General features: G+C 32.2%; 3 protein-coding genes and 1 long non-coding RNA gene across 26 annotated transcripts; 3 read left to right on the forward strand and 1 right to left on the reverse strand.

Moving 5' to 3' along the window:
• The first annotated feature begins 7,422 nt into the window (after window positions 1-7,422).
• On the forward strand, window positions 7,423-14,514 carry LOC141697200 (putative ribosomal large subunit pseudouridine synthase SVR1, chloroplastic). The gene is made up of 10 exons (XM_074501481.1): window positions 7,423-7,952; window positions 8,208-8,287; window positions 8,442-8,542; window positions 8,625-8,697; window positions 8,800-8,893; window positions 8,983-9,031; window positions 9,333-9,483; window positions 11,631-11,687; window positions 12,699-12,754; window positions 14,037-14,514. Exons 1-10 carry the CDS (start codon window positions 7,490-7,492, stop codon window positions 14,095-14,097), a joined length of 1,185 nt encoding a protein of 394 aa, XP_074357582.1. The 5' UTR covers window positions 7,423-7,489; the 3' UTR covers window positions 14,098-14,514.
• A 4,575-nt stretch (window positions 14,515-19,089) lies between these two features.
• On the forward strand, window positions 19,090-22,369 carry LOC141697324 (uncharacterized). Its single transcript, XM_074501624.1, has 4 exons — window positions 19,090-19,238; window positions 20,331-20,487; window positions 20,824-21,105; window positions 21,536-22,369. The coding sequence occupies exons 2-4, from the start codon at window positions 20,353-20,355 to the stop codon at window positions 22,148-22,150; spliced, it is 1,032 nt and encodes a 343-aa protein (XP_074357725.1). The 5' UTR covers window positions 19,090-19,238; window positions 20,331-20,352; the 3' UTR covers window positions 22,151-22,369.
• Window positions 22,370-23,427: 1,058 nt separating this feature from the next.
• LOC141697555 (uncharacterized) lies at window positions 23,428-27,000 on the reverse strand. 13 transcript variants are annotated; one of them, XM_074501979.1, is made up of 6 exons: window positions 26,300-27,000; window positions 26,066-26,116; window positions 25,859-25,909; window positions 25,617-25,667; window positions 25,385-25,435; window positions 23,428-24,814 (listed from the first exon to the last, which is right to left on the reverse strand). In XM_074501979.1, exons 1-6 carry the CDS (start codon window positions 26,916-26,918, stop codon window positions 24,135-24,137), a joined length of 1,503 nt encoding a protein of 500 aa, XP_074358080.1. In that variant the 5' UTR covers window positions 26,919-27,000; the 3' UTR covers window positions 23,428-24,134. The 13 variants fall into 13 exon arrangements, with proteins under 13 accessions (XP_074358080.1, XP_074358079.1, XP_074358082.1 ...); XM_074501978.1 differs by having other exon boundaries at window positions 25,385-25,438; XM_074501981.1 differs by lacking the exon at window positions 26,066-26,116 and having other exon boundaries at window positions 25,385-25,438.
• A 5,612-nt stretch (window positions 27,001-32,612) lies between these two features.
• LOC141695250 (uncharacterized) lies at window positions 32,613-57,888 on the forward strand. 11 transcript variants are annotated; one of them, XR_012564431.1, is made up of 6 exons: window positions 32,613-32,747; window positions 34,020-34,122; window positions 34,625-34,790; window positions 35,557-35,668; window positions 37,627-37,762; window positions 57,514-57,888. It is a non-coding gene; the product is annotated as an uncharacterized LOC141695250 (long non-coding RNA). The 11 variants fall into 11 exon arrangements; XR_012564436.1 differs by having other exon boundaries at window positions 37,669-37,762; window positions 57,514-57,531; XR_012564428.1 differs by lacking the exon at window positions 57,514-57,888 and adding an exon at window positions 38,288-38,361.
• The last annotated feature ends 14,201 nt before the right edge of the window (window positions 57,889-72,089 follow it).

Consider the following 72,089-nt stretch of genomic DNA (forward strand, 5'->3'; position numbering starts at 1 on the left):
GAATAATATGTTTGCACAATCTATGCCTTATCAAATTCAATCAAATGTGCTAAATGATTCTGTGACTAACCCTACACTTCAACCAACTACATCTGAGATCAAAGTTGACTCAAAGTTACCTAAGTCAAAAGGTGCAGGAAGTGTAAAGTCTAGGAAAAAGACTAACATGGCTGGACCCAAGGAAACTTGGGTACCAAAATCAACTTGATTTGATTTTGTTGTGTGCAGGGAAAAAGAAGGAATCTATGGTACTTGGACAATGGTTGTTCAAGGCACATGACAGGAGATTTCACCCTGCTCACAGAATTCAAGGAGAGAGCTGACCCTAGCATAACCTTTAGAGATGACAGCAAAGGGTTCACTATGGGATATGGCTTGATTTCAAAGGAAAATGTCATCATTGATGAAGTTGCATTAGTTTATGGTCTCAAACACAATCTATTGAGCATCAGTCAACTATGTGACAGAGGGAATACTGTTTCCTTCAATTCTAAAGCTTGTGTTGTCACCAGTAAAAAGGACAACAAAGTGAATGTGTACTTGGCTGACTTCAACTCTACAGATGCAGAATCAATCACTTGTCATTTCAGCAAAGCAAGTCAAGATGAAAGTTGGCTTTGGCACAAGAAGCTGTCCCATTTGAATTTCAAGACAATGAATGATCTAGTCAAAAAGGACTTAGTTAGAGGAATGCCTCTAGTGGAATTCTCAAGGGATGGACTGTGTGATGCTTGTCAGAAAGGAAATCAAAAGAGATCATCATTCAGTAAGAAGCTTGAATCAGCAATTGATGAACCATTACAACTGCTACATATGGAACTTTTTTGACCAGTCAATGTATTATCAATTTCAAGGAAAAGATATTGCCTAGTGATTATAGATGATTTCTCGAAGTTTTCATGGACCTATTTTCTTGAATCAAAGGATGAAGCTAGTGAAATCATTATCAATCATATCAAGCAAGTCAACAACCATCCAGATTTCAAAGTAAGGAATATCATGAGTGACAATGGAACTGAGTTCAGGAATTCTACCATGAGGTTGTTTTGTGAAGAAAATGGGATCCTGCATGAGTTCTCAGCTCCAAGGACTCCACAACAGAATGGTGTGGTGGAAAGGAAGAACATATCACTAATTGAAGCTGCAAGAACAATGTTTGAAGAGTCAAAACTCCCAACATATTTTTGGGCTAAGGCTGTTAACTGTGCATGTTACACTCAGAATATTTCTCTAATCAATCAGGCAAAAGGCATGACTCCCTATCAATTGTTCAAGAGAAAAAAACCAACCTTAAACTTCCTTCATGTCTTTGGTTGCAAATGCTACATTCTAAGGAACCAACCTGATCACAAAGGCAAGTTTGATGCAAAGGCTGATGAAGGAATATTTGTTGGTTATTCTGCTGGAAAATCATATAGGGTCTACAATCTAAGAACCAACATTGTTATGGAATCTGTGCATGTTGTGTTTGATGATAAAAAGATTGATGGACTAACAGATGAGGGACATCAGATGAGGGACATCATGAAGGACTCAAATTTGACAACATTGAGATATATTGTGATGATAGTGAAGATGAGAATGATGGAGAAGACACTTCAAAAAGGATTCAAAATCTGCCTTTGGATAATACACAAAATGTTGTATCAGTAGAAAGTCATAATTCAGCATCCGTTGACAGAAGTAATGCAGCATCCGTTGAAAGACAAAGTGCATCATCTGTTGAAGTACATAATGGAGCATCCGTTGATCATAGTTCATCAACGGATAATCAATTTACATCATCAGTTGATAGAACTCCCAGTTCCTTGCAAAGGACCAATAACTCAGGGGGAGTTTCAACCAATCAACACTCTATCTCACATCATGACAATACTGAGGCAACCTCATCTAGAGCTAATCTACCACCTCAAAGGAAATTGACCAAGAATCATCCTTTTGAACTAATCATTGGTGATGCAACATCTAAGGTGCAAACTAGAAGGGCTACTCAAGATGAATGTCTATACAATAGTTTTCTATCACAGGAGGAACCTAAGAGAGTGGAAGAAGCTCTATTGGATCCAGATTGGATTTTAGCAATGCAAGAAGAGCTAAACCAATTTGAGAGGAACAAAGTATGGAAGCTGGTACCCAATCCAAAGAACAAAAGTTCTATTGACATAAAATGGGTATTCAAAAACAAGATGGATGAAAATGGCATTGTCATAAGGAATAAAGCTAGATTGGTTGCCAAGGGCTACTCTCAATAAGAGGGAATAGACTTTGATGAGACATTTGCTCCTGTTGCAAGACTTGAAGCCATCAGAATTTTTCTAGCCTATGCAGCCCATGCCAATTTCAAAGTCTATCAAATGGATGTCAAGAGTGCATTTCTGAATGGAGAATTGGAGGAAGAAGTTTATGTGAGCCAACCTCCAGGGTTTGAAGATCCAAATTTTCCAGACCATGTGTATTATCTGTTGAAAGCACTTTATGGACTAAAGCAAGCACCTAGAGCCTGGTATGAGACTTTGTCAAAATTTCTCCTAGATAATTACTTCACAAGAGGTACTGTTGACAAAACTCTTTTCTTTAGAAATATTAATGGCTCTACAATACTTGTTCAAATTTATGTAGATGATATTATATTTGGTTCTACAGATGATAAACTTTGTAAAAAGTTTGCTAAGTTAATGCAAAGTAAATATGAAATGAGCATGATGGGAGAGCTAACTTATTTTCTTGGTTTACAAGTTAAACAAGTTAGTAGTGGAATTTTCATTAGTCAAACTAAATATATTAATGATCTTTTAAAGAAGTTTGACTTAATGGAATGTTCATCTGCAAAAACTCTCATGGCCACTGCCACTAAGCTTGAATTAAACAAGGCTGAAAAGTCTGTGGACATTACAAGCTATAGAGGCATGATTGGTTCACTTCTATATTTAACTGCTAGTAGACCTGATATAATGTTTTATACATGTCTTTGTGCTATATTTCAAGCTGGTCCTAGAGAATCTCATTTAGTTGCTATTAAAAGAATTTTCAGATATCTCAAAGGGACTCCAAATCTAGGAATTTGGTACCCTAGAGAGTCTGGTTTTGATCTAATTGGCTACTCAGATGCAGATTATGCAGGTTGCAAAATAGACAGGAAAAGTACAACTGGCACCTGTCAATTTCTAGGGAATAAGCTTGTGCATGGTTCAGTAAGAAGCAAAATTATGTTTCTACATCAACAGCTGAGGCTGAGTACATTGCTGCTGATAGTTGTTGTGCACATATATTATGGATGAGGAATCAACTATTTGACTATGGGCTAAATATTGACAAAATTCCAATATTCTGTGACAACACAAGTGCCATTGCCATTACTGAAAATCCAGTGTAACATTCAAGAACCAAGCACATTGACATCAAGTATCACTTCATAAGGGAACATTTGATGAATGGTACAGTGGAACTTCATTTTGTTCCAAGTAAAAAAAAATTGCAGACATATTTACCAAGCCACTTGATGAATCAACATTCACAAGATTGGTAAGTAAGTTAGGTATGCTAAAGAGGAACCTATTTATTGGGACACCATCAAATTACCTACCTTCCTAACTACTTCTCCACCACCAAAGAAACTGAAAAGAAAATCCAAATCAACACCTCCTCTAACCTCAAGTAAATTCACTCAGAAACATAAACCTAAGCCTAAGCCACAAGTCTCAAAGGATGATTATGTTCACATTTGTGACATAAAAGAACATACAGATATTGAACTCTTCCTGGATGAGCTGGAGGAAGTAAGGGGAATAAATGCCTATAGACAGCTACCGGAAAGGCTAGTGTTCAAGTATAAAGGAAGTGTGGAAAGGACTTGGCCTCTTCAAAGAATTCTAAGTGAGGGCTACTCTACCTTGATTAGAGTCTACTCAGCTATCAAAAGGGATACTGGCTTTACCAGGACTGCCAAAACTGAGATTCTCAACAAGATTGCCAGCATAAGGAAGAATTGGTGGGAGTCAAATTCCTTGCCTAGAACATTACTCATCCCTGAGCATGGAATTACAATTCATAAATCACCTCATTGGTTGATGGAGTTCAGAGACAATAAAGGAGTCAGAAGATTTTTCAGACTTGAAGACCAGCTTAAAATTGCCAGTAATGAAACTCTCAAGGACATGCAATCTAAGTTGGATATCAGTGAAGAAGATGAAGCTGAATTCTACAGAAAACTCCAACTCCAAGTAGAGGAAAATGACAGGAGACTAGGGAAGAAAACAAGGGAACAAAGGAAAAGAAAATGATTTGCTCAGACTAAAGGAGTACCCTTGAAAATACTGTAAATCTTTAATTCTATCTCAGTACATACACTTTTGCAGCACTTTTGAAATTTTACTTGATTTCTACTCATATATTTGTTAAGTGTTTTATTATCATCAAGTTAACCCTGAATTTATGCCTACAATTCTAGTAGACATAAATATGGGGAGATTGTTAGGAATATATGTATTAGTTTGATGATAAGTTAAACAAAACACTTAAGTAGAAATCAAGTGTTTGTAGCCTCAACGGATAAGACCATCTTGACTATCCATTGATGGAGTAGCTTTACTTAGAAATAAGTTTAGTATTGTCGCACATTTCAGTCTCTATATTTAAGTTATAATTCGTAGAAGTTGTGGGAAATTATAAGTCATGTTGACTACTAGTGGATATGCAAATAGGAGGGCTAATTGTAAATATTTCATGCCTTGTAATTTTGTGTAAATGAAGTAGTATCAACTGATAGATTAAAGGCCTTCAACGGATGAGAAACAAAGCTTCAACGGATGTCTCTAAAGCTTCAACGGATAATATCCATCAACGAATGAATGCATCAACGGATAAAGCTTCAACTGTTAAAGCATCAACGGATGTCACTAAAGCATCAACGGATGAAAACTTCAACGGATGCTCAGTTCCATAGCAGTTGATAGTGACAATTCATAAGCTGATAGAGGCACATGGGTTGACAGAGACAATTGGAATGTGGTAGCCTCTTGGAGGAATCAAGAAAAAGCAGCATTTCCATTCTGGTGCAAACAAGGAAGTATTCAAAGATTCACATATTATCTTAGATTGCATTGGATAGAGAAATGAAGAAGAAACATGTGAAGAACTATTTTATAATTGTATTTTATCTTTGTCTTCACTTGTAAACTTGGTGATATATAAACCAAGTTGTAGCTAGTAATTAGATGTGAATTTTCCAGAGCTGTTTAGAAAAACATAGAGAGAAAATCATCTAGTTTGTACTAGGAAGCAGCTGTGATCAATTCTTTGTATCACAGATTTTCTGAAATACACATCTCTGGTGGAACAACAAATCCACCAGAAAAGTTTTTAAAAGCCTTTGTGTTCTTTACATTTGTGTCTTGAATATACATCTGTCTGCACTTGCTCAAAGCAATTCACACATATCTGTTCATCATACACTTAGCTTTTGAAACTGCTCAAAACTTGAAAAAGTTTTGAGATTTACATTCAACCCCCCTTCTGTAAATCTCATTGTTAGTTCCTTGGGAATAACAATGGTTGCACACCCTAAAATAATTACTTGACCATAATACCCTTACATATTCTCCTTTCATTTTAATTTTTGTCAATTCATTTATTATGTTGCTCCAGTCTAATTTTAGTTAACATTTTAATCACTATTATTATAAACTTATTATTAATATAAATACCAAGAGATATTATTTTTAGAAATTAATATTTTGTGTCCAAAACAATATAATTGATAAAGATAATTCAAAAATAAATGTTGATTTAAATAAATTAAATTTACCGATTTATTATATAAATATTATATTCAGAGTAAATGCAAATTGAAATGAATGTCATTGTATTAATAAAATGAAATATTCCGAGAATATTTCAGTGTTCATGACTTGTACATAATTTTTTTTTATTTCAGTTTAATCCTTAAAAAATATTCTAAATACATCATTAATAAGGCGGGGCCATCAAAAAAATTCAAAAAGTTTGATATACATCCAAAAAAATTTGCATTTGTATCCTAGAAAAATCGAATATTATATGTATTCGAAATAAAGTAGATAATATATGTATCTCAATCCGACAATTATGAATATGGACACAGACATATGCATACATCTGTATCTGAATTATTTGTTTGACAACCTTGACTTGTATGATTGTATTGGTATAGTACTTTTTTCGTATCTCTCATTTTTTTTGCATTCCGAAAAAAGTGTCTGGCACGCTTTTAAGGCACATATAAAGTATAGTTGCATAACTTCTTTTTAAAATTTTATTTTTTTGAATAAAAATCTAAACATTCAATTTTTTTTTTAAAATCATAAAATCGTAAAAAGTAAGTTATTCAACTATATTTTTCATGCACCTTAAAATTTGTGTCTAACAGCCTCTCCATTAAGAAACGAGGAGAACGGAGAGAGTGACTTTTTTACGTATAATATAAAATGAAATAAAAGGTATATTTAAGAGAATTAATATAAATATAAATTAGAAAATTAAAAATAAATATAAAAAAATTGTATAATAAAAGGCAGAAAGATAGCCGGAATGATGACATATGAGATTGGATGTGTAACAGCTAGAGATGCACAAAAAGCCCGGGCCCGAAAATCTGGCCCGGCTCGATCCGGTCAAAACCCGGCCCGGTTAAAGCCCGGCCCGGTCCCGGCCGGGGCTTCGGGTCTCGACGGGCCCTATATTTTTAGGCAAAGCCCGGCCCGGCCCGGCCCGGCCCGGTTAAAAGCCCGGGCTTCGGCCCGGCCCAGCCCGATTAAAAGCCCGAAAAAGCCCGGTTATAATATGATTATTCTAATATATTTTCTTATATATTTATAAATTCACATTTACTATAAATATAAATAATACTTTAAACACATATATATTTACATATTTGTGATTAATAATATTATTAATATACTTCGTTGCATAAATAATGAAAGAAAATATAATAGGTACACTATATATATTTGGATATCATTATTATGAATATTTGGATATCATTGTTATCATAACAATGATATCATTGTTATCATTGTTATCATTGTTTTGTTAACAATGATAAAACATATTATTTTATAAACATGTTTATTTTTTGCCGAGTTTAAATGTTTTTTCAACGAAGTAATGTTTTCATAAAATATTTCATGTAAACTAATACATTTTTACGATGATCTAGTTGCTAACACATGTATTCTTCGGAATCTCTAATAATACTCGATCCGATTTAAATTAGAAAAAAGCCCGGCCCGATCCGATCCGGCCCGAAAAATGGCCCGGTTAAGCCCGATTCGAGAGTCCAAACGGGTTCTGACATTTCCGGAAAGCCCGGCCCGGCTGGTTAAAATCAAAACCCGAAAAGTTCGGTCCAATCAAAGCCGGGGTTTTTAATGCCGGTCAAAACCCGGCCCGGTCTCTAGCAACAGCCAATTTGGGGGTGCGCATAATCCTCTAAATCTTTTCCGGGGACGGAGAGATGGCGTTAAGTTTGTCGTACGGCGTGTTAAACACCTCACTCCATCACTTATCCAAACCATTCTTTCTGAAACCTCGCTACCTCCGCACCCTAATCACTTGCTCCTCCTCCTCCTCTTCCAACAAATTCAACATCAGTTTTGCCCCTCCCAAGCCCAAACCCAACAACCCCACTCAACACTCTGACTCTCCCGAGGATTTCGCACAACAACTCTACATTCCCTGGATTGTTCGAGATGAAAACGGCAATCTCACTCTCCAATCCACCCCTCCAGCCCGTCTACTCCACGCTATTTCTGATGCTAAAACTGGCTCCCCTGTCTCCAACACCAAGACCAAAAAAAAGAAACACGAGGGTTTGAGTACGCCCGAACCCAAACATTCCAAAGCAGCTCGCAGGTTTTACAATGAGAATTTTCGGGATCCGCCTCAACGTCTCAGCAAGGTTCTCGCTGCTGCTGGAGGTCAGTTGCTGTAATTGTAACCTCGCTTTTTTATTTTTGACTAATATGGCTTATACCCGTACAATTCAGTATCCGCTAAGAAATTCTCGGGTGAGCCAGAATCGAATCCACAAACTGTTAACCACCTATCCAATCGGCCAACCTCGCTGATTTATTACTCCTTTTTAATTCCTAAATTTATGAATGTTAATTTACATATGTTTTGTTGTACTGTACATGCCTTATCAGTGTAGTAATGTTGGTTAATTTTGTTAGTGGCGTCGAGACGTACTAGTGAACAGCTAGTTTTTCAAGGCAAAGTTACGGTTAATGGTTCTGTCTGCAATGCCCCTCAGGTTAGAAACCTGGTTCAGCTCCGTGTCAGAATTTTTGTTTTACATTTTAGTTGAGATTCTTGAACCAATTACAAATATTGTACAAGGTTCTTTTTCCCCTATTAAAGAATATTAATATGGGTGTGGTGTCACATTAATTGGCAAATTTGGTCAGACTAAAGTTGATCCTGCTAGGGACATAATTTATGTTAACGGAAATCGTCTTCCCAAGAAACTTCCACCAAAGGTCTATCTTGCTCTCAACAAGCCAAAAGGGTTTGTCTTCTCAACTACTTTTTTTCATGTTTACCATCAAATTATGTACTTGTTGAGAATTTGTATATAATTTGCATTTTAGGTACATATGCTCATCGGGCGAGAATGAGACTAAATCAGTTATATCGCTGTTTGATGACTATTTAAAAAGCTGGGTATGTTTAAATATTTATTGTCCAAACTGTCTTGCTAGGAGTTTACGGGTAGTGTAATGCCTTTATTGTTGTCGTTGTTCATTCTTACTGTTGCTCATCCAGGACAAAAGAAATGCTGGACAACCAAAACCACGCCTTTTTACTGTCGGACGCCTTGATGTTGCCACAAGTGGGCTCATAATTGTAACTAATGATGGCAAGTATTGGAAAAATTCAAGATTTTATGACTTGAGATTTCATGAATGATAACTTGGATTAACTGTAGACAGCTGATTACTTTTGCAGGAGAATTTGCTCAACAAATTTCACACCCTTCCTCTAGTTTATCAAAGGAGTAAGTTTCCTTTTATTTTATTTTATGGGCTTTTGTATTTTTTAGTTATTTAGATGATTTTACATGTATTGCAATTCTAAGGAATTCGTTATAAAGCTTTAGACCTCTTGCAATACATGAATATAAAGTTGGAATAGCACTTAACCTATAGCACAAGTGTTGTTTTATTTTTTGCCAATTGTATTTGTGCTATATGTTGTTTCAACATATGATTTTATTTAGATGGATATGTAGATAGACTTCATTGGCATGATGCTAAGTCGTGTTTTGATGATCTACTTTGGACTATTTGTGGTTGTAGATACATTGCAACAATAGATGGTGCAGTCAATAAGCGGCATTTGGTAGCTATCAGTGAGGGGACAGTTGTTGATGGTGTACATTGCACCCCGGATGCTGTGGAACTACTACCACAACAGCCGGACATATCTAGAACTCGAATTCGTATTGTGGTAAATTAAATACATTTGGTTTTTGCATTTAACTGAAGATGTTAAGTTCTATTTGACACCTGTTTTGTGAATTGGAAGAGAGAAAACTGTGATTAGTATGCAGACACACACACACACATATATATATGTATACACATACATCCATATATAAACATATATTTATTTATTTTTTTCTTTTCTTTTCATTACTTACCATGAAGAGCATGAGCTCTTTTTGAAAGAAAAACAGAACATACTTACATATATGTTTATTTATTTTTAAAACTTACCATGAAGTTCATGAGCCATGAGCTCCTGTTATGAGGATAATAGAACTTGGTTTATATGCTTGGAATAGTATCATTATGTCGTGGAATTTTTCTTATGTTATACCATGCCCCTTCCTCGAAAGTCCATCTTGGATTTGCAGACCAAGATGAAGAGTGGACCAGTACGCGCCCCTAGCAACTATTTGGTGTGTTTATTATATGAGTTGTGGGACATGACCCTCTATACGTGTCAATTTTTTCCTGTTAATTTTTTATGTAGTTTTTGTAATATTGATCACATATTTGAACTATGGAAATGGCTTCTATGTTATTTGATGTTATTTCTGACGCATCCATATCATGCATGTATTTTGTAGTTTCTAATTTTGTTATGTGATGCACATCTTAATGAGATTGTTATTAGTGCTGCTTCCTTTTTCTTTTGCATCGCTGTTAATGTTGATTATATGTCCAAAATGATGTCCGGAAGCATTGAAAGGCTACGCCGAAAACGTTGCTCGACTCATTGGATATTGGTTTATGTGCTTGAGTCAGGGTAGATGGCATAGACGTTGCCATTTCAGCCTTTTGATGCTTTTGCACAACATAACAAAATGAGAAACCACAAAATACAGACGTGGTATCAATACATCAAAAAATAACATAAAAGCCATTTTTTATTTCAAATAAATGTAATCAATACAACAGAAACAAATAACAGGAAAAATAATGACGCAAAACTAAACCGAAAATCAGCCGCCCCTGCCACTTACTAGCCGAAGTTTTTTTCAAAATTTCTAAAACTACCCAGAATTAGTATAGGCTTAAACTCAAATTTAATTGAAATTTGACGCTAGTGGCACATTGGACTCGGCTCGGAGTGCAATGTGAACTTTCAAACTTTCCTGAAAGAGCCTACCAAAATTTAATCTAGTGTTGCTTGTCGTGGTAACGTAATGTTGCTCAAGTCCTACCTGTGGTAGTTTTTACCATTTAAATTTGATTGTAGTATTTTCACCAAAGGACCAACTATCCGCCAAATGTTCCTATGCCAGTGACATTAACTGCGGGGAGAAAGTCACCTTAGCACAAGAGTGTCTGTGCGTATAAAATTTTTACACTTTAACCTCGTATAAGGAATTCGTTATGTCCGCTAATATTTTAGACAGATCACTTTTGGCTTGCAGAACAAGTCTTTTGTTATGGGGTTTATATACACTATTGGCTTGTCTAGACGAACGAGACTCTGCCAAGCACACCATGCATAATGGAAGTCGGGACATGGTCTATGCTCGCAGCATTTAGTGAATTTAGTCATATTATTATCTCGAAACAGTTAGCTGGGAAATCATGTTGAGATAATTCGAGAGGTAGGTTATCAGTTATCACATATAAGATTAAAGCTTCCACAAAGTTCAAATATTTAGAAAATTATATATATATATATATATATATATATATATATATATTGAACCCTGTTGTCTGGAAAAGTCATCGTGCTTGTACTTTAGTAACAATAGTCAACTGCCTAAATGAGTAACTGCATCAGATCTTTTGTTACTTTTTGTAGTCAAATAATAATTATGAGAACATGTAAGACGAGTTGTAACATTCCAGTCCCACCCGAAACATGGATTTCTCATATTGCATCACATAGGCAAACTTTATATCTTATAAGTGAGGGTTAAGAATAAGTTTTTAATTAATTACACACGACCGCATCAGGAATCGAACTCTTGACCTCCCGCAAGGGGGACAAGAGCTCAACCACTGCACCAACCCTTTATTGGCACAGTTCGACAAATTATCTTCTTGTATGTGTGCATTTGCTTTTGCATTAAATCTTATAAGTGAGGGTTAAGAATAAGTTTTTAATTATTTGATCCTATATTTCTGCAGGTTCACGAGGGACGAAATCATGAAGTTAGAGAACTTGTGAAAAATGCAGGACTTGGTGTTAGTTTCTGTTCTTAAAGAATTATTATTTTATATCCAAAAAATTGCTGCTTTACATGACTTATATTGAAATTCGAAGTTTAAAGAAGTGTTAAGAATAAGTAAATGGTCGACAGACCCAGCATATAACTCTTCTAGGCGAAAGTGTACTCGCTTTAAGCAGAGCCTAGACACCTCATAATAGAGATAGTAAAGCCTTAAAGAGGTCAATTTTGGTGTGATCTGGCTCAACCTGGATCTTTTGAACATACACTAAAGAGAACTCTGATTATCCTTATTATAATTTGAGCATTTAAGTTGTATATAAGAAAAAGTTAGCAAATGGCATCAATTAGTCATCTAGTGCACGGTGGAGCTTGAACTCTTTAAGTAAAAAATTAGTGCTATTCCCCAATATCATAATATGTATATATTGAGTATTGTTGACAGCAGTCAAGTACTTGTTTAATGTAAGTTGTGTGATAATGTTTGATTCTATTCCATAAACTTGAATAAAACATTAGACCTAGTATACCTGATTAAACAGAAGCAGGAGGCGTTTTTCTTTGTTACTAAATAAGGAGAGCGGTAGTAAAATCAATCAGGAAGGCTAGTTGCCATGTTCTCATGCCAGATTTGTTCACCGCAGCTCAAATCTGTTTGTTCTAACCCATGTATATTTTGACCTGAACTATTAGAGGTAGGTTAGAATAATGAGACCTTTGTACGAACCTGATTGGAGATGGTACTAAATGATATTCAAACTCTTAATTGCTCGTCAGTTTAGGTTACAAAGTCGACTGCAGAAATTTACATTTTCCTAGCATGTTTAGGATGCAGGTCTTTCCTGTTTGTTCTGAAAGCAAGGTATGGAAGTATGGAAAGTAACAGTATAGTGACAGTTTACCATTTTCTGCATTGTAATGTCATACTCTGGATACAACCTACTCTATTAGTGTATTGTTTCTATGGAGTAATAAGTTAAATCGCTCGTCTTTCGCAATTACTAAGTCCACTATCTACTTCCCACAGATCTATGCATTAAAGCGTGTACGAATTGGAGCCTTCAGGCTTCCACCTGATCTTATGTAAGTACTATCTTCATATTTGTGTTGTTTTTTGGATTATCAGTCACCATTTTAAATTGTTTAATGAAATTGAAAGGGACAAGGAAACAAGGACAATGCTCCATTATACACATACACCCTTCGCTCCCGAATCATCTATATTAATTTACTAGTTGTGTGCTTAAATGACAAGTAAAAACCATGTGTATATATCTGCATAGTGCATACAATACATATTTGATTCTACATTCATTTTTTAGTTATGTTTTTATTTAAGAATATGAGTGTAATATTAGCATGTGGACTGGATTGTGTCACCTATCTTGCAACCAGAACATCTATCTTGCAACCAGAAGATGCTCTTGCAGCTAAAAATGTAAAGTAGTGATTTTTGTTGCCCAATTTCATATATTATATCCTGGTTTCCCAAGTCCCTCGAGTTTCATTTACCAATTTCATATATTAAATCCTGGTTTCCCATTTGCAAATGTCAAACCTAAGTTTCAATTATGGGTTTTTATATTTGTGCTTTCCTCTTTCCAGAAGACTTATAGCTGATTTACGTTATTTTAAGATGCTCATTCTCGAACTAGGAAGCACTGTAACTGCATATGTTACAATATTTTAATCACATCTAGGCTGACCAAGCTGAGGTTATGTAAAGCCATAAGCTAGTAGTGACTTTTCTTTTTAACCTTCAACGCTGCTGCTCACATATTATTTTCAGATTAGCAGCCCAAAAGAGAAGCTTTTTATTCTTATTAACATTTGCCACTCGCAACATATACAAAGCTGTTGCTCAAATATTATATTTAGTTGAGCAGTCCGAAAGGGAAGCTTTGTTTTTTAGTAACATTTGATATCGACGACATATTGACTACAGGAATTTAGTTTTGGGACTTGATCTGAAATTACCCCAGTAATTATAATATCAGAAAAATTGCATATCGGCTGATGTTGGTCAATAAAAGTTTGCCTGTGTCTTCTAGTCTGACCTACATAATGCGAATTGATATTGGTCCATAGAAGTATATTTCTTAGCTAACCTAAAATATGGAAATTGATTAAAATGGGTAGCAAATCATGCGTCCTCTGTTTTGTATGTTGTAGACTGCCCTAACTATTTGTATATATTAATAAACTTTTTTCACGCCACTGGCTTGACAGAATGTATATACATTAATATACTTTTTTTACGTCACTTGCTTGACAGAATGAAGATCATAAACGTAAAGCATAAACCTGATTGGTACAATTTTTCTTTTCCAACAAATGAGTCAGTTTTGCTATGTTGTTTTTGCAGTCTTGGGAAGCATATGGAATTGAAGCAAACTCATCTTAAAGCATTGGGTTGGAAGAGTTAGAGAAATAGATAAAAAGCAATTTCTGCACTATGCCGCTCTAATGAAGTGGAAGCATACTGATAAAATATCATTTAGATCTTACTGGTGTCTGCCTACTTTGCCCATATCTATGAAATTTTTGTTCCTTGCCGTAAGCATTGAATGAAGAATTGTAAGTGAGGGGATAAATTCTGCTTCCCATTCTTCCCGACAGCCACAAAGGAAATAGCAACAGTAAAGTACAAGATTGCGACAATGGTCATATCTGCCAAAGTTCAGTTCTCATGTAAGTAAGCGTAGATCTTAGATACGCTGTATTGCTATAAGTGCAGACAGATGGACGGTAACATTTGTTACACGGTTGTACTCCCAGTGGACGAACTTTATGATTTACTTTAGTTCCAACTGCATGTATACTATTCAGTTGATTCCCTGGTATTTCTAGATCGACCTTTTGTTTGGGTATTTATATATTTTTGAGTGTAAGGGGACGGGAGGGAAAACGGAATCCTAGACCAACATTAGGACTTAGGAGCTCGCATGATGGCTGTCTAATTCTATATGCAGTACAATTTTTTCCCACATATATGCATATACTACTGTCAAATACCTTTAAATTGACACATTTTTTGAGATCTCAATTTGGATCCAAAATTATGTGGCCTCGTGTTTCAGTTGGTAGTTCTGTTATTGTTTTTAGTCGTCATAGGTATAACCTAATTAGTTTTGGCCAAGCAGCCGGCGATGTGATTCTTCCTCTAAAATATATAGAAATAGACACCTGTATTTACTGTATTTTGTGCTTTGAGCTACCGGATTTTGTTAAGGTCAAATATATGCAGGATGATAGGGCGGAAGTGTAAATGAGTCTAATTGTTTGTGAGTTATTTGAGTTCAGCCCGTGGAATATCCCAAGTTGACTTAACAAAGATCGGTTCGAACTTGTACTATTCAAATTTTTCTTGTGCTCAAGCTTAAACTACCCGGCTCATGAACATAATCGAACTTTCAATAATATTTATTAATATTTAACATACATAATCGAGTTAAAGGTCGAACTTATAATTTTATAACCTCCATCAACATTTTGTAGATTCATATACAAACTTTGAGTTTCGAGCTTAAAATTCATGGTTAGATTGGACTCGAGCTTTAAATTTATGATTCTATTGGGACCAAAACATGAATCCAGGTTATAGAACTCAAAACCTGGCAGTACACCGGACCGGGCTCAGCTTTAATTACTCCACTATGTACTGAATCTGAAAACCCCAGTGTCCAGTGATGGCTCGTAGGCTGCAGCTTGTGGCTTCTGATGTTGACGAGCTGTTTAAAATTATTGTAAACCCAAGTGATACACAATCAATCACATGTTAAGTCTAGATTTTGGATTTTGCGATCCTACTTTCTAATTATAAAAAATGACAGCCTGTGATGTGTATTCATTCAAGTTATTTATGATCATCTTGGTAAGAAATTGGTATACTACTTTGATCAGCGGTCCTGGTATGCTTTTTTTGATTTTTTTTTTAAACGGGGACGGTAAATTTACATGCTCGTATATATTTAATACTCCCTCTATTTTTATATAACAGTTAATTTAGAAAAGTCAGCATGTTTTTAATTAATGATTGTTCCCGTTTTTTAATAGAATAAACATGAGTTGTTTCTTCCTTAATCCTTTTTTAAAGTTTCACGATTTTATCAATGTACGAGTGACCCCTTTTATTATAGGCAAAAGTGGAATTGTTTTTTATATTAATTACGGTTTAATTGTAAAGATAAGGATACGTGTGCATGATGCATAAATGACTATTATATCTCATATGTTGTTTGCAGACGATTATTATATTTTCACTAAAGCTACCAGTTAAAGTGCTAACAATCTTTTGCAGATGCTAAAATTGTTTGAAGCTGCATCAGGACAGCAAATCAATGTGAATAAGTGTTGGGTCTTTTTTAGCAAGAACACCCCAAGCTCTCTGAAAGCCGAGTTATGTCCGCAGCTAAGATTCACAGAAGCTGGTGATCATAGTTTGTATCTAGATCTTCCTAATACAGTTGGGAGAAATAAGTCTTCCATATTTGATATTTGAAAGAGAAGCTGCAGCATCACTTTCCAAAGGTGGTAAAGAAATTGTTCTAAAGACTGTCGCTCAAACTCTCCCTAACTACACAACGGGAGTATTTTTATTGCCTCTAGATCTGTGTCAACAACTTGAGCGGCTAATGTGTAAATTTTGGTGGAAGACAGACTCAAAGAAAGACAGAGGCATTCATTGAAAAAGCAGGAGCAGCAGGTGGTATGGGGTTTAGAAGTATGAGAGACTTCAACATAGCTTTACTGGGTAATCAAGGTTGGAGGTTGCTAAAATATTCGGAAAAGCTAGTGAGCAAAGTATACAAGGCACGGTATTCTCCTCACGCTTCCTTTGTAAATGCTATATTTGGAGAAGTGTGATAGAGTCTCGGGCAATCATCAGGAAAGGAGTAGGATGTAGGGTTGGAAACGGGGAATCAATCAACATTTTGGAAGACCATACTAGATCCAGAATCTGTTCTACATGTGTTCGTGTTATGCCCTCATACTAGATCCAGTTGGGAAAAATTTCAGAATTTACATGTTCAAGGGAAATGTCATTCATTTGCAGAATGGCTTCAGTTAGTTTTTCAACAGCAGAGCAATGACGAGGTATGTAGCATTGCTACAATTACGTGGATGTTACGGAAAAGAAGAAACGAGCTCCTATGGAACCAACGAAGTCGGGAGTGGTTCGATCAGTATTTTCAGTTCTTAACCAATGGAGAAGTGTTCAAGACCACACATTCGATCGCTTTCTGGGATATATGTCAGAAGACGACGGAGAGGAACACTGGAGCTTACCATTACCCGGGAGGGTTAAGGTAAATACTGACGCAGCCATATTTGAGAAAACTGGGTATTATAGTTATGTTTTTGCAGCTCGAGATCACCAAGGTAGCCTAGTTGAAGCTTGAGCAAGATGTGCGAGAGTGAGTCCAAGTGCAGAACTAGCAGAAGCAATGGGGATTCGGGAATCACTTAGTTGGAAAAAAACCAGAGAATACATTAATGTGGTACTGGAATCTGATAGCTTGCAGGTTGTATAGGCCATCCGTAACTCTTTCATGGGTTATTCCTACTTAGGGAGAGTGATAAAGGAGTGTCGAGTTCTACTAACAAGCCTGGGTATTTAAATTCGTCAAACGGTTCGGGAACAAAGTTACTCACCACCTAGCTTAGCATATATGGAGAATGTAAGATATCCATTCTGATTTATATGATGTAATGTTGAATGATTTGAGTGCTTAATAAAATTCAACACTTTATGGCAAAAAAAAAAAAAATAGAGGGAGTATATTTAAACTTCACTCAAGATGGATGTACTATAATAAGTGAACAAAGCAGTGATGGCCTGATGGGTGCTGAAATGTGTTTCAATTTTATATGAACAGGCTGAGCTCAATGAATTATGTTCATTATTTAAAGGTTTCTTAATTATTTGGGCTACAAGTCTACAACCTATAACTATTAACTAATCAAAATGTCATGAATTCGTGGCATTGAAAACATATTTTGAAAATAAATTTGAATTCTTAGGTATTATTATTAAAATAATTTTAATTTTTTCTTTCAAAAATCATTTCTTGTTTATATAGTTGACTTTTATTGCTCATAAAATTTATTTGAAAAAGATAACACTTATTAGCATATTTGCAGTTAAAAAGTTAATTAAGAAATTCAGGTTTTACGTTAAGGATTAAGGATGGAGATTTATTACTTTAAATTTTAAATGTAAATATGTGACACTAGTCAAAAAACTAATTAATTGAGGATTAAGGGTAGATTTTTGTTTTCTTTTGTCAGAATTAACGGTAGATTTGTAGTACAAGTTTTTATGTTTTTTAGAGAAAGTATTTGATGTTGAAAACAACTTTAAAAGTTAAAAAATATGATTAAAAACCATTTAAAATATAATTAATAAAATGAATAATACATAAACAAAACAAACAAACAAGTAAGTAATATTATATATATATACTAAATATTTTACCAATTTGATTTTTAAATCTAATTAATCTTTATGAGTTATTTTTGAGTTGTATATTTAATAATAAATAAAATACTAAAATTTGTGTTCCTAATAAATCTTAATTGGTTCATTAGCTAAGATCCTAATTTTCAAAAATAAGATTATAAGGAAATTAAAATATGTAAAGGGGCAAAAAAAGAATGCCAAAGGAAGTAAAGTGTTATTCCAAAATTGAAAATTGAAAATTGAAAATTGAAAGTCCAGATAATAAGGAGCAGTGTTCTAAAAAGGGAAAATAAGAATTATTAGGTGGAGGGACCTTTTATTAATTAATCGGATAATGGGTGATTAATCGGATTGATTAACCGGAGTATTAATCGGAAGTAATTTATTTAGTAAATAATAATAAATAATCCAATTTAAATGACCTTTCATAAGATTTATAAAAATAAAACTAAATATCATTAATTTAAGATTTTCATAGTTAGAAAATTACTACTTACTCATTTAAACTTTAAGATTTAATCATTATTGAATAAATTTAGAATAACTTTAGATTGTGAATCGATCGAGTAAACGAGTTGAGTGTTGAAATTTACGAGTAATTCAATTAGAAATTTGTGGAGATAATTTACGGATATAAGAATATATGATTGTTTTTGTATGTAAAATAATGGATATATTGATATATTATTGTTAATATTGATTATTAAATTTTAAATATTAATTATTATTTTCAAAAAACTATAAATTTTATGTAAAAAAATTATTTTTATTTTTAAACTTTGACCGATTCGACCGATTTTTAACCCAATTTGATCGATTTTTCCCGAATTGTCCGACTTTTGACCGATTTTTAAGAAACCGTATTTTGACCTGATTAACGATTAATCGAGACGGTCCGAATTAATCGGTTAATCGGCCTATTTTTAAAACTGAGTATAAAAAAAGGGAGCCCAAATCCCCGGGGCAGACCCTGTTTCTACTTAAACAGGAGAAAGATTAGGGCGTGTGGCTGTCACGGCGTTTTTCCACACCTGGGCGATTCCATTCTTCTCATTTCTCTCTCGCTCTCACACCTACCTAACTCACAATTCATCAATCGATCAGGTTTTTTTCATCAATTCATCCCTTGTTTTCATTTTCTTAATCACGTTTTCATTTTGATTCTTCCTTGTTTTTTTTGTGAATTACTTACAGATCTTCCCCTTTTTTTTTATTGTAAACGCCTCATCATTTTGCATTTCAGATTTACACACACGCGATTGTTTAATTGTAATCGATATACAGCTACTTTGGATATGTGGATCTTACGTTTCGTTTGACTTGCCTGTTTCACCCCCCCTACTAATTTTATTGCTGATTTTTTATCTAGTTTAATTTTACTATATGTTTGTATAATTATATGCCTTGTTCCTTATGTTTGGCTGTTGAATTCATTATCAAGTCGTTTACATGTTTTCGAGATTATTTTCTTCCTGTTATTGGATTTTTATTCAGCTTACCGTTATGTGTGCTCGTGGACCTCCTTATAACTTCCTTTAGAATTTTCCTGCCTGATTTTAGTTATCTTTCTGTTTGCTCACTTGTCACTTAGGTACGTACTTGTGCTTTACTCACTTGTCGGTTGTAGTTTCTTGTTCAATTGTGCCTTGTTCGTTGACCAAAATACTGCGCTTTTGATCGCATAAGTAATTACCTTCCTGTCTGTCTATACTTGTGCTTGTACCTTCTTTTTACATCTTTTCTTCTCCGTACATTACCATGTTTGATTATATTAAGTTTCGACTATCTTTTTGCCTTCATAGTTTCTTGCTTGTGGCACATGTAGTTTCCGAGGATATGTTTGTTTCTGATTGTTTAATTTTTACGGTACTACTATCATCTTTCTAAATGTTTAGTATTAAACTTAAAAAGCGGTACGACTGTTTGAGCTCTATTTGTGTATAGCCTCCTCACGTGTCATCATATATGGCGCATCTTTTAATTTGACTTTTGAGTTCCAACATACTTGTCCTATTATTTTCCTTTCCAGTTATTAGCACCTTTTTTACGTGACATGCAGATTTTGTTTATATGGAAATAACTTTAAGTCTATGTATTTTTTTTTATTCTTTTATTTTTAATTTTTTGTATTGTATGAGATTATGGTAGTAAATTAATAATGTGCTGCTAGTTATACGATACTTTTTTCCTCTCAAGGTTATTTGACAGGGCAAACCAAATGGATCTCTTCTTCAGAGCCATGGCTGAGGAGTCTTCACCTTGTCAGGAAGACATTGTAAGGTGTCCATTCCTGCGGAACATCAATGAACCCACCAATTTCTCCTTTTCCTCATCCATGGCCTTCCCACTGCCTGTACGTCATAGTTCTTGCCTCCTTGCTGTAAAACATCTCTCGAGTTTAACTCTTTATCTAATCATGCTTCTGTTTCCTCATTTATCTAGTATGCAATACAATCACAGAAGGAAAATCTTATTGATCCAAAAATACTACTTTACAACTAATTCTTGGCCCAAGATGGGTGTGTAGTTATTTGAATCTTATCTTTAATAACAAAGTCAGCTTTGTTGTTTGAGTTAAGATTGGTATACCTCAAAAATTACTTGTTCATAACAATAGTGCCTTGACATTTTTTTCATGGTAACTTATTGTACGATAGTACCTTATTGTGTTATCTTTCCATCTTATCAGGCTAGGGATTCTAAAGGCCCTATATTTGAGGATGGTCCCAATTTTGATATGGCTTTCAGGCTATTCCATGGGCAAGATGGTGTTGTCCCGCTTTCTGGAAGGTCTTTCTTTCAGGCGGAAAAAATCGTATCTGAACCGACTGAACCAAAGTTTAATCCTCTAGCAGCAAAAGCAGCCACCATTAGTCTGTCAGCTTTTGGACCTGGTGGACCCTTTGCATTTGACTCATTTTCTGAGATGTGGAAGAATAAAAAAAAGAATAATAAACCGTCTTCCTCAAAGGTAAACTTCTCGATCTTTACCTGACTGTGCCTTAGAACTTTGGAGGAAATTTGTTTGATTAATATGCTTTGTTATACCAGTTTTTTCAGATTATATATTTTCTGTTGCATTAGTTTGTTGTAGGGGAGGGGGGAGGGGGGATAGGGTGGTGAAAAATACAAGTCATAACCTTGTCATGGGGGTAGGGACGAGTCTTTGCCTCTAGGTTACCTTGAACTCTCTATTTTACCAGCTTTTAAGTGCACAAATCCGAATATTTTAAGTTATGCAGACAAAGATAATTTGCTTTGCTAATTTGCGACTTATTTTGTGTGCGTATGCTACTCCATTGTTGAGGATTATTAGGAGATCCTTGGCTACAATGCATCATATTGTGGATAAATAAGTAACAATTTTTGCCGACAAGCTGCTTTTTTATTATTGTTCTCAGGGAGGTGGTTCAAAGCATGAGGCTATGTCTAATGAGTGGCTACAAACTGGGAATTGTCCAATGGCCAAATCATTCAGAGCAGTGAGTCATGTCCTGCCACTTGTGGCAAAAGCTCTGCAGCCCCCTGCTGGCATAAGTATGAAGTGCCCCCCTGCAATAGTTGCAGCAAGGGCTGCTATATCACGGACTGCCCTAGCCAAAAATCTCAGGCCACAACCACTACCAGCAAAAATACTTGCAATTGGCGCTCTGGGCATGGCGGCAAACGTTCCTCTAGGTGTTTGGAGAGAACACACAGAAAAATTTTCACTCTCTTGGTTTGTGGCTGTCCATGCTGCTGTTCCATTCATAGGCATGCTTAGGAAATCGGTGTTAATGCCTAAAACAGCCATGGCATTGACAATTGCAGCATCAATCCTAGGACAGGTTATTGGCTCTAGGGCAGAGCGATATAGGCTGAAGGCAATTGCTGAGAAAAAGTTGGCTCCTACATATACCTCTATCCCTGTGTCTGATCTGAGAGTAGACAATGCTGGACATTGTGGAAATACTGCTGAGTGGAAGACAGTTCCAATGGAGAGTGCAAGCTCATCTTCGTCAACTGAGGTCTTCTGATATAAAGTGTCTATGATCTTTTCCTATACTACTATGTGTTGCAGAGGCTGCTGTGTGGCTGTCTGTTTGTGTGTTTTTTTTTCACAATTTGGAGTTGTCAAGAGAAGAGTTGTCATTCACCGACTCGATTGTCATTGAACCTGAAAGGTATTATAAACTTGGTAATAGCAGCTGATCCCAACTAAAGTATAAAATATTGTGCAGCTTTGATTTGAATAAGTGTCTCACCTTTCCAGGAAATCTGACTCTAATTTGTATTTTACTATGATATCACTAAAGCCATCTTGATTTATTTTCATTTCAAGATTAAAAATATAATTATGACAAAATGAAGTTTACAGACATTGTATCCTCGCCTCCGGGATCTTCTCCATTTACTTTGAGAAGTATTGTTTATAATTATTCAGGTGGATTTCCTTTCAATATTTTCCAGTTATGGCCTTGTCACATGCCAATAATTAACATTGTTGGTTATATGCATAAAGATCAACAGGATACAAAGTAGAAACTGTACCAAGAGAATGAACACTTTACTATGTAAGTCATACTAAAGAAAATATTTAGAGGAGCTAAAATCTGGAACCACTAATTTCATTTGTTAAAATGTGCCTAGCTATTTAAATGGGAGGAAGCAAGAATTGAAGAGAATAATCCCTGAAGAAATTGTAAATTCACAAGTGAACGGGTGACAAAGTTTAGCACAAAGTTTGGGGTTGCAAATACAAGCTTAGGCTAACAAAACCTCACTCCGAATTCCGAAAGGCTTTTCTTTTTGGTAAATAGAAAAACAAACCATGTTGAAAATTTTACTGCTAGCTGCAAAGCTGATAATTAGGTAATGACTAGAAGTTTACTATTGTGATAAAGGCAGACGAGGACCTTTCAAGGTTTTCAACAAACTGGACTATCCCTAGCTGACAAGAGGACTGCTCCTCAAATCTACAGCAACCAATTACCTGAGCCAAAAAATGGAAAAACCATGGCAAGATGATTTGAGAAAGCTAGTCTGAACAATCACGCAGCAAGACTGATATGACAAGGATACATTGCAAACCAAACCTAATAACAAGATCCTGAGTAATCAACATTATATTCAGCATACAGACTACACAGACCACAAAACTAATTAACAGGCCGAGTTGAAATAACAGGTAAATTAGCTGATAAATTACAAACAATATATTATTCAGGCTCAACATACCCAACACATGAGAAGCAAAACTAGATATTTTTTATGAGCAATCCGGTATAAATTGGTAGAAAAGACACATCTGTAGTTTTGATAATTATGGGACTTCCACAAATTCTAAGCAATGTCACCAAAATTTATACATTAGACCTTGAGCTTACACATCCAAAGCTAAGCAAACGCAGCTAACACAAAGCTTACTTAGCACGTTACATAACCGGATGGTGTTGACCAAATAAAAGATTTACGAGACTTCCATGAATCTAAAAGCCATGTCACCGACAAAAAAATCAAAGCTAGAGCAAATGCAACTAACAAAAAGCCAAAACCAGATAGGCTCAGACTGAATACAAGACTCAGGACATGTGACACATAACCTGGAATCTCAGACCGACCCATAAAAGAAGTTTTACAATCTTTAACTGAATCTACTGTTAGTTGATAATTCGGGTACAACTGAAGTTTCATTGTCCTGGAACAGACCCTCGAGAACCTTCAACATTTATACATAGTGCACTGCTAGCTGACAATCACAAAATGATTTACGGCCCGAACTAGTTGGCATCAAGATGGGTAATTGATTAAAGGAAGTAGGTTTCAACATCACACTGCAAGACCAATTGATTAAGGAGATACAAACCTTACCAGATCCGATCAAAAGGACTTCTACTAGCTAACCTTGAATATTGCATATAGATTAAACAGGCTATGTTTCACTGTTTAAAAGATCAGTACATCTTCTGTTCATGGAGACGTGATTTTTCATACTACATAGTAAAAACCAAGATCAAAACATCAAGTGGTCATATTTCTCCACTTGTCCTTCAAATCAACCTCTGTTCTTTCATCAAATATATCCCTGTACATATTTAAGATAAGCTTCCAGTTTCCCAAACCATACTTATGCACACCTTCTCTTAAAGTGTCCTCCTCTAGGTTACTCCAGAACCTGCGTTTTCTTCTTAAAAGTATTGGATCATGTTTTTTCAGAGGAGTGACCAGTCTTTTCTTAGGGCTGGATAAGTGAGGCCTAGTTCCAAGATCAGCTGACCCATCAATAGATTCATCCCACTCATAAGTACGGGCAGTTTTATTTCGTTCCATTAGGCTGGGCTTAGTTGCATTCTTTTGATGAGTACTGCCTTCATTTCCAAGATTACTGTTCTCTGCAGGAATAACATCAGTTCTCTTGTCAACAGTACCCATTTTTGACACAACATTCTTGGCTACTTCTAAAGCTTCAGGAAGAGGGTCCTTCACCATTCCTTGTAACTCTAAACTACTTGAACGGAGGTTTTCCTGTAATTTAGTAACTTCGGGGCTAGACAGGAAACCATAATTGTTGTGAGGTGATGCATCAGACTGTTCATCATTATCAACAATCTTGACTCCCCTTGATGTTCTAGGCGTCAATCTTTTATGTTGCTTTGCAGCACGAATCTTACTTCTGCGATGCACAGTTCCCTCCTGCACATCTGAATGAGGACAAAAGACAACATATTAATAACATATATGCACTTAAGGAGCATGTTATATGTACAAAAACCTATTATCCGTGGTTATTTTACCGACTTGGAATTACATGGATGATGGTCAAAGCATACAGCTATTAATCAAGGAAATATACAGTAGATAATAAGTTAATAACAATATCACACCAAAAACCTCAAAATATCGTTCTGCAAGTCTCCTTCTAAAGAAATCCACATGCTATAAATGTATTCATTAATTTCTTCTATTAATAAGATAGTTATCATATTCTGAAGCAGGCATATCTGAAAATGTAATCTGAAATTTAAATTTCAGATTAATTAGAATATATTACGCCACAAAATAGTAAACTTCCCAAGTTTTCTTTTTAAACTGCCAAGACACATATATAAAACACAAAAGCCCCAATAGAATACTCTGCAAACTGCAAAGTGCATACATATATATATATATATATATATATATATCCAATTGATGCAAAGCGCATACATATAACCAATCAAAACAAGAGAAAACATACACACAATTCTTACATAATCATAAGTTATACACACCTTTTTGACCTTGTTCAGTCAATGTACCATCATCCTGAGCCAATGTATCACCTACTAATGACAAATTAGAGTATTTTACGCCAAAAAGTTCTAATATTTCTTTTAAATTTGACAAGACACATATATAAAACACAAAATCCCCAAAATAGTACTTTGCATAGGTGTGTGTGCATAACCGATCGAATCAAGAGAAACATACAAAATAATCACATAATTATAAACTTATACACACCTTTTTCACCTTGTTCAGACAATGTACCATCATCCCGAGCCAATGTATCACCTAGCAATGATAGATTAGAACATGTTACGCCGTAAAGTTCTAATTTTTCTTTTTAATTTGACAAGACACGTATATAAAAAACACAAAAGCCCAAAACGAGTTCTCCGCATAGGTGTGTGTAGATAACAAATTGAAACAAGAGAAACATACCCTGATACACAATAATCACGTAATTATAAATTTATACACACCTTTTTGACCTTGTTCAGTCAATGTACCATCATTTTGAGCCAATGTATCACCTACCGATGACAAATTAGAGTATTTTACACCAAAAAGTTATAATATTTCTTTTAAATTTGACAAGACACATACATAAAACACAAAAGCCCCAAAACAGTACTCTGCATAGGTATGTGTATAGACACAATAATCACATAACTATAATTTATACACACCTTTTTCACCTTGTTCAGTCAATATACCTTGACCCTGAGCCAATGTATCACCTAACAATGATAAATTAAAATATTTTACGCCATAAAATTCTACTTTTTTAATACGGACAAGAGACAAATATAAAACACAAAAGCTCCAAAAGAATACTCTGCAGCATAGGTGCATACATAAAAGTAATTGAAAGAAGAAAAAAAAAACACAATAATCCACATAATTAAGAATGTATACAACACCTTGTTCAGTCTCCTCCGAGCCAAACAATAGATTGACTATAGCATCATCCTGAGTAACAACTTCAAGAAAAGACGGACCGATCACCTCCTTAGCTTCCTCGACAAAACCCCGAACCGCCTGAACAACACCAACCCCACATTTCCATTTATCCAACAAAACCTTCCTGACACTACAATCCCTCAATGCCGCCACAATATCCTCCTTCCAACTCAGCAACTCATCCGAAAGCAACCCGACATCCCCAAATTTGAGCATACCCCCAACCCTAACAATCCAAATGTCCTTAACCGCCTTTTGGAAACACTCAACCTCATCATCTTGAAGAAACTTAAGGGTACAATGTACAGCCACAGCACAATAAGCCCTTTTAATAGATTGAACAGTGTTGAGATTCTCCCTATGATGAAGCTCTTCAATCTGTTCCAGTAAGCATAAAAGATCAAGTGTAGGAGTGGAGATAAGAGAGTCGATGTTTCTTAAAAGAAGAAGCTTTTTGAGTTTGGAATCAGAATCAGAAAGAGGGAGAGTGGAAAGTAAAGATGAAAGAGTAGAATCGTCAATGGGTTGTCGGACAAAGAAGTCAAGAATCCAACGACCGATGTCTTCGTCCATTTCCATTTCCCTAAACCCTAATTATTTACCCCAACTTGTCGGTAGTCACTGCTGACTGGTCTAATGTATCTGCTGAGCTTATGACAACCACCGCTGAGTAGCCGTATTCATTCAAGATTTTAAAGTATTTTTTAGGATTTTTGAAATTTCAATTTGGATTTTAAAAAATACTTTAAAATCTAATGGTATTCAACCATGGTTGTTCAAAGTCTTTTAAAATCTAAGGGTATTCAATTTAGATTTTAAAAAGTCCTAAATCTGATGGTATTCAATTTGGATTTTAAAAAATCCATCAAAATCTAATGGTATTCAAAATTCCATGGAGTTTTTTTTTATTTGATAATTTTGTGGATTTTGATGGATTTGTTAGTACATTTTTTATCCTTTGAAATCTCTCTAAACTCCATGAGATTTTAATGGATTTGAGAAAAATTTAATTAAAATCATCAAGACTCTACAACATTTTCTATCAACTCTCTTAAAATCCATGTCAAATTGAAATTAACAAAAATCTTTCAAAATCCATATATAATTATCAATCCTTTAAAATCTAGATTAAATACACCCCCTAAATCTCGAGTTTTATTTCATTTATTTAATTATAATCTTACGAAATATCTATCTATCTATCTATTATTATATTATTAGGGTTTTGGTAATCCTACAAAATATTTCATTTGTTTAATTATAATCTTACGAAATATCTATCTATCTATTATCTATCTATCTTACGAAACAGTAATCTTGCCGCATTATAACCATTTGTTCTTATTTTCTAATTTTATTATTACTTTCCATTTATTATCAATTGTATAATGAGTTAAAAATTTAAAAATAAATTAGATATATAATCGGATAAATAATTAAAATATTAGTTTTAATGAGAAAAAATAAAAAACCTAAGATAGTAACTGAAATGTATGAATGGAGTATTGCAAGTATGATTGTTTATTAATCGAAAGGTGTCGTCTTCTCTGAAACTTTTTTGAGTAAATTCTAATCAAACTATTTTAATTTAAATTTTAAATATGTCAAAATTACGTATAATAACACATTTGTACTCCTTAATAAGTTATGATGAATTAAATATTTTATATAAACAATTTTTAATTTTTAAAAAAACAAATGAGAACAAAATAATAATAAAAAACCCTCCCGCAATGAGTCATAGCGGGAGTTGTTCAGCCCAGCCCCAACATATATAAAATATTGCGGCGGGTGGTTAAAGAGCCACCTACAGCAATGTTTCATTGCACTAGCCGCAATGAAACAATGTTGTAGGTGGTAGAGGGTATTTTTTTTATTTGTTACGAAAAAATATTTAGCATTCCGGAGGCTGAGTTGTTTTATATTTTTTTATTGCTAACGAAAATCGATAAAATTTCATTTTTTTTAGTTTTCCACATTTTCAATTTTTGGCATTATATTCGTTTACTATAAATTAAAAATTGATAAATTAAATTGGACAAGTACAAGAAAAAAAAAACATAAAACTCACAATATTAAAAAAACATAAAACTCAAAATATTCCGTTATAATAAAAATTCGAAAATACTATTTCGAACAAATAATTAAAAAATACTTTTTCACTCAAAAATTTTAAATTCAATATTAAATTTAAATATTTTAGTTTAAAATATTTATTCAAAAATATCAAAATATAAGTTCGAAAAAATATTTAAAAATCCATTTTTAACAAAAAAAAATAAATTTGAAAAATAAAGCGAGCAAAAACCGTTACATTTAAAACAATCTCCTCCAACAATGTTTCATTGCACTGACCATAATGCCATAATGAAACAATGTTGTAGGTGGCAGAGGGTATATTTTTTTATTTGTTACGAAAAAATATTTAGCATTCCGGGGCTGAGTTGTTTTATATTTTTTTATAGCTAACGAAAATCGATAAAATTTCATTTTTTTTTTAGTTTTCCTCATTTTCAATTGTTGGCATTATATTCGTTTACTATAAATTAAAAATTGATAAATTAAATTGGACAAGTATAAGAAAAATAAAAAAAACATAAAACTCACAATATTAAAAAAATATAAAACTCACAATATTCCGTTATAATAAAAATTCGAAAATACTATTTCGAACAAATAATTAAAAAATATTTTTTCACTCAAAAAATTTAAATTCAATATTAAATTTAAATATTTTAGTTTGAAATATTAATTAAAAAATATCAAAATATAAGTTCGAAAAAATATTTAAAAATTCATTTTTAACAAATAAAATAAATTTGAAAAATAAAGCGAGTAAAAACCGTTACATTTAAAACAACCTCCTCCAGCAATGTTTCATTGCACTAGCGCAATGAAATAATGCTGTAGGTGGTACAGAGTATTTTTTTTATTTGTTACGAAAAAATATTTAGCATTCCGGGGGCTGAGTTGTTTTATATTTTTTTATAGCTAACGAAAATCGATAAAATTTCATTTTTTTTAGTTTTCCACATTTTCAATTTTTGGCATTATATTCGTTTACTATAAATTAAAAAAATTGATAAAGTAAATTGGACAAGTACAAGAAAAATAAAAAAAACATAAAAGTCACAATATTAATAAAACATAAAACTCACAATATTCTGTTATAATAAAAATTTGAAAAATACTATTTCGAACAAATAATTAAAAAATACTTTTCCACTCAAAAATTTTAAATTTAAATATTTTAGTTTAAAATATTAATTCAAAAATATCAAAATATAAGTTCGAAAAAATATTTAAAAATTCATTTTTAACAAAAAAAATAAATTAGAAAAATAAAGCGAGGAAGAACCGTTACATTTAAAACAACGTTCTCCAGCAATGTTTCATTGCACTAGCCGCAATGAAATAATGCTATAGGTGGCAGTGGGTATTTTTTTTATTTGTTACGAAAAAATATTTAGCATTCCGGGGGCTGAGTTATTTTATATTTTTTTATAGCTAACAAAAATCGTTAAAATTTCATTTTTTTTAGTTTTCCACATTTTTAATTTTTGGCATTATATTCGTTTACTATAAATTAAAATTTGATAAATTAAATTGGATAAGTACAAGAAAAATAAAAAAAAAACATAAAACTCACAATATTAAAAAAAACATAAAACTCAGAATATTCCCTTATAATAAAAATTCGAAAATACTATTTCGAACAAATAATTAAAAAATACATTTTCATTCAAAAAAATTAAATTTAATATTAAAATTTAAATATTTTAGTTTAAAATATTAATTCAAAAATATCAAAATATAAGTTCGAAAAAATATTTAAAAATTCATTTTTAACAAAAAAATAAATTAGAAAAAATAAAATAGGTAAACACTGTCCTCCAACAATGTTTCATAACAAACAATGTTGTAGGGGTTGCCGCAATGTTTCAATGCGGCACGTGGTTGCACCCATATTATTATTATCTATTATCTATTATCTATTATTATTATTATATTAATAATAGCCCAACATGGGGCAATATTACTTAAAATATCTAATTTACCTCTCTTTTCATAAATTGTAAAAAACTTGTTATTAAAGGGAATCGAACCCAGGTTTTCAAGTTACAATAGCAATCAACTTACCACTCTGCCGCTTATTCACATTAGTCTTTCACCATGCATATAATATAAGTACGTGTGATCGAGACTTATTGTTATCTCAAAATTTTGAGACATTTTGTTATTCGTAAAATGTCTAATTACTCTTAAAAGTTAGTGAGACATAAAATTCAATTTTCTGATCATAAACTCTTTATATTTGATAAAAATACAATAACTTTTTATTAAAAAATTATAAGTTTTAAGTAATTATAAATGTGTTAATGAATACATAATTAAAATATACATAGTATTATATATTTAAAAATAAATAAACATTCACGGGTATAAAGAGCCATTAAACTTCAGCTTATTTCGAATTCAAAATTAGTATTTCACTTATTTTTTAAAAGATACTCGAAATTTGACAATGTGATCCAGCATAAAGTAATCGTCATTATCCAGTTTTATAGGTTCAAAATTACGATCTCGATAAAAGCGTCTTACAAATACGACAAATTTTTGTAAATGCTATATAGATAAGGATTGATGTGTTTGAGACTCTTTTTTTGTAAAATCAAGTTAATAACTAATAGGTATCAAACTTACTAACTTGATCGGTGATAGGTTATTATTTTTCGGACTTAACTCGGTTTTTAAAAAATACTCAAAATTTGAAATTAGTCATCACAAATTAGTCATCACCAAATTTGATATGATTACATAATACACACACATAACATACACACACAACATACACACAACATACATACATACATACATACATACATACATACATACAAACATACTTATATACATACATACATACATACATACATACATACAAACATACTTATATACGTACATACATACATACATACATACATACACATGTACGTTAGAAAGATGGGTCTGAGTCATCCTCACGTGACAATCCCGAGATCGAAGAATTTTACATGTAAAATTTTAAGGGTGTATTTGTAAATTTGATCATATTTTATATATTTACAAAGGGTCGCACTCCAGTGAGAACTTCTTAAAATGAGAACCATGAGAACTGGTGATTTATGTAGTTAAAATTGGTGATTTTTTGAAAAGTTGAAATTTCGAATCTGGTAAATTAGTGATTTTGTGCAAACCAAAAATTTAAATTTTATAAAATCACCAAATTGGACTATAAAAATCACCGGTTCTCATAGTTCTCATTTTAAAAAGTTCTCATTTGAGCAAAAGCCTATTTACAAATATATCCTTATACATTATATGAGAAAATAGTCTAATACCAAGATTTTATCCAAGGTCATCCACATGTGCAATATTATATATACAAGATGAGATTCAGTACAAACAGTCTTAACGTGTAAATATCCACCTCCCAACTCATATATAACTTTGGTTCAACATCGTTTATTAAAAAAATAGTAAAATTATATTGAATACACATAATTTATAACGAAAATATATTTATTACATTTTATAATTTATTTTTTAAACAATTTAAGACAAGTGTTTAACAAATATATAACTTAAGTTCTACACATATGTTGAACAATAGTTATACTTGTGTAGATCAAATAGATAAAATAATTTTACATTGGTATTATTAATAAAATTATATTAAATTAATAATGTTTCCTTTTTGCATAACCAAATTTAATATTGATGAACCTTAAAAGGATAGTTCAAAATTATGAAATATATATTTAACAAAATTTTAACAACGGTTTTACACATTCTATATTAAATAAATAAAATTTTCATATTTTTGTGCTCTAATTTGATATTGATGAACTTTAAAAGGATATTGAAAGATTAAATTATATGTATTCAATTAAATTCCAACTATTATTTAATAAATTAAGTTGAATTTACGTGTGTGCGAGGCATGTGTGTCATTTACAATATATTATCTAATTATTATAAGAAAAGATTAAAATTATAACAGATAAAATTCGAAATGATTTAAATGACGATATTAATTCATAACTCAAGATCAAATTTTAGAAAATAACCCGTGCCTTGCACGGATTTTTATGCTAGTTATTATATTATTAATAACCCAACATGGTGCATATTAGTGAGACATTATTATTTTATTATATTATTAATAACCCAACATGGTGCATATTAGTGAGACATTTAATTATAAAAAAAATTGTGAGACATTTTATTATATATGAAAAGACAGAATTATCCCTTCCCATTTTAGGTTAGTCGGAACCCTTATTTTGCCCCGGCCCTTGAGTGCTCTTTTCCTGAGCTCGCTTTGCAGATTGGAAGCATGGTGAGTGGCGATAGAAAGCGACATAATAGGTAAGACTCGGCCCTTGAGTGCTCTTTTCCTTGAGTGCTCTTTTGTATGTGAATGCTGAGTGTATCCATTTGTAAAAAGAGTGTGTATATGATAGTGTCAGATTCACCCTCTATGTGTTTTTTCCATTGCAACAATTCTCCTTTGAATTTATCTGTAATTTAGATAAGTCTGAATTAGCTCATGTAGTAGAATCAATTTAATATATTGGAGTTGAGCAGATGAATTCGTTTGAGATCATTGCCTAATGAATTACATGTCTTTAACTCCGGTGTACAGTATTCGTTAGGCAAAAATTAGCAAGGCCAATTTTCACTTTATTAGTGCAACAACTATCACGATACCTAGCAGGCATAATGAATATATTTCCAGATTTACGACAAAGGATAGATATTTCAAATGCTAATTTAAAGCAACTGTATCAGGAGTTGCATATTGTCATGTAGGCAGTAGGCTAACCAGCCACAACCTAGAATCTCATATATGCAAATTTTTACTGGTAAAACTATTAAATTTAAAATTTACGAAACTGAAACAAATACTTATAAACATAAAAACATGAACTTATAAAATTGGATGACTTTAGCAGTATGTATGGATGGATGAAAGCAAGATTATATTTCTTGACAAAAATTGTAATAATATTCTTACTCGCACATCATTTGTTTATATGCCTCGAAGTATTCATTGCATCTGCGTTCCCTCTTGGAATCTGCGTTCCCTCTTGGAAGTCGTTTATTTTGGGTCACGTTGCGCGGACATCTTCTTCAAGAAGATATTTCATCCACAAAATTTCCATTTTAGCCACCTTGATAATATATTTAGTCTCTCATTTAGTTTTTTTAGTTATAAGACTACTATACACAAACCTGATGCGAAGCCTGAAGTTTGACAGTAAATTTCTGTAGAGAATTATTTTGGTTTCTCAGAGTTGATTTCCATGTATTTTTTAGTAATAATCAATTCTTGTGCTCTGTAAACTGTTTCTGTATATTTGAGTTTCGAATAGATGCATCTATATACATGTGACTGATTTAGATGATTTATTCATTATCTGCTTTAATATACTTGCATGAGTTAAAATAAAGTATCAAATGTGAAATTTTTTAGGCCCTTGACAATTTTCTGGAGGACTTTCATCATAGATGTCTGTTTTAATTTATTTTCAATTTATTTTTAAAATTTATTTTATCTCCTTTTGCTAGATTCCCGGAGAGTTTAATTGTACATCAATACATGCTTTATAACATTTTCTGATTTTATTATGGACACAGATAGTACATCTGTTGTGAAAGCCCATGCTTTGAGGCTCCCAAGCTACACTGTGTTCATCCTACATGCTTTGAGGCTGGAAAATCCATGGAATTTCTCATTTGTGTAAGCAATCTTCTTCAATCCAAATTTCGGTATACTCTTGATGCGTCATTATAAAGCAATCATATATTACTCAACTACGCATAGGTGCTCACATCATTTGTTTACTAGGGTTTGAATTCGGGGTTTGGAGTTCACATTAAATATATCAATGTTAAATAATTGACCTGGGTTTCTTGGGCATTTAATAGTTAACAATTTTGTTAGATAACCAAATAGTGATACATGTCCACATCATTGACTTAAGAAGTTAGTCAAACTATCCTTGGTTTACTAAAGATGTATATGTAGCAGATTTTACCAATTATTTTAGAAGTTTTAGATAAGGCTGTGAAAATCTCTATGTGCATTGTGAAGAGATATTTTGAGAAGATTTTTATCTATTTTAGTACTGAGATTTTGGTCAAAACATGATTTTGGAAGAAAGGTTATTTCATAGTCTTCATGGGATATTTTTATTGTTATTGTTATTTAATTGATTGTATGTCATTAACTCCATTGGCAGGCTCCATGTATCTTTTTCTGGGGATTATCTTTCACATGATGATGTTTCCAATTCATCATTGAATAATATAGAAGATGATGACCCATCCAGAACTCTTGACCACCAGTTGCTCAAAATTTGTGTTCCTCGTACTAAATCAAATCTTTTTGGGCCTGCTTTCATCGAGGTAGGGCATTTGACATTATTCTTGTAGCTAATGTCTGTATTACATACAATTTAATTTATTTTGTTTCTAGGCTATTTAGGGGGGGGGGGTAAAGAGTAGTAGTAGTCTAGCAGCACACTCTAATAATAAGTATATTACGCGCAAATTGATATATTGAAAAAATGGCCAATGGATTATATTTTAACCGATTTGTGTACTTGTATTTTACTCTGCTTGAATTTCTTGGAGATAGTATTCTTTTTCAAAATTCATGAGTTGGATTTGGTGGGCCCAGCATCAGTCCATTTGTGGACTTGACTATGTGGGTCCTTCAGTGGAGTTGTGAATAATATTAAGTTGATAGTTCTGACTACTTCTCAAACCCTTTTTCTGTTCTCCTATCTGGTAAATTAGACCCCTAACCTCTTTCTTTTAATAGGCTTATTCCTCTCTGGGTTAGGTTCAAATTAGAACTTCTTTTAAAAACCTATATAAGTATAAGTAATCAGGTGCATTTTGTGAGACGGTCCCTGGTGGAAATTTCATATAGCTTTCAAGGGGGTATAGTTTTGAGGCCATGATACGTCTCCATGTTCAAATCTTTAGGCACCCGCCTTTTATTGTTTGCCCCAAATGTTTTCATTAAAATTGATAAGGCGATTGAGGAGATAAGGTTCAATTTTGCAAATTATCAATCAGGAAAATAATTTTAATTGGTAATTAGTTATTGTTGATTCTGATGGGATCCTGATTGTACTTTTTGTATCTAATTATTAATCTTATGCAGTTTTGTAAGGTTTTATGGTCAGCCTCATGTTTCAAATCTCAATCCTCACTCTCCAACAATGAGAAGCCTCTGTAGTCTAAATATTACAAACTTGATCATCGCATCCGTTAAGGTTAGTAATTATAGTATATATTTGTAAGAAAAATAAAAAAGAATGCCGGGGAGTGAGAAATAAAATCAAAATGATGGATATTATCATAAAGTTGAACGGAAGGTCAGTAAGAATAGGTTGGCTAAAGCGTGGATTTGCTGATTTTAATGAATAGTTTGGCTCCCAACTATTAGTTGTATTGTAGGCTAACTATTTTTTATATAGATTTAGTTGGCTCTACTTGACTTTTTTTTTGAAAAACTTATAAGGTTAATTATGCAATACTTAAATTTCAATATTCTAATTGATTCTAAGGGAATTTCAGTAAATTACTAATGAACACGGTCATATCAATTTTTCAGCATATCACTAATATGGAAAAATTTTAGGATCTTATCATGCCTATTTATAGATATATTGTGTTGTAATTTTGATTTTCCTGCTATTTGGTGATTTCACAAAAATTAATTCATTGTGTAATGTTTTTAATAGATTTTTTAATCATTGTTGACTACTTTTTATACTTAAATGTACCATCCTCGAGTTGGGTTTAACTAAGAGTATATGGGATCATTTTAATTTTATTTTTAGCTTAATGTTTTAGAATTCTATGATTTATAATATAATACCAGATACATAGATACATTAACTATTTCATTCATTTTTAGGGGATCATAAGTCTATCTCTACACTACATTTAGGCGATCAAAATGCAATTCGGAAATTGACACTTTGAAAGTAGATTTCAGCGACATCGATCTATATTAACTTGTCAGAAAGACACGAACCATTTATAAAGGAAAATACACGGAATCCACCAATCTTATAAAACTCCTGGCTTCTCTATATCTTCGCATAACTCCATCTTCAACTTGTCGCTCATTGAGCCACGCTCTTAAATCCAAGGGCCAAGCACGCAAATTACTATTAGACAACCTTTTAGGATACATTGATATCTGTTATTACCTAAATTTGAAATTTAAATTTTGTAATGAAACTTAAGTTTTTTTCAGGATTAACTTTTACTTTCGTTCAAATTAGGACGTTACTTAGAATTATTTTCCTAAATGCAATACAGGTAATTTTGATTATATGTGTGTGTCTCTTTTACACACTTTGTTCGTACTATAGAAAAAAACCGTGAAAAGTGCAAAATTGATAGACTGAAGGTTGTAGGCCTATGGCAGTAGAGATGCTTCTGTTTTTGTTATTATACCAGAATCATGGCTTGGTAGATTGTGGGCACTAATTTTTTTTTATTTTGCTAATTGCACTGGCACTTTTATTATGTAAAAATGTGGGACGACCTTTTCAATGTATTTGTTTAACATTTAAAATCTATTAATCAAAGTACATTACGAATTCCTATTACAGTTTTTGGTAAAGTTGTTGTTGCCAAAATGTCAAACTTGCCAACATTTTAATCAGTAAATTGGAGAGACATTCTAATCAATTTAAGAAGACATTCTAGAGCCTGATTGGATTAAATCACCCTGCATAACCTGGTTTCATATCCGGAGGATAAAAAATGGAGAATAGACAGTTATGGGCGGTGTATAGAGTTGTCATGTTGGTGTTGATGAACATATGGTTTTTTCATAATTAATATTAATGTTTACCACTGTTTTCTCGTACTTAATATATATTGCCTGGTTGGGTTTAGTTTCCTTTTTGTTGACGGTCATTACAAGTATTTAACAGGATATTGAGCTTAACTAAGGCAAAGACACTTCTAATCCACCTAAAGCTACGATGGATAACTTAAAAAAATAACTGTAGGGTGTTTAAAATCCCTCTCCGACAATCAATCAACCTGGTATTAAACATGGTAAACAGGGAGCTCAGGCTTCTGAATTGAACAATGAAGAATACATACATGTACGAGTAAGAACATTGTAGTCAACCAATAGCTAAAGTCTTCCAGAAAGTGTAATATTTCATTCTATTATTTTGAGAAAGGATTGTTTTACCTTGTACAGAACAATGAATGGAAAATGTATCAACTTTGCCTGGTAAAACAGGTGAGAAGGGAGAAGATCGCTGAAAGTATGAAATTTCTTCAAGATCTTGTACCAGGTTGCAGCGAGGTTGGTTGTATTCAAAAATTTTAACTAGGTAACTATTAACTACTACTCCTTATACATACAATGTGTTTCGTTTGAAACTCAAGAAAGTTTGATTATTTCTTCAGGTCACTGGTAAAGAATTAATGTTTGATGAAATTTTTAGTTTTATATTCAAATTTTAAGGTATGTAGATAAATTTCGTGTTTCTATTCATTACATTTTTTATTATTTACCTTTCTTAAGGGATTTTTTTATGTTTGGTTCCCCCACATACAACATGAGAATCCAAGCTCAGTGTTCTGGTTCATAAGCACGACACATCTAACATATATCTAACAAATTTATGTTACTGTTTTAAGTATGTTTTTTTCAAAATAAAGATTGTTATAGTATTTCACCCAATCATTGTAAGTGCTTGATCATCTAAAATTTCTTAAAAGTTGTTAAAGTTCTCATGCATCTATTCTAGTAATTTATTTATGTTATAATTTGGGTTATTTTTGTACATCATATGATCTTTGATTAAAAAAATAGAAACTATTATCTCACTTTTTATGTTCTTGATTTATATCAGTTTCTCTCTGTTCAGCTTGCCACAGTTAATCATCAGCTGGATTTTAATATAATCGAGGGCTTTTACCAAAAGTTCCCTAAAGAGGGAAGGCACACAGATATATAATAAACAATTTATATTTATGATTAAATCCAAAAATCATTATATCTGATAACCCTAAAGAGGGAAGGCACACATATATATAATAAACAATTTATATTTATGATTAAATCCAAAAATCAACATCTTTCATTTAAATGTCTACAACCTCATAACAATACTCATATTGTGATCTGTTCCATAAACATTCTACTAATATCATAATTTAGCAATCATAAATTCAGAATAATACCTTATAAGTATCATAGATCACCTATGACTGTCAACCTGTCTTGGCTCTCCTTCCCTTCTCGCTTCCTTGCTTCGGGATATAGCCTGACCTTGGGATCGCCTTGGGATATCCTCTAAAACACTTAATAAAATATTATATCTGTCTTAACAATTACTAAACATAGACATAGTATAATATTTACTTCGATCTCACAATATTTTCTTGTATAGAGATTGTAGAGTAAAGGGTTTAGCTACTCATAGAAAATTTATAATCAGCCATTTCTATTAATGAAAACTTTCGATATCTCTTAATGATTTACAAGATGGCTTTTATAGAGTTTTCCAATCTCTGTTGATTCTACTAATTTCTATTTCTGAGATTCCCTTTTAATTTCCTCCGTTCTTTTTCTTTCCTCTTTTTCAAAAGCTGAATCCACTTTCTGTAATTTGTCTGCCATTCCACCTTCTTTTTGACTTTAGAGATAAAATTTCTGGTAAATGTCCTTGTCTTTTCTGCTGCTGTCTTTTTCTTCTAGTAACCTTTCTTCTTTGTTGCTGCTGTCTTTTTCTTTTTCCTGAAAATTATTGATTGATTTTTTTTTTTTTTTTTACAGTCACCAATATAATTTGGGCCGTAGTGTCATTTGTAATATGTTTTCAGTCACCAATTCTTATTGGGCCGAAATATCATTTGTAATATGCTTTCAGTCACCAATTCTCATTGGGCCGAAATATCATTTGTAATATGCTTTCAGTCACCAATTCTCATTGGGCCGAAATATCATTTGTAATATCCATAGGTCACCAATTCTCATTGGGCCTATCAATTCATCGTTATTATTACATTGTTAGGTCACCAAATTCTATTGGGCCTAACTTTCATCAAATAGTATTACATTGTATTATATGGTTAGGTCACCCTTTCAGGGCCTAACAAATATCTATGCAAAGGGATCAGAACATCCTTCTTCTTTTGTTGCTATATTCTTTAGAGTTGCCACTGGTCTCCGTCTTTGGCCTGATAATAAATTCTGATAAATTTCCTTTGTCTTCTGAGCATGATTGTGCTTTAAATCTGATAATCTTGCATGCATTTCGTTCAAAGCTGTAGTATCCCTGCTAATTATATCATTATTATAATAGATAGTTAGTATTTCTTCTGCTAATCCACCTTTACTTGTGCCAATGACACATGCCTTTCCTCCTCGTATCATATCTTCAAGTTTAGACTTCAATGTTGCTATGCCGATTGCTCTCTTGTTACACAACCAGTCGCCAAATTGCTCTATTGTACATGCCATGTCCGTCTTTAGGCTAGTATTTTCACCTTCTATAGTAGTATTCCTGCCATACTTAAATATTTGACAGAGTAATATGGGTTTTCCTGTTAAGTCAGTACAGGCATCAAAAACCTGTATACCATAAATTCCTCCTGGTCCGTATGAATTCATGTAAGATTGAAGGCTTTGTGTTATAGTTGATGGTAGTTGTGCTATACTTGATAAGGTTTCATCTACCATTATTTTGTCAATAAATCCTAAGAGTAATAGGTTTTTTACTACAGTTGAATCTGCGTTTTCCCTACAGATATACCTTGGGTATTTTCCAAATTTCCCATTTCTCAGGATTGTAGTATTGGTTTTATAATCATAGTACTTTTGTATCTTTTCAAAGGACTCGGTATATTCTTTGGTAAAGGTTACACGATCCTTTAGGGTAATGGCGTTGATAGTATTATCTGGTGTAGTTATTGTTTTGATAGTAGGAGTATTGGCTAATCTTGATACAAAGGTTTCTGGGGTTTTTTGAAGGTTGTTTAATATTCTGAGTTTTCCTTCTAAAGTAGTAGTAAGTTGGCTGATTTCTTCGTTAATAAAGTTTATCTGGTCATTCTTTTCCTTTATCTTCTGAATTACTTCTCCCACCTGTATCATAATACTGCTAATACTTTCCATTTTCCCTGCTAAGATAGTCTGCAAGAATATTTTTAGTACCTGATATATTTTTAATAATAAAATCATAACAACTAAAAAATGCTTGCCAATTTCTTCTTTTATTTAATTCTGGTAAAGGGTCAATTTTATTGAATATAAATGATCTTACTTGAGTATTATCTGTTCTTACAACAAATTTTGCAGGTAGTAAATGATAATGAAATCTTTTAATTCCTAATTTTACAGCTAATAGTTCCTTTTCATTAATATGATAATTCTTTTCATTGGGTTTCCACGTTCCAGCTGCATATCCACATATTAAAGGGTTTTCTTTATCAATATTATCTTTTTCAAAAGCTACTAATACTGCTCCCCATCCTATATCACTAGCATCTGTAAATAGTTCTAACTGATCACTATCTTTGGGTAATCGTAGTTTTGGTAAATTTTCTACCTTTGTTTTTAATGCTCTTATTGCATTTGTATGATCTTCCTTCCACTCAAAAGTTTTATTTTTCTTTATTAAATCTTGTAGTGGTTTTCTTAATTTTGGTAAATCTTTTATATAATCTGAAGCATAATTTACTATTCCTAAGAATTGTTGTACTTCTTTTTTATTTTCTAAAATTTCTTTAAAATTCTTTATTTTTGTTGATATATGTTCTTGTAATTGAATTCCTTCAGAGTCTATAATATATCCTAAATATTCTATTTTGTGTTTAAATATTTCTGATTTCTTTTCTGATAATAATATTCCATGTTTTCTAATAGTCTGAATAAATATATCTAGATGTTTTGAATGATCTGTTAAATTATCACTAAATATTAATATATCATCTATATATACTATAATAAAATCATTCATTTCTCTAAATATTTTATCCATTCTTCTTTGGAATATTTGTGGAGCTGTTCTTAATCCAAATGGTAGTACTATCCATTCATAATGTCCTTGTGGAACGCTAAATGCTGTTAAACATCTAGATTCCTTAGTTAATTTTATTTGCCAGTATCCACTTTTACAATCAAATTTACTAAACCATTTTTTATTACTTGTTTGGTTGATTAAATTTCTTTTATATGGTAAAAAATATCCATCAAATATAGTCTTTTTATTTAGTTCTCGATAATCTATTACCATTCTAGCTTTTCCTCTTTTTACTTTATTATGATTTCTTACTAAAAACGCTGGGCTACTATGCGGACTTTTACTTTCTTGTATAAGTCCTAAGTTTAATAATTCTTTTATTTGAACTCCTAACTCCTTTTGATCTGTTGGACTATATCTTATTGGTCTGTTTCTAATTATATCATTAGGGTTTATTAGTTTTATTTCAGCATATATTTTTTCTTTTTCCCATAACTTCATTGGATGTTCTCCAAAATTTATTTCTAAGGCCTTTAAATATTTTTGTTTTAATAGTTCTAAATTCATTTTTCTTTCTATTTTAATATTACTTATTTCTATTGATTTTACAGGTATTATTCTTTTTAATACTATCCATTTTTCGCAAGGTGTTAGCAAACTTATCCTATCTTGTTTTATTATTTGAGTTTTAAAAGAATCTAAAAAGTTATTTCCTAATAACATTTGTTGTTTCATATTATTTTCTTGGTATATTATAGGTAACCTAAACCTTATTTTTCCTAATATAAATCTTACATTTTCTGCTATTATATCTATCTCTTTTTTATGGTTATTGAATCCTGTTACTATTATTCTATTTTTTGTACGTTTCCATTTGTGTTGAGTAAATACTTCTTCTTTAGCTAAACAAATATCTGCTCCGCTATCTATAAATATCTTTTGTTTTATATATTTCGTAAGTTTATATTCTACCTGTGCTTCAATATATATAGCTACCATTTTATTCTATTCAGTAGTTAAACTTTCATTATTACTATCATTTTCATTTATGTAATTTATTTCTTCTGGTTCTGTTTCACTTATATAGAATACTTCTTCATCATACCAGTTATTGTTATCTTCTCTTATGTATTCTAGTTTCATTATTAATTCGGTGGTATCTATGTATTTTACTCCTTTTTGCTATAATTTAGGACACTTATTTGCATAATGTCCCTTTTCATTACAATTCCAACATTTACAATCTGCTATTTTTGTTTTATTTCTTTTTCTAAACTTTCTCTTATATCTAAATCTCTTTCTATTTTCAGGAGTATTTCTATATTTTTTAAATTTTCTTCTTTTAAATCTTCGATTAAATGGTTTATAAGGTCTATAGGTTTTATTTTATTTTCTATAATATTCATTTTGATTATTATAATCTAGTTTCCTATATTTCCTATACTTCTTTCTAGTTTTATAATCTTGATTATCACATCCAAATATTAATTTTTTCTCCGTAAAATTACAGATTTCTCTTAATCCTTGTTTTTTATCCTTTTTAATTTTCTGTTGAATTCTATATTCTTCACATTTTCGAGTTAAATATGCTCTTAATAATCTAATTCTTTCTCCTAATGTATTTTCTTTAGGTTCTAGATTATTATATTCTTTAGTTATTTCGGTATTATAAGGTGAAGGTAGATGATCATAATACAGTTGTTGATATACTGAGCTTTCATTAGGTAAAAACTTAGCTTCATAAAAGAATTTAGTAAAACTTATAGTATATTCTGGTAATTTACTAATCCTACAACATTTCATATTATTTAGATACATTGTTATTTCTAATTTTCTTTCTACTGTTATATTTTCTTGAGCTACAAACCATCTTTCTCCTAGAAATTCTCTTTTTAATAATATATCAAATGCGTTTAACGTATCTTTCCAGCTTCTAGCATACGTTCTTACTTGTCCCTTTAATTCATAAATAATATTTTCTAACCAAAATGCTGCTTTTCCTATAATTGTTTTTGATATTAGTTCAAAAACATAATCCAGATCTTCTATATTTTTTGAATTCATTAAGGCTATATACATCCCTAAATTCCAGTCTTTTATTCTTCTACTTATTTCTTGATCGTCGTAGACATTATCTAAATCTAGAAAATATCCATTTATATTTATTCCTTGGTGTATTGATCCTATGAAGTCTTGTACTTCATTTTGTTGTCCTATAGGTATATTTCCTGGCATTTTAATATTATTTTTAGTTATTATATGTTTTTCTATTTCTTCTTCTGGGTATGCATCGTTATCTGTTTCGGTTTCATAATTTGTTTGTTTATGTGAAGTTTCTCTTTCTTCAATATCACTTTCATCGCTTTTCTCTTCATTTGTTATTATTGCATTTACGGTTTTTCCGAGGGCTTCTAATATTTCTTTATTTTCTTTTATTACTATTTCCTTTTCCTCATTATCTGATTCCTCTAAGTAATTTAATCCTTCTTCTCCTAGATTACTATCTGATTTACTTGTATTACTGCTCTCATCTTGTTCTTTGTTCGTTTCTGAATTACTATCGTCAGACTTAATAATTTCCTTTTCTTTTAATTCTATTTTTAATTGATTAATCTCATTTTTTAAATTATCTATTTCTTTTAATACATTTATTACTTCTAACTTTATTTCTTTTAATTCTTTCTTTTGGGTTTTATATTTTTTTTTATAAAATTTATATTTATTTAACCATTCTATATTAGTTTTAGTTTTTAATTTAGCATTTTCTTTTCTTAATTCTTTTAGTTCATTTTCTCTTATTTCTTGTTTTATAGGTTCATATTTTTGTCTTTCTTTTTCCAGTAACTCTTTTCCATGTTTTTTAAGAAATGTTATAGCACTATGTTCTGTTATAGACATTTTCCTAGAATTTTCCTGATTTGTGAAGCTCTGCTAAACCATTTATTGTTCTTTTAACCCCTATAGTTATTTTCGGTTTTGATTTGCTTATATCCATTAATATAGGTTCCTTAGTTCTTCCTAATACTGTTATAGGTACTAGTTCTGGTTCTTCGGTTTCGTCTTTAATTATTTTCTTTTCTTTATTTTGTTCTAAACTATTTTGTATAATAGTTAACTTATCTAATATTTGTTTAAAGATTGGAATTTCTGATATATTCCATAACGCTGTTATTTCTTCCTTAATTATCTTTCTACTAATTTCTTGATTTTCTTCCATCTTTTTTAGTATAGCGTTTAAACTTTCCTTTATAAATATTTTGTTCCAAATATCTTTTATTTGGTTTTCAGTATTATTCATATTTATAGACTTGTTTTCTCCATTCTCCTTTAATTATCCATATTTTTCTTTTCTTAGCTTTTATTTTCTCTAATTCTTTTACTTCTTCCTCTAGTTTTTCTTTTTCTTTTAAGTATTGTAGTTCTTTTTCTTGAGACATAATTAATGTTTCTTTTATTATCCTATTAATAGTTTCATTTCATCTTTCTTTTCATTTATTTCCTTTTCAGGGTTCATATTCTGTCTATAAATCTTAATTTATTCTGATCATTTATTTCTATTCCTTCATTGGTTATATTATATTTTATTTCATTTAAGAAATCCATTCCTAATAATAGTTGATAACTAACGTCATTTTCTATTACTCCTAGGCTTATATTATATTCTAAGTCTAAAATTTTTAATCTTAATTTTATACTTTTTGTTATTATTGTTTCTCTCGAACTATTTGGTTCAGTTATTATTTGAGGTTCTATTTCCTCACATTTGTTTGAGTCAACTGCAGTTATATGTATTTGACATTTTATTGCTCCGGTATTTATTTCTGTTATGACTTCTTTGGCAAATATTCCATTAAATATTATTGTTTTTATTCGTAATTTATCTGATTCGTAACACGGTAATTTTATTAAATCTAATTTTCTACTGGTCATACTCATTGATCTAACTAATTTTATAGGGTTGTGTTCTCTTCTAAAACTTAATCTAGATCCTTCTAATATTGGTTTAATTCTTTGTGTTGGAATTATTTGTCTATTACTAAAGTCTATTGTAAATTCTTCTGGGATTGTTATTTGAGATTCTTCTTTATGTTCAATTTTTTCTAATATATCATTATATAATTTTGGTACTATTATTCCTAATTTCGTTTGTTTCTTTACATGATGATTTCCAGTCATAGCATATACTATTTTAGTTTCTATACTAATTACTTTACTTCCCTTTTGCATTTTTATTCCATCCAATTTATAATATAATGTTAAAGATCTTTCTTTATTTTCATCTCTTAATGATATGCTAAAATCAGGTTGTATTATAAATTTTAATTTCTGATATATTAAGTTTCCTTTTACCACTGCTATTAATGAATCTTGTATATTTCCTATTATTCTATCGTCTAGTACATATATTTGTATAGGAGTATCAATATTTTTCTGAAAATATGCTTTTATTGTAAATTCTATTGCTCCAAAATAAATATTTTTTAGTTTATTTGCTTCTTTTTGTTTTAATTTAGATAGTTCTCTTTTTATCAAGCCATCTGTTATTAAATTTATTTTTGCTTTTCCATTTATTGTATCTATGTCTATTATATTTTCATGTTTTTGAACTATATATCTAACTTCTTTATTTCTTTCAAAATATGATGTTTTGAATATCTTTTTTATTGTTAGTTCTTCTGTTTCACTTTGGATTTGATTATATATATCTGGTTTAAAACTTAGAGTTTGTGATGTTCCTTCTTCGTATTCATCCATTTGATAATATACATCTTGTGTTTCACTTGATTTCTCTAATGACATTTTTCAAACTGTATTATTATCCAGTTATATTACTTGATAAAATTATTCTTTTAAGTCCTTGAATTCTTAGTTTATTATTTCTAAATGTTATTATCATATTTCCAAGTTGTTGATAACATCTTATTATTTCATCCCTATTTTCTCTTGTCCATTCAATTTTATTTTTTCTTTCTTGTAATTTACCTAGTTCTATTCCTAGTTTTTCTTGATTTTTTATTAATTCTTTTATTTTTCTATTATTTCTAGTTATTGCATTTGGATCTATCCAATTCATTTTTTAAATTTTTTGCCTTAAATCATTTATTAATTTATATTGTTCAGTTAATACTTCTTTTAATTCTTTTATTTGAATTTCTAAATTAGTTTCTTTAATAAATTTTTCTCGTTTTATTAAAAATTTTCTTCTTCTAGTCTTCTAATTTTTTCATCTCTCTCTTCCAACATTGTTCGTAATCTAACTATAATATCTAATTTTTCATTTATTATTTGCATACTTATTTTACAACTTTCAATATGTTGATTTATATCTTTATTAAAAGTAAAGTTTTTATCTGCTATTAGTTTAATACTTTCTAACTTATAATCTTCCATAAATATAATATTTATTTATATAAATATATTAATTGTCTATATAGATTTTTCTTACACATTTGTTTCGTTTCTTTATTCTCTACTATAAAATAAATTAATAGATTTGCTATTATTTTAGATTTATAACTTTTATTCTTATTTTTTAGTAATTTTGCTGGAGGTCTCATTTAATTTAATATTTCATTTTTACTATTACTATTCATTTTTTACTATTCATCGGTTACTATTCATTCCGAAATTTTGCTACAGTAATTTACTGTTCATTTTTCCGGCCTATTTTCTAGCTCTGATACCAGATTTGCGGGGATCGTTTTTTATATCTGATAACCCTAAAGAGGGAAGGCACACAGATATGTAATAAACAATTTATATTTATGATTAAATCCAAAAATCAACATCTTTCATTTAAATGTCTACAACCTCATAACAATACTCATATTGTGATCTGTTCCATAAACATTCTACTAATATCATAATTTAGCAATCATAAATTCAGAATAATACCTTATAAGTATCCTAGATCACCTATGGCTGTCAACCTGTCTTGGCTCTCCTTCCCTTCTCGCTTCCTTGCTTCGGGATATAGCCTGACCTTGGGATCGCCTTGGGATATCCTCTAAAACACTTAATAAAATATTATATCTGTCTTAACAATTACTAAACATAGACATAGTATAATATTTACTTCGATCTCACAATATTTTCTTGTATAGAGATTGTAGAGTAAAGGGTTTAGCTACTCATAGAAAATTTATAATCAGCCATTTCTATTAATGAAAACTTTCGATATCTCTTAATGATTTACAAGATGGCTTTTATAGAGTTTTCCAATCTCTTTTGATTCTACTAATTTCTATTTCTGAGATTCCCTTTTAATTTCCTCCGTTCTTTTTCTTTCCTCTTTTTCAAAAGCTGAATCCACTTTCTGTAATTTGTCTGCCATTCCACCTTCTTTTTGACTTTAGAGATAAAATTTCTGGTAAATGTCCTTGTCTTTTCTGCTGCTGTCTTTTTCTTCTAGTAACCTTTCTTCTTTGTTGCTGCTGTCTTTTTCTTTTTCCTGAAAATTATTGATTTTTTTTTTTTTTTTTACAGTCACCAATATAATTTGGGCCGTAGTGTCATTTGTAATATGTTTTCAGTCACCAATTCTTATTGGGCCGAAATATCATTTGTAATATGCTTTCAGTCACCAATTCTCATTGGGCCGAAATATCATTTGTAATATGCTTTCAGTCACCAATTCTCATTGGGCCGAAATATCATTTGTAATATCCATAGGTCACCAATTCTCATTGGGCCTATCAATTCATCGTTATTATTACATTGTTAGGTCACCAAATTCTATTGGGCCTAACTTTCATCAAATAGTATTACATTGTATTATATGGTTAGGTCACCCTTTCAGGGCCTAACAAATATCTATGCAAAGGGATCAGAACATCCTTCTTCTTTTGTTGCTATATTCTTTAGAGTTGCCACTGGTCTCCGTCTTTGGCCTGATAATAAATTCTGATAAATTTCCTTTGTCTTCTGAGCATGATTGTGCTTTAAATCTGATAATCTTGCATGCATTTCGTTGAAAGCTGTAGTATCCCTGCTAATTATATCATTATTATAATAGATAGTTAGTATTTCTTCTGCTAATCCACCTTTACTTGTGCCAATGACACATGCCTTTCCTCCTCGTATCATATCTTCAAGTTTAGACTTCAATGTTGCTATGCCGATTGCTCTCTTGTTACACAACCAGTCGCCAAATTGCTCTATTGTACATGCCATGTCCGTCTTTAGGCTAGTATTTTCACCTTCTATAGTAGTATTCCTGCCATACTTAAATATTTGACAGAGTAATATGGGTTTTCCTGTTAAGTCAGTACAGGCATCAAAAACCTGTATACCATAAATTCCTCCTGGTCCGTATGAATTCATGTAAGATTGAAGGCTTTGTGTTATAGTTGATGGTAGTTGTGCTATACTTGATAAGGTTTCATCTACCATTATTTTGTCAATAAATCCTAAGAGTAATAGGTTTTTTACTACAGTTGAATCTGCGTTTTCCCTACAGATATACCTTGGGTATTTTCCAAATTTCCCATTTCTCAGGATTGTAGTATTGGTTTTATAATCATAGTACTTTTGTATCTTTTCAAAGGACTCGGTATATTCTTTGGTAAAGGTTACACGATCCTTTAGGGTAATGGCGTTGATAGTATTATCTGGTGTAGTTATTGTTTTGATAGTAGGAGTATTGGCTAATCTTGATACAAAGGTTTCTGGGGTTTTTTGAAGGTTGTTTAATATTCTGAGTTTTCCTTCTAAAGTAGTAGTAAGTTGGCTGATTTCTTCGTTAATAAAGTTTATCTGGTCATTCTTTTCCTTTATCTTCTGAATTACTTCTCCCACCTGTATCATAATACTGCTAATACTTTCCATTTTCCCTGCTAAGATAGTCTGCAAGAATATTTTTAGTACCTGATATATTTTTAATAATAAAATCATAACAACTAAAAAATGCTTGCCAATTTCTTCTTTTATTTAATTCTGGTAAAGGGTCAATTTTATTGAATATAAATGATCTTACTTGAGTATTATCTGTTCTTACAACAAATTTTGCAGGTAGTAAATGATAATGAAATCTTTTAATTCCTAATTTTACAGCTAATAGTTCCTTTTCATTAATATGATAATTCTTTTCATTGGGTTTCCACGTTCCAGCTGCATATCCACATATTAAAGGGTTTTCTTTATCAATATCATCTTTTTCAAAAGCTACTAATACTGCTCCCCATCCTATATCACTAGCATCTGTAAATAGTTCTAACTGATCACTATCTTTGGGTAATCGTAGTTTTGGTAAATTTTCTACCTTTATTTTTAATGCTCTTATTGCATTTGTATGATCTTCCTTCCACTCAAAAGTTTTATTTTTCTTTATTAAATCTTGTAGTGGTTTTCTTAATTTTGGTAAATCTTTTATATAATCTGAAGCGTAATTTACTATTCCTAAGAATTGTTGTACTTCTTTTTTATTTTCTAAAATTTCTTTAAAATTCTTTATTTTTGTTGATATATGTTCTTGTAATTGAATTCCTTCAGAGTCTATAATATATCCTAAATATTCTATTTTGTGTTTAAATATTTCTGATTTCTTTTCTGATAATAATATTCCATGTTTTCTAATAGTCTGAATAAATATATCTAGATGTTTTGAATGATCTGTTAAATTATCACTAAATATTAATATATCATCTATATATACTAGAATAAAATCATTCATTTCTCTAAATATTTTATCCATTCTTCTTTGGAATATTTGTGGAGCTGTTCTTAATCCAAATGGTAGTACTATCCATTCATAATGTCCTTGTGGAACGCTAAATACTGTTAAACATCTAGATTCCTTAGTTAATTTTATTTGCCAGTATCCACTTTTACAATCAAATTTACTAAACCATTTTTTATTACTTGTTTGGTTGATTAAATTTCTTTTATATGGTAAAAAATATCCATCAAATATAGTCTTTTTATTTAGTTCTCGATAATCTATTACCATTCTAGCTTTTCCTCTTTTTACTTCATTATGATTTCTTACTAAAAACGCTGGGCTACTATGCGGACTTTTACTTTCTTGTATAAGTCCTAAGTATAATAATTCTTTTATTTGAACTCCTAACTCCTTTTGATCTGTTGGGCTATATCTTATTGGTCTGTTTCTAATTATATCATTAGGGTTTATTAGTTTTATTTCAGCATATATTTTTTCTTTTTCCCATAACTTCATTGGATGTTCTCCAAAATTTATTTCTAAGGCCTTTAAATATTTTTGTTTTAATAGTTCTAAATTCATTTTTCTTTCTGTTTTAATATTACTTATTTCTATTGATTTTACAGGTATTATTCTTTTTAATACTATCCATTTTTCGCAAGGTGTTAGCAAACTTATCCTATCTTGTTTTATTATTTGAGTTTTAAAAGAATCTAAAAAGTTATTTCCTAATAACATTTGTTGTTTCATATTATTTTCTTGGTATATTATAGGTAACTTAAACCTTATTTTTCCTAATATAAACCTTACATTTTCTGCTATTATATCTATCTCTTTTTTATGGTTATTGAATCCTGTTACTATTATTCTATTTTTTGTACGTTTCCATTTGTGTTGAGTAAATACTTCTTCTTTAGCTAAACAAATATCTGCTCCGCTATCTATAAATATCTTTTGTTTTATATATTTCGTAGGTTTATATTCTACCTGTGCTTCAATATATATAGCTACCATTTTATTCTATTCAGTAGTTAAACTTTCATTATTACTATCATTTTCATTTATGTAATTTATTTCTTCTGGTTCTGTTTCACTTATATAGAATACTTCTTCATCATACCAGTTATTGTTATCTTCTCTTATGTATTCTAGTTTCATTATTAATTCGGTGGTATCTATGTATTTTACTCCTTTTTGCTGTAATTTAGGACACTTATTTGCATAATGTCCCTTTTCATTATAATTCCAACATTTACAATCTGCTATTTTTGTTTTATTTCTTTTTCTAAACTTTCTCTTATATCTAAATCTCTTTCTATTTTCAGGAGTATTTCTATATTTTTTAAATTTTCTTCTTTTAAATCTTCGATTAAATGGTTTATAAGGTCTATAGGTTTTATTTTGTTTTCTATAATATTCATTTTGATTATTATAATCTAGTTTCCTATATTTCCTATACTTCTTTCTAGTTTTATAATCTTGATTATCACATCCAAATATTAATTTTTTCTCCGTAAAATTACAGATTTCTCTTAATCCTTGTTTTTTATCCTTTTTAATTTTCTGTTGAATTCTATATTCTTCACATTTTCGAGTTAAATATGCTCTTAATGATCTAATTCTTTCTCCTAATGTATTTTCTTTAGGTTCTAGATTATTATATTCTTTAGTTATTTCGGTATTATAAGGTGAAGGTAGATGATCATAATACAGTTGTTGATATACTAAGCTTTCATTAGGTAAAAACTTAGCTTCATAAAAGAATTTAGTAAAACTTATAGTATATTCTGGTAATTTACTAATCCTACAACATTTCATATTATTTAGATACATTGTTATTTCTAATTTTCTTTCTACTGTTATATTTTCTTGAGCTACAAACCATCTTTCTCCTAGAAATTCTCTTTTTAATAATATATCAAATGCGTTTAACGTATCTTTCCAGCTTCTAGCATACGTTCTTACTTGTCCCTTTAATTCATAAATAATATTTTCTAACCAAAATGCTGCTTTTCCTATAATTGTTTTTGATATTAGTTCAAAAACATAATCCAGATCTTCTATATTTTTTGAATTCATTAAGGCTATATACATCCCTAAATTCCAGTCTTTTATTCTTCTACTTATTTCTTGATCGTCGTAGACATTATCTAAATCTAGAAAATATCCATTTATATTTATTCCTTGGTGTATTGATCCTATGAAGTCTTGTACTTCATTTTGTTGTCCTATAGGTATATTTCCTGGCATTTTAATATTATTTTTAGTTATTATATGTTTTTCTATTTCTTCTTCTGGGTATGCATCGTTATCTGTTTCGGTTTCATAATTTGTTTGTTTATGTGAAGTTTCTCTTTCTTCAATATCACTTTCATCGCTTTTCTCTTCATTTGTTATTATTGCATTTACGGTTTTTCCGAGGGCTTCTAATATTTCTTTATTTTCTTTTATTACTATTTCCTTTTCCTCATTATCTGATTCCTCTAAGTAATTTAATTCTTCTTCTCCTAGATTACTATCTGATTTACTTGTATTACTGCTCTCATCTTGTTCTTTGTTCGTTTCTGAATTACTATCGTCAGACTTAATAATTTCCTTTTCTTTTAATTCTATTTTTAATTGATTAATCTCATTTTTTAAATTATCTATTTCTTTTAATACATTTATTACTTCTAACTTTGTTTCTTTTAATTCTTTCTTTTGGGTTTTATATTTTTTTTTATAAAATTTATATTTATTTAACCATTCTATATTAGTTTTAGTTTTTAATTTAGCATTTTCTTTTCTTAATTCTTTTAGTTCATTTTCTCTTATTTCTTGTTTTATAGGTTCATATTTTTGTCTTTCTTTTTCCAGTAACTCTTTTCCATGTTTTTTAAGAAATGTTATAGCACTATGTTCTGTTATAGACATTTTCCTAGAATTTTCCTGATTTGTGAAGCTCTGCTAAACCATTTATTGTTCTTTTAACCCCTATAGTTATTTTCGGTTTTGATTTGCTTATATCCATTAATATAGGTTCCTTAGTTCTTCCTAATACTGTTATAGGTACTAGTTCTGGTTCTTCGGTTTCGTCTTTAATTATTTTCTTTTCTTTATTTTGTTCTAAACTATTTTGTATAATAGTTAACTTATCTAATATTTGTTTAAAGATTGGGATTTCTGATATATTCCATAACGCTGTTATTTCTTCCTTAATTATCTTTCTACTAATTTCTTGATTTTCTTCCATCTTTTTTAGTATAGCGTTTAAACTTTCCTTTATAAATATTTTGTTCCAAATATCTTTTATTTGGTTTTCAGTATTATTCATATTTATAGACTCGTTTTCTCCATTCTCCTTTAATTATCCATATTTTTCTTTTCTTACCTTTTATTTTCTCTAATTCTTTTACTTCTTCCTCTAGTTTTTCTTTTTCTTTTAAGTATTGTAGTTCTTTTTCTTGAGACATAATTAATGTTTCTTTTATTATCCTATTAATAGTTTCTATTTCATCTTTCTTTTCATTTATTTCCTTTTCAGGGTTCATATTCTGTCTATAAATCTTAATTTATTCTGATCATTTATTTCTATTCCTTCATTGGTTATATTATATTTTATTTAATTTAAGAAATCCATTCCTAATAATAGTTGATAACTAACGTCATTTTCTATTACTCCTAGGCTTATATTATATTCTAAGTCTAAAATTTTTAATCTTAATTTTATACCTTTTGTTATTATTGTTTCTCTCGAACTATTTGGTTCAGTTATTATTTGAGGTTCTATTTCCTCACATTTGTTTGAGTTAACTTCAGTTATATGTATTTGACTTTTTATTGCTCCGGTATTTATTTCTGTTATGACTTCTTTGGCAAATATTCCATTAAATATTATTGTTTTTATTCGTAATTTATCTGATTCGTAACACGGTAATTTTATTAAATCTAATTTTCTACTGGTCATACTCATTGATCTAACTAATTTTATAGGGTTGTGTTCTCTTCTAAAACTTAATCTAGATCCTTCTAATATTGATTTAATTCTTTGTGTTGGAATTATTTGTCTATTACTAAAGTCTATTGTAAATTCTTCTGGGATTGTTATTTGAGATTCTTCTTTATGTTCAATTTTTTCTAATATATCATTATATAATTTTGGTACTATTATTCCTAATTTCGTTTGTTTCTTTACATGATGATTTCCAGTCATAGCATATACTATTTTAGTTTCTATACTAATTACTTTACTTCCCTTTTGCATTTTTATTCCATCCAATTTATAATATAATGTTAAAGATCTTTCTTTATTTTCATCTCTTAATGATATGCTAAAATCAGGTTGTATTATAAATTTTAATTTCTGATATATTAAGTTTCCTTTTACCACTGCTATTAATGAATCTTGTATATTTCCTATTATTCTATCGTCTAGTACATATATTTGTATAGGAGTATTAATATTTTTCTGAAAATATGCTTTTATTGTAAATTCTATTGCTCCAAAATAAATATTTTTTAGTTTATTTGCTTCTTTTTGTTTTAATTTAGATAGTTCTCTTTTTATCAAGCCATCTGTTATTAAATTTATTTTTGCTTTTCCATTTATTGTATCTATGTCTATTATATTTTCATGTTTTTGAACTATATATCTAACTTCTTTATTTCTTTCAAAATATGATGTTTTGAATATCTTTTTTATTGTTAGTTCTTCTGTTTCACTTTGGATTTGATTATATATATCTGGTTTAAAACTTAGAGTTTGTGATGTTCCTTCTTCGTATTCATCCATTTGATAATATACATCTTGTGTTTCACTTGATTTCTCTAATGACATTTTTCAAACTGTATTATTATCCAGTTATATTACTTGATAAAATTATTCTTTTAAGTCCTTGAATTCTTAGTTTATTATTTCTAAATGTTATTATCATATTTCCAAGTTGTTGATAACATCTTATTATTTCATCCCTATTTTCTCTTGTCCATTCAATTTTATTTTTTCTTTCTTGTAATTTACCTAGTTCTATTCCTAGTTTTTCTTGAATTTTTATTAATTCTTTTATTTTTCTATTATTTCTAGTTATTGCATTTGGATCTATCCAATTCATTTTTTAAATTTTTTGCCTTAAATCATTTATTAATTTATATTGTTCAGTTAATACTTCTTTTAATTCTTTTATTTGAATTTCTAAATTAGTTTCTTTAATAAATTTTTCTCGTTTTATTAAAAGTTTTTCTTCTTCTAGTCTTCTAATTTTTTCATCTCTCTCTTCCAACATTGTTCGTAATCTAACTATAATATCTAATTTTTCATTTATTATTTGCATACTTATTTTACAACTTTCAATATGTTGATTTATATCTTTATTAAAAGTAAAGTTTTTATCTGCTATTAGTTTAATACTTTCTAACTTATAATCTTCCATAAATATAATATTTATTTATATAAATATATTAATTGTCTATATAGATTTTTCTTACTTATTTGTTTCGTTTCTTTATTCTCTACTATAAAATAAATTAATAGATTTGCTATTATTTTAGATTTATAACTTTTATTCTTATTTTTTAGTAATTTTGCTAGAGGTCTCATTTAATTTAATATTTCATTTTTACTATTACTATTCATTTTTTACTATTCATCGGTTACTATTCATTCCGAAATTTTGCTACAGTAATTTACTGTTCATTTTTCCGGCCTATTTTCTAGCTCTGATACCAGATTTGCGGGGATCGTTTTTTATATCTGATAACCCTAAAGAGGGAAGGCACACAGATATATAATAAACAATTTATATTTATGATTAAATCCAAAAATCAACATCTTTCATTTAAATGTCTACAACCTCATAACAATACTCATATTGTGATCTGTTCCATAAACATTCTACCCAAGTCATTTGGCTTTTATTTATGCTTCAATTTATGTCAACTACAGTTTGATGTAGGTCCTTCGGTCACGAGCTGACCCTTCTTCCACACTCCGTATAATGTCTGTAATTGTCATATCAACATTTTTCCAAGTGCTCATTAAGTGGAAATCATGGACATTATAAACAAAACAAATGCAAATCATCACAAATTTTATATGTTATACTAAAACATGTCCCGTACCTTACACAGGTTTTCATGCTAGTATTATAATAATTATACAACAGACATGTGAGAAACACAGAGATTAAGGAGATATTTTTTTATTCTCATACAAGTGTATATAATTATGCTCATATATGATGCCTATATAATATATGATGCCTATATATATAGATCAAGAGTCATGTATAGAAAGATTAAAAGTCTAGAATTAAATATGTGAAAAGTCAAAGATATAAGGGTCAAAAGGACATTCACATTATTTATAACACTCCCCCTTGCATGCTCGTCATATGAAGCAATATCTTTTGGATTTGCGTTATATGAAACAATGTCTCATTATAGCCTTACTGAAAAAATCCAGTGAGAAAAAAAACCTAGTGAAGGAACAAGAATATTATTTCATAATCCGCACATGATGTTGCCTCATTAAAAACCTCATCAGGAAAACCTTGTGGAAAACATCATGGTCAAGTAAAAAGAGTGCAACGCACATATGTCTCCCCCCAATATTAAGATCGCATAAAATCTTTAAGTTGACGAGATTGTTGATGTAAAACTTCTGAATGTAGAGGTTTATAATCTCTTGCCCGATATTTTGTATCATCCATTGAATTCTGTAGCTTGTACATTACAAAGTTTATATAACTTCAATCCGGCTAAATGTTGTCCAATCTGTGCACAAACAAACCAATATGTGTATGTGTGTGTGAACCAAATGAACAAACAGAGTAACAAAAAAAAGAGGAGAGAATGATATAATCCGAGTCCAGTGCAGAACTGTCTCCTTAAAGCTTATTAGTCCTCACCGTCATGTGCGAGCGAAAAGCCTTCCAGGATAAAATAGATTGCAGTGATGTAGAACAACACTCTCAGCGAGCTTGAAACAGAGCAAGAAATTATCAGCGGAGGAGAGAGAGGTAGGGTTTTGTGTTTAGTGGCGAATGTGTTTTTGGTGTATCTAACCCTAACGCCCTAAAGGTGTTTATATAGGTGTAGATAAACTTGTGCGCTACTCTTTTCTATAATTAAATTTCATTAATTATGGAATCGGTGTAATACTTGCAAGTTACTCTATTTCATAAATAATATGAAACAGAATCAGATTAAATATATCAAGACATACACCATATCAATTAATCTAATACAAAATCAAATTAGTTTATGCCATAATATTTGAGCCAAATTCTAGTGGAAAAAAATAATTTCCATTATTAAGAGAATATCATCATATCTCACACATCTTTTAGTCATAATGCTCAAAATATGACTTACCAATATGGGACTTATACCCATATTTTTTAACAATCCCCCACATGGGTGAGATTGGTTGTTAGATATATTTGATAATGTCATGGCTAATATGTTTTATGTTTAGATTTCAGATCTTATTTGAACAGAACAAATCAGTACTTAACTGATCAGTACTTATACTGGACGTCAGAACTTAAGGGATATCAGTACTTATGTCATCAGGAGATAGATATCAGAACTTAAGTGCTGAAGGACGATCAGATAAGGACAGTAGCTGATTGAAGTTAAGAAGATCAAGATAAACATAAGAAGAGATATGCATGAATAAGGAATTCCGTGAAGAATGGAATACTTGGAATAGAAGATATCTGATTGATATATATTAGGAAGCAGAATTATATTCAATATCAATTAGCGATTATCTTGTAACTGTGTAGTATATAAACACAGACATAGGGTTTACACTATAAGTGTTATCATTATCGAGAATATTATTTACTGTAACCCTAGCAGCTCTCGTGATATTTTGTTCATCACTGAGAGATAACAGTTCCAGATTGTAACAGAGTTTATTGTTTCAATAAAGTTTGTTTTCTGTTACAAAAGTTCTTGAAGTTTGATTTGATTGTAATAAACACTGTATTCACCCCCTCTACAGTGAAAGTGTGACCTAACAAGTGGTATCAGAGCCTTCTGTTAACACACATACAGTTAAAGATCCAAACACAATCATGTCTGACACAGAAACTCCAACTAAGCCTACCAAAACTGAGGAATCATCAAAGACATCAACTCAGAGTCGATATGAGACTATCAGAGTTCCCATATTGAGACCATCTGAATATCCCATATGGAAGGTAAGGATGACCATGTTTCTGGAAGCAACAGATCCAGAATACCTTGATAGAATCAAGGAAGGGCCTCACAAACCTACCAAGCTCGCTGTTGTAGTTGCAGGTGAAGCAGCAATGACCGTACCAAAGGAAAAGAGTGATTACACTGCTGAAGATATAGCATCTATTGCTAAGGATGCCAAGGTACGACACTTATTGCATAGTGCCATTGATAATGTAATGTCAAACAGGGTAATCAACTGCAAGACTGCTAAGGAGATATGGGATGCACTGGAGACAAGGTGTCAAGGAACTGAAACAGTTAAGAAGAACAGGAAGACAATACTCACTCAAGAGTATGAACACTTTGACTCTAGGACTAATGAGTCATTGACTGATGTATATGATAGATTTGTCAAACTCTTGAATGACTTGTCGTTGGTTAATAAGGAGTATGATCTTGAAGATACAAACCTTAAATTCCTGTTAGCTCTTCCTGAATGTTGGGATTTGAAGGCAACAACAATAAGAGACAACTACAATCTTGATGAGACAACTCTTGATGAAATCTATGGAATGCTCAAGACTCATGAACTTGAGATGGAACAAAGAAGCAAGAGGAAAGGAGGAAAGTCAAGGACAGTTGCTCTCAAGGCTGAAGAGGAATCCCCCAAACCACCTTCCTCAAAGAAAGACAAGGGTAAAGCTCTTATCATAAAGTCTGATACTGAGTCATCAAGTTCTGAGAGTGATGATGACTCAGATTCTGAAAGCTTGCCTGAAACTGATGCTGATGAGGAGATGATGAAGCTGTGTGCTCTTATGGTGAAAGGAATCACAAAGATTGCATACAGGAAGTTCAGGAAGGGAAAGAAGTTTTCCAGGAAAGGCATAAGTTCTGATAAGAAGAATTTCAGAAGATCTGAAGGAAGAGGAGGAAAGTCTGACAGAGGAGATTACGCTAATGTTAAATGTTATAATTGTGGTGAGAAAGGCCACATATCTCCTGATTGCAAGAAGACCAAGAGTGACAAAGGCAAAACTCTTGTCACAAAGCAGAAAAGCTGGACAGACACCTCAGACTCTGAAAGTGAGGATAACTATGCATTGATGGCAAATGCTGATAAATCAAGTTCTGAGAGCAGTTCTGAAGCTGCTGAAACAAAGGTACCTCAGACTACTTATGCTTTTCATACCGATGATATTAATGAGTTGAGAAGATATCTTAAAACCATGTTTGTTAGTTATAGAGATCAAACTTTAACATGTGAAAGATTAACTTCTGAAAATCTTGCTTTTAGGAAAAGAAATGATTTCTTAGAAAAAGAGTTAGTCATGTTCCATCAAACTCAGCAGGATAGAGATGATGCTTTTTATGTTAGGGATGAAGTGCTAAAAATGAATGAATCTCTAAAAACTGAGTTAGAAAAGGAGAGAGATTATCAGAACTTGGACTAACTCTGGCAAAACAACTCAAAATTTGCTAAGCAGTGGAAACTGGAAAGAGGGCTTAGGTTATGGAGAAAATAAAAATGAAAAAGGAACTGTAGAAATTAAGCCTGTTGATAAGCAAAAGCCGAAGTTAAAACCTGTTAAGTTTGTAACTGAAAAATCTGAAAATGAGAAATCAGAAGTTAAAAAGGAATTAGCTTCTGACAAACTAAAACAGGAAAAGACAGCTGAAGTTAACATAGGCTTAATGACAAAGAAGCAGCTTAAGCATAAGCTGAAAGATGTTAAGAATGCAAACAAGGTAAAATCACCTAGGAAAAACAGGAATGGAAAGGAAGGTGTGAATAAAAGCAATAACTATAAATCTGTTCCTGATGCTCCTAGGAAAGCGTGTCATAACTGTGGAAGTTCTAACCATCTGGCTTCTTTTTGCAGGAAAAATAAGAATATTAACTCCTTATCTTCAAAATCAGGAGTTAAGAGTCAGTCTGTTAGATACAAACCACAAAATCCTTGTTTTCATTGTGGTAGTTTATGGCATTCCATTTATACTTGTAAGGAATATCATAGTTTGTACTATGATTATTATCAAATAAAACCTTCTTTAAAGAAAGTTTCTGTTGTTCCTTCTAGTGTAAGTTCTGATTCAAAGTCTGGTAGTATAAGTTCTGATAAGAAAACTGTTAACATAAAATCTGATGCTAAATCCGCTGCAAATGTTAACAAACCTAAAATGGCCAAAGGATCCAAGCAAGTCTGGGTCCTTAAAACTAATAATTAGTGGTCTTTTTAATTGCAGGGCAACAGGAAAAATATTTTAGTTCTGGACAGTGGATGTTCAGGACATATGACTGGAAATAAGGCCCTGCTATCAGACTTTGTGGAGAAAGCTGGCCCAAGTGTTTCTTATGGAGATGGCAACATTGGAAAAACTTTGGGATATGGCAATATCAATCTTGGGAATGTCATCATTAAAGATGTAGCTCTGGTCTCAGGACTTAAACACAACTTACTGAGTATAAGTCAAATCTGTGACAGAGGTTATCATGTTGATTTCTTTGCAGAACATTGTGAAATAGTTAGTAAATCTAAAGAAAAAATTGTTCTGAAGGGATTCAGGCGTGGTAACATTTATGAAGCTAAGCTTTCAACAAGTTCTGATGGTTCTGCAATCTGTTTAGTAAGTAGAGCCTCAACTGAAGAAAGCTGGAATTGGCACAAGAAACTCTCTCATTTAAACTTCAACAAGATAAATGAACTGATCAAGAAAGATCTTGTGAGAGGACTGCCAAAATCAGTGTTTGTTCCTGATGGTCTTTGTGACTCATGTCAGAAGGCTAAACAAAGAAAATCTTCGTTCAAGAGCAAGACTGAATCATCAATTCTTGAGCCTTATTATCTGCTTCATGTTGATCTATTTGGTCCAGTGAATGTCATGTCTATTGTAAAGAAGAAATATGCGTTGGTCATAGTAGATGAGTTCACCAGATACACATGGGTGTATTTCTTGCACACAAAAAGTGAAACTGCATCTATCCTGATTGATCATGTCAGACATCTGGATAAATTGATCAAAGATTCTGTGAAAATTTTGAGGAGTGATAATGGCACTGAATTCAAGAATCTGATAATGGAAGAGTTCTGCAAAAATCATGGAATAAAGCAGGAATTTTCTGCTCCTGGAACTCCACAGCAAAATGGAGTTGTTGAAAGGAAGAATAGAACTCTCATTGAAGCTGCACGAACAATGCTTGAAGAAGCAAAGCTTCCAACCTATTTCTGGGCTGAAGCTGTGCATACTGCTTGTTTTACTCAAAATGCAACACTCATTAACAAGCATGGAAAAACACCATATGAGATGGTGAAGAACAAGAAGCCAAATCTCAAATACTTTCATGTATTTGGATGTAAGTGTTTTGTTCTCAAGACTCATCCTGAACAGCTATCCAAGTTTGATCTAAAAGCTGATGAGGGAATCTTTGTTGGATATCCACTTTCTACAAAAGCCTTCAGAGTCTATAATTTGAGAACAAAAGTGGTCATGGAATCTATCAATGTCTCTTTTGATGACAAGAAGATCACTAGACTTGAAGATTGCATTGATCATGATCAGCTGAGATTTGAAAATGAAGATTCATATTCTGATACCTCAAGTCCTGACAGTCTAAGTCCTGATACTGTAAATTCTGATGGATTAAACTCTAATGTTATTGAAACTGTGGTGACTACGTCAAAGGAAGATGCACCAATGCAGGGGGAGCATACTCAAGATATTATCACATCTCAAGAAGCATCAGAACATACATCTGGCTCTTCAAATTCTGATTCGTCAAGTTCTGATAAGCCAAGTACTGACAGTACTGAAAATCTAAATACTGAAGGATCCAACTCAGAGAGCATAGTTTCAGGGGGAGCATCAGAAAATGAAACCGAAGACAGCATGAATCATGGGCGAGCATCCAGTTCTAGAGAAAATCTTCCATCTGCAAGGAAGTGGACAAAATCACATACACCTGATTTGATAATTGGAAATCCTGAGGCAGGTGTCAGAACTAGAACAGGTACTTCGAATGAATGTCTTTACAATTCTTTTCTCTCTCAGTCTGAGCCAAAGAAAGTGGAAGAAGCTCTTCAAGTTGCTGATTGGGTGCAAGCAATGCAGGAAGAGTTGAATGAATTTGAAAGAAACAAAGTCTGGACCTTAGTGCCAAGACCTAAGAATAGATCGGTTGTTGGTACAAAGTGGGTATTCAGAAACAAAACTGACAGTGATGGCATAATTGTAAGGAACAAGGCAAGGCTGGTTGCAAAAGGATATTCTCAACAGGAGGGAATTGACTATGATGAAACATTTGCTCCAGTTGCTAGGTTAGAAGCCATAAGGATATTCATGGCTTATGCTGCTCACAAAAAGTTTACTGTCTTTCAAATGGATGTGAAAAGTGTTTTTCTCAATGGAGAATTGGAAGAGGAAGTATATGTTAAACAACCTCCAGGTTTTGTAGATTCCAAACATCTAGATTATGTCTACAGGCTTGATAAAGCACTTTATGGACTTAAGCAAGCTCCTAGAGCATGGTATGAGACTTTAGCTCAGTTTCTTCTGGAAAGTGGATTCAACAGAGGAACTATTGACAAAACACTGTTCTATCTCAACCATGGCAAGGATTTACTTTTGATCCAGATTTATGTTGATGATATTATTTTTGGGTCTTCAAATGACAAACTTTGCAAAAAGTTTGCCAAACTAATGCAGTCAAGATATCAGATGAGTATGATGGGAGAACTCAGTTATTTTCTGGGCCTTCAAGTCAAACAGAGTGAAGAAGGAACTTTTATTTGTCAATTTAAGTACACCAGAAACTTGCTGAAGAAATTTGGAATGCAAGACTGTTCAAGTGCATCCACTCCCATGGCCACTGCAACAAAACTGGATAAGGATACTGGTAATTCAGTAGATATTACTGATTACAGAGGTATGATTGGCTCACTTCTCTATCTAACTGCTAGTAGACCAGATATCATGTTTGCTACCTGTCTTTGTGCAAGATTTCAAGCAGATCCAAGAGAACCTCACTTAACAGCTGTAAAAAGAATCTTTAAGTATCTTAAAGGAACAGCTGATCTAGGATTATGGTATCCTAGAGAATCAGATTTTAAATTAATAGGTTACTCAGATGCAGATTTTGCAGGTTGCAAAATTGACAGGAAAAGCACAAGTGGTAGCTGCCAATTTCTTGGAGGCAGGTTGGTTTCTTGGTATAGCAAGAAACAAAAGTCAATTTCCACATCAACTGCAGAAGCAGAGTATATTGCTGCAGGAAGCTGCTGTGCACAGATTCTCTGGATGAAGAATCAGTTACTGGATTATGGGTTAACATATTTCAAAATCCCTATTTACTGTGATAATCAAAGTGCTATTGCTATGACAGGTAATCCAGTTCAACACTCTATGACAAAGCACATCAGCATCAGGTACCATTTCATCAGGGAACATGTGGATAAAGGTACAGTGGAATTGCATTTTGTTCCCACAGATCAACAAGTAGCAGATATCTTCACAAAACCACTGTGTGAAGCTACCTTTACAAAATTGGTAAATGAACTTGGAATGATTTCAGGTTCTTTCTCTAAATCTGCTTAAACTTGTTCTATGTTATCAGACTTTATGCTCAGTATTTACAGAATTAATCTCTTTGTATATTCTGTGCATTAATTGATAAATGTTTTTAAGTACTGACTGTTGTCTGATACATATTTCTTAACGCTAATAAATGATATATCTGTTTAAGTAATCATTCAATCCTATGAGGATAACTGTGCTAGATACTGATCTAGTAATCTTCAATAAACAAATGATTCCATGGAAGAAGTAATTATTTCAGTGGAAATCTTATGACACTAGCAAATTCTGATAACTGAGCTTAGTTAAGTTTACTTTGTATATCTTATTACTAAGTCACAAATTAGAATAATGCTACTCATCTGTTAAGTTCTGATACTAGTAAACTGCTGAATGTACTAAGTGCTGATAGACCTCTCTTATTAATAAAAAAAAAAAAAAGAAGAAGAACAAGAATCAAAGAATAATATCAGGTACTCCTTTGAGATCTAGAGTAAAAATGTGAATGGGACGACCCAAGTGCATAGCTGGTATTAAGTAAATATGCATTAGAAAAGCAAAATATTTTTCTTGGTGACTTTTCACACTCTATGATTACTGGAGAAATACTCTGATAATAGCATAAATTCTGATAAGCAGTCGTGACTCACTTACACTGAGAAGCCACTGTAAAAGAGAATTTTAAAGATGCATAAAATTAGCACAAAAACAGTTGAGGTGGACTCATGCATGAACTCATTTATCAGTAGGTTTCAGGATAATGACAGCTCTTTAGCAAAATTTTAATTATGACTTATTTCTAAGATGTACTGAAGTAGATCAGACTTTACTCTTTGTCTGTTATTTAGCTTAATGCACACACTAATCACTCCATCTGAATGATGAAAATTTCTGTGGTGGTCTATGTTATTTTAGATAAACAGTCATTGTGTCATTTTTGCACAAATTCTGAGGACACGTTCTAGTCATATGGTCTGATGATTAAGTCCTGAAGACTATAACTCAGAACTTGTATGAAAACTTACTAAGATAGATATTTCTTGTTCGAGTTAAGACATTATGTTCTGATGACTGTTAAGTTCTGGTATAGGTCTAAGTTCTGATTTTTCAGTCTAACCCTTTACTTGACTTATCTATGAGTAAAATTTGGTAACAGTCTCAGATTAATTTCGAAATGTTGAAGTGGAAGATTAATAGTCTATGGTTAAAACAAAATGGCACTCGTCCTTGAACAGTTCACTCTTGTTACATGTGCACATTCCTTTTCCAATGACTATTATTCTTTTTCAAGTCTAGGGAGACGAGGTAGACTTAACTCTATCTGTCAGCATTAAATATCTTTGCGTCTCTTGGCATTCTCTTGCCTATATAATCAGCCACTTCACTTTAGCCCTTTCATCAATTTTTCTCACAATCGTAACTTCATATTCTTTTTCAAAAGCATCATGGTTCGATACAACATGTTTTTGAATTACCAAAACTTTTATATGGAGCTTAGCTGCGCCGACTGGCAGCAGGAGTGGCATGTAACTGCCATTCCTGAAGAGATATGGGGCTCTGTCCCACAGGCGGTGCTGAACCAACTTCTGTTCTTCGAGATGGACTACCAGCTTCATCTTGATCGATTGGAGGCGGAACGGCGGGAAGCTATCCGTCAGCAAGAGCGAATCATTCGACTCGCTATCTTGTTTGTCGAAGATAGGAAGAGGAAGATGACTTAATCTCGTCTTCTTCCTGTTCTTCTTCATCCTCAGCTTTGTCAGGCTTCTTAGCTAGGACTAAAGCTGTTGACGTTAGGATTAGAAGCTTAGGGAAAATCTTGTATTGATGTAATTTCTATTTCATATATGTATTGACTTGATATATTAATGAAAACTGTTTTTACTTCAAGATTTTGTCTCTGAGTTATTTTATCTTGTGTTGTTAAATCCTGCTTGATATTCTGATGACCATTTAAATTTTGTCTTTATTTAAGTTCTGATTCTTTGTCAGCACTTATTCATCGAAATTATCTCGGTCATTTTTCACATGATTCATTTTCAGAATATTAATGTTGCAGTGAAAAATAATTCAATCAGTGCTAACGGTTTAAATTTTGAATTAAAACTGTGTCTCTTGATAAATGAAATGGTTTTTCCTTGAAACAAGGCAACTGGGTAAGTAATCATTCCTGTTTTCTCGAGCCCAGTAACTATCCGTTATTACTGCATGTCTGACAGGTGTCCAACGGTAACATTTTTTTTTCAGAGTATAAGAACAACAGAGAGAAGATTTCTTTAATCTTTTATTTTCTTTATACTTTATCTCTCTTCTTACTTTTACTCTCTTTCTCATTCTTTCTCACGTTGGTTTTTCATACAGACATTATCTCAAACACCTAACAGGCATACTTGAATTTCAATATATTTTCACATGGCACCAAAGGATTTAATCATTGATGGAGCAAAGTTTGTTCCAAACAACTATGCTGCAATTCTTGATCATGCTGAAGCTCCATCTGAATTGCATTTTGTGCAAGATCTTCTTGCACATAGTGAGGTTGGGTACGCCTTAACTCAGCCTGAATTATTTTCAAGTCAACAAGTTCTGCGGTTCTGGAGGACTGGAGTTTTTGATGATGGTGGTAAACGAGGAACTCCCAGTATTATCTTCCAAGTGGGTGATTCATCCTATGTAGTCACTCCTGGTACAGTACGAAGAGCATTACATCTTCCAGAAGATTGTACCTTCTCTATACCAGAGGAATCAGAACTTCGGGGGTTAATGACTGATTTGGGATATGAAAAGAGTCTGACGAAACTTGGACAGTTGAAACGGGCCAATATCAGAAGAGAATGGAGTTTCTTCTTCGATTGCATCACCAAGGCTTTTGGCAACAAGTGTTCAAATTTTAATGCCATCCCAATTCTGAGTCAGCACATCGGGTATGCTATTATCCATCAAACTCATTTTGATTTTGCAACTGGAATAATTGGTTTTATTGGGGATAGGATGACAGAGGATCGAGATGTTGTTTATTTTGCTAGATTCTGTCAACTTATTTATACGTATTGTACTGCTGAACCCCAGTTAGTCAGCACTCAAACCCCACCTTTTAAGGTTGCAAAAAGGTACTTTAACGACCTGATAAATGCTGACACAAAGAAATCAATGGTGAGACAATTACAGATTCCTCAGTCTGTGAAACAGATTCTGGTAAATGCTGATCCTGCTACTTACAAATCTGTTTACTCAAATGTTCAACCAACTCACCATAACCAAAATCCATCAACCTCAGTACCTACCTCTCATTCTACTCAACCTACCCTCAGAACTTATCTCAAATCCTATCTCTCCACTTCACAGACTGCTCAACCTTTCTTCTTCAGCACCTACTGTGAAGCCTACATCCTCTAAGCCAAAGAGAACAAAGACTGTTCCTCAAACATCTCAAAAGAAGAGAAGCATTACTTTGAGAGATGAATCAGATTCTGAGGATCAGATTCCCTCTTCAGAACCTGTGGTAAATGAAGCTGAGAAGGCAACTTCTCAGAAGGATTCTGCAATTGGGGGTTCTAGGCTTCTCAAGAGGCTTAGACGTATGACGGTTCCTGAAACTCCCAAGGAATCCAAATCAACAAGGAAGTACAAGAAACAGAGGGCACAAAGGCCAGTTTCAGATGATGAGGAGGAAGCAGCTAAGGAAGGGGATCAGGAATCTCTGATCTCACAAGACAAGGAATTTGCTCCAGTCACTTCTTCTCCATCAACTCCATCTCAGGAACCTGTATCTGACAAGGCTAATTCACCTTCTATGTCTCTTGTTGATCCAGGCACAAGTGCTGAAATTGATATTCAGAACCTGGTTGTGCCTGAAATACTTTTCTTAGAAGCTCCAACAGCAAATAATCCTTCCACAACAACTGTTACTGATGCTGTTCAAACTCCTGAGTTATCACTAACACCTTCTCTGCATCAAGATGCTGATGATCAGATTTTAGGTGAGCATCAGGATATGGCTGTTGATCAGAACTTAGTATCAGATCAGCAATTAGAGGATGTTGAAGCCTCCTTTGCTACTCACACAGTTGTCTTATCAGAAGATACTGATTCTCTAAGTTCTGATGCTGCAAATGTTGGAGATACTGGTGAGGCTGCTACAACTGTAGATGCTGATGAAGCAGGTCCTTCAGGACATACTCCTCCACTGACTCTTCCTAAGTCTGAACTGGTAAAGGAGTTTATTATCAGGGATGCACCAGTACCTTGGAGTGAAACTCCTGCAGGTCAGGAGTGGACTAAGGAATGGAACTCAGTTTCATGTGTTCCAAATGCTTTACATCTTGCTGAGCACTTGACTAAAGCTGATGAAATGTTACATTCTGATGATTTTAAAACCCAGCTTAGAGTCACTGCATTGAGTACTAAACATCTACAAGGTCTTCATTCCAACACTCATGCAGAGCTACACAAGATTCAGGAGAACTTTATCAAACAGGAACAAGTTTGGAAAATTGATAAGAAAAAGTTCTTCCAACCTACCATTGACAGGGTTGCTTATATTGAGAAAACTCAAGAGAAGCAACAAGCTCAGATTGATCAAATTCTGAGAAATCAAGCTTCTCAGCAATCGCAACTTACTGAAATCCAGACCTCAGTGGAACTACTTATCTCTCTTTTATTACCTGCTGATGCCAAAAAGGGGGAGAAGGTAATTAAGTCCAAATGCAAAACCAATAAGTCACTGCAAGGAAAGGATGATGGAAAAGATGACCAAGGAAACTCTGGAATGGGTAGTGGTCATAGTCAAGGTAGAAGGTTTACATCAAGACAAGCTAGTCACAGAACAAGTTCTGATACTGGGAAAAGAATAAGTTCTGCTGCTGGTAAAAGGATAAGTTCTGATGAACTTCTAGATCTTGATGAGGAAATGTCAAGACAGTTATTTCTTCAAGAAAATCCAGGGATGGACTTGGAAAGTTTAAAGGAAGAAGAAGCCAGACTTAAATCAGAGAAAGTCACATCTAAATCTGAAGCTTCTGGTAAAAAGTTACTTCCAAAACCTAAAGGCATTGTGATCAAAGAAAGGATACATACTGAAGAAACTTTGGCTAGATCACAACCACAGATAGATCCAAGATCCAAGGGTAAAGAAAAGGTTGGTGAACCTATCAAGCCTTATGTACCTCCTGAGGAAGAAGAAATTACTGATGGAAAAGATGATCTTGCTCTGACTTCAAGAAAAGTTCTTAAAACAACCTCTGACATGGCTCAAGTTGTTCAGAGTCAAGAAATTGTAAGTTCTGATATTCAGAAGAAGCAAGTAACCTCTGACAGTGCTCAAGTTAACTTGATATCAGAAAATAAATCTAAAACACTCCTACCAGGATTCACTAAAGCAAAACAGACTCAATCTTTGAAGACTACTCCAAGTGGTTTTGAAGCAAGAGTAGTTACTAAAAAGGAAGCTAGAGATAAAACTGGATTGGGAAGTGCTGATGAAAGAAGAGTACACAACACTACCGATGATCCAACTTCCTTGAGTGAACCAGGTATTGGAGCAACTCCTGAGAGATTGAATCAACTAGAATCTGTACAAATGGTTTACCATACCTACTTGAAGGAACACATCTTGTTGTATTTCATGACAGATGGTAGGGTTTATCATATAAGACAAAATGCCATTCCGTTGAAGTATTTTGAAGAATTGGAGCATGTATTATTCTTACTTCAAGTGGATGACAGATTGACAGGGACTGCTGCAAATTATTTGAAAGAACAGATTCAGAGACAGAAAAGACTTTATTCTGTTAAGTCTGACAGCATATATGTTCCAAAGTACAGAAATCACAATGGTGATATTGTTGATATGAAGCCTAATACTGCACAGATCAGAACATATCTTGGTATTAAGGGGCTTGAATTCAATCTAGACTCTAACAAAGCTTATGTCATAAGACTAGATCGGGAGTTGAGAAAAGCAAAGATTAATGATCTCAGAGCTGCAATATTTCAAACTGGTGAAGATACTGCAGAGCTTAAAGATGTCAAACGGAGAATGATTGATGAACTCAGATATGCTGAGAAATGTTTGTTGAAGAATTATCTCAGAACAACTCCTGACATCAGAGAGATCAGAAAATGATGAAGCCAAGTCAAAGATCTACAACTACTTAAATTCTGATGTGTATACAGACCAAAGTTGTTATCAGAAGTTGAATTGGTAAAAGCTTTAAGGACTGTAAGTTGTAGTTATCTTGTCTATTTCTCATGCATTTGTACTTAATGTTTTTGACATCATCAAATATCTGTTAAACTTGTATATTTTGCTAATTTACAAGTTGGGGGAGATTGTTAGATATATTTGATAATGTCATGGCTAATATGTTTTATGTTTAGATTTCAGATCTTATTTGAACAGAACAAATCAGTACTTAACTGATCAGTACTTATACTGGACGTCAGAACTTAAGGGATATCAGTACTTATGTCATCAGGAGATAGATATCAGAACTTAAGTGCTGAAGGACGATCAGATAAGGACAGTAGCTGATTGAAGTTAAGAAGATCAAGATAAACATGAGAAGAGATATGCATGAAGAAGGAATTCCGTGAAGAATGGAATACTTGGAATAGAAGATATCTGATTGATATATATTAGGAAGCAGAATTATATTCAATATCAATTAGCGATTATCTTGTAACTGTGTAGTATATAAACACAGACATAGGGTTTACACTATAAGTGTTATCATTATCGAGAATATTATTTACTGTAACCCTAGCAGCTCTCGTGATATTTTGTTCATCACTGAGAGATAACAGTTCCAGATTGTAACAGAGTTTATTGTTTCAATAAAGTTTGTTTTCTGTTACAAAAGTTCTTGAAGTTTGATTTGATTGTAATAAACACTGTATTCACCCCCTCTACAGTGAAAGTGTGACCTAACACTTTTGTTTAGCCTTTTTAGCATCTAGAGCAGCTTGCTTATTTTCTTGCTTCAATCTTGTCTTTTCTTCTCTCTTTGCTTCAGCAAATTGAGGATGTCCAGCCACCACACAAATTTCTTTACCATTCCTGAAAACTTTAGCAATTCTCCTTTTCAAAGCTGAATCAGCTAGATCCTTGTAGAAGGCAATGGATCTTGACAACAGTTTCTTCTCATTAGGCTTTGGTGTCTCATATACTGTATCCAAAGGGTTCTTTAGTGATGATTTTGGATAGTTCACCCTTGGCTTCAAAAGTACTTCAGCCTTTGGAGATTTGATGCAGGATGGCTATCCTCTTTGCAAATAGTTCATGCTCATTTCATTCACAGACTTGCCTGACTTGAGAGTGATGAATGGCTGACTTTTCTGGCTTCTTTGCTAGCCCAAACTTCTTTTGAATATCCTCATCAATTTTCTTCCAGTTGATTGGATTCAACTGCTCCTTTTCAGCTACTCTTATATTGGCTGCTGCTTCATTTATCAGATCAATGCTATCTTTGGCTGGTGGCTTTGAGATAGTAATTGTAGGCACAATTACTTTGCTAACTTGAATGTTGAGCACTTTTTTCTCCCCCTCACTCCTAGAACTCTCTATCTCCCCTTTTTGTTATCATCAAGCTGAGTAGAGCAGGAGATTTGTGCAGCCATCAGTTTCTGAAGCAAGTCTGTTTGTTGAGCTTGGTGTAGATGAATTGCTGTAAGAGATGCTTCCATTGCTGTCATTCTTGTATCCAGGACATCTATCTTTGTGGCAAGATCAGAATTTTTCTTGAGCTGTCTCTTAATGTCAAGCATTGTAGCTTCTCGAAGTTTAGAGTCCATCTTGTCAGAAATGGCCTTTTTCATCTCATCAATATCACCTTTGATAGTGTTGACATCTCGAGCATGTTAAAAACCTTGGATTTGTTGTAGTTGCAGAGAAGCAAGATGTGCTTGAAGGAGCTTTTTGGTGTTGGCATTTATGGTGGTTTGAAGAGCAGAATTTGTCTGATTTATGAGTTGAATCAGGGTTGTCTTGAAGTAGTGTTCATCATAGTGCTTTGAAAATGCCCAAGATGCCATGCCTGATCTTGAACTAGAGCCTACTCTCTCCCCCTATGTCCAATGGCTCTTCTTCACTATCTCCACCTTCACCTCCAAAGAATTCTTCTGAACCACCAGTCTCATAATCAACATCACCAGCTGTAGAGGGCAAAGCTGTGATGGCATCCTTAGCTCTTAGCATTGACTGTGTGGTGTGCACCAAGTTGAGCATCCTTTCTGCATTGTCATTGCCATGTTCAGCTAGAAGTTGATATGCTAGAACAGGGTAAGTAAATATCT

Source organism: Apium graveolens, chromosome 11 (genome assembly GCF_009905375.1).
Source record: "Apium graveolens cultivar Ventura chromosome 11, ASM990537v1, whole genome shotgun sequence".
Classification (NCBI taxonomy): Eukaryota; Viridiplantae; Streptophyta; class Magnoliopsida; order Apiales; family Apiaceae; genus Apium; species Apium graveolens.

What these genes read in the sequence shown, in the direction of transcription:
- LOC141697324 (XM_074501624.1), top strand. Translation starts at nt 20,353, where the DNA reads ATGGATCTCTTCTTCAGAGCCATGGCTGAGGAGTCTTCACCTTGTCAG. An exon ending in CCATGGCCTTCCCACTGCCT is followed by an intron (nt 20,488 to 20,823) that starts GTACGTCATAGT and finishes CCATCTTATCAG; the next exon opens with GCTAGGGATTCTAAAGGCCC. An exon ending in ATAAACCGTCTTCCTCAAAG is followed by an intron (nt 21,106 to 21,535) that starts GTAAACTTCTCG and finishes TATTGTTCTCAG; the next exon opens with GGAGGTGGTTCAAAGCATGA.
- LOC141697555 (XM_074501978.1), bottom strand. Translation starts at nt 26,918, where the DNA reads ATGGAAATGGACGAAGACATCGGTCGTTGGATTCTTGACTTCTTTGTC. An exon ending in CTCGGAGGAGACTGAACAAG is followed by an intron (nt 26,117 to 26,299) that starts GTGTTGTATACA and finishes TATCATTGTTAG; the next exon opens with GTGATACATTGGCTCAGGGT. An exon ending in GACTGAACAAGGTGAAAAAG is followed by an intron (nt 25,910 to 26,065) that starts GTGTGTATAAAT and finishes TGTCATCGGTAG; the next exon opens with GTGATACATTGGCTCAAAAT.
- LOC141697200 (XM_074501481.1), top strand. Translation starts at nt 7,490, where the DNA reads ATGGCGTTAAGTTTGTCGTACGGCGTGTTAAACACCTCACTCCATCAC. An exon ending in CTGTCTGCAATGCCCCTCAG is followed by an intron (nt 8,288 to 8,441) that starts GTTAGAAACCTG and finishes AAATTTGGTCAG; the next exon opens with ACTAAAGTTGATCCTGCTAG. An exon ending in AGGCTTCCACCTGATCTTAT is followed by an intron (nt 12,755 to 14,036) that starts GTAAGTACTATC and finishes TTGTTTTTGCAG; the next exon opens with TCTTGGGAAGCATATGGAAT.